The 72,089-nt window shown below is 42.4% G+C and overlaps 1 protein-coding gene across 1 annotated transcript; it reads right to left on the bottom strand.

The window, feature by feature from the left end:
* Positions 1-16,084: 16,084 nt before the first annotated feature.
* On the bottom strand, positions 16,085-64,127 carry CNPY1 (canopy FGF signaling regulator 1). Its single transcript, XM_054992003.1, has 5 exons — positions 64,022-64,127; positions 46,868-46,983; positions 23,206-23,409; positions 21,459-21,555; positions 16,085-16,701 (listed from the first exon to the last, which is right to left on the bottom strand). Exons 1-5 carry the CDS (start codon positions 64,125-64,127, stop codon positions 16,661-16,663), a joined length of 564 nt encoding a protein of 187 aa, XP_054847978.1. The 3' UTR covers positions 16,085-16,660.
* Positions 64,128-72,089: the final 7,962 nt, after the last annotated feature.

Genomic DNA, 72,089 nt, shown 5'->3' with positions numbered 1-72,089 from the left:
TAGATATGCCAAACCAAGGGAGCACCAATGTGATCTAGAGTTTAAAGGACTGGATTAGGACTCAGGAGAACAAGGTGACCTTAGGATAGTCGCTATCTCTCAGCATGACCTACTTCATAGGGTTGTTGTGAGGACAAAATGGGGAATGAGAGCAAGGTGTATGATATCCTTGGAGAAAGGTCAGGATAGGAACCAGACAGGTGTTTCTGACCAGAAGGGAATGGACAGATACAAACCTGTCCCATCCTCTACTTTTTATGTTGGACTTGGAGCTTCCCAGTTAACTTATACTGTTTTTTAAAAAATGCCTCCAATTCTCCTTTGAATGGCTCAGGGCCAGCAGGCTCTACCTGAGCCGTAATGTGACTGCTCCATTCTACAACATGGCAAAGAATTCCCATCTAAATTACATTGGCCAAAAACCATCCCAAAGGGTCTTGCTTTGCATCTCATACCTCAACCCCTGAACTCTTAAAGGAAGGGCAAATCCCTTGAATGAAGAACAATCAGGGACAAAACACCATGAAATGAGAGACACCATGAAAGACATCAAAGTTGCCTTAAACAATGAAAGGAAGCAACACTTTAGAGAAGGCTTTAGGCCTCTGTGTGGGGTGGCAGCCTCCAGACTGCAGAATTCAGAAGAGTTGATGTACCCAGGGTGATCCATCATGTGTGCAAGCCCAAATAGGAGGGCTATATGCTTCAACAGATCTGACTTATCAGCTTATCAGCTACAATTTTAATTGTTTAATTGGGAATGCTGGGGTTGAATGGCCCAATTGCTTATTTTTTGGAAGATACTTTGGCCCTGGTATTGCTGTAAGAGAGCATTAAGAAGGGGAAAATATTAAACATGGCTTCCCACGCTCAGAATGGTGGGTGAACAGAGGTTCATCCCAGAGCTCTCTCAGCCCCACCCACCTCACAGGGTGATTGTTGTGGGGATAATATATACATATAATTGAGTAAGCGTATTCGAGATGACTCCCAGGGCTCAGCCATGGTAGTGCGCCCCTAGGGGTTAAGAGATGAGTCGCTCCCTTCCCTTCTGCCGGGATCCAGCGGCGAAGGGAAGGGCCAGCCTGCCTGTCAAGCCGTCATCCCAGAATCGGGGCAGCCAGGCAGCCCAGTGAGTGAGCGAGCCTCCCTTCCCTTTGCTGCAGGGATCTGCCAGCGAAGGGAAGGGCCGCCTGCCCATCAAGCCGTCGGCCCTGAATCGGGGCAGCCAGGCAGCTTGATGGGTGAGCAAGATTCCCTTCCCTTCGCCACCAGGATCCGCTAGTGAAGGGAAAGGCCCGCATGCCCTTCAAGCTGCCTGCACCAAATTGGGACAGGCAGGCAGCCCGATGGGCGAGCAAGTCTCCCTTTCCTTTGCCTCAGGGATCCGCTGGCAAAGGGAAGGGCCTGCACGCCTGTCAAGCCTCCATCCTTGGAGCAGAGGGCAGCCAGCGAGACAGGTGGGCACACCTCCAAGCCCTTAGCTGCTATGAAGGGCTGAGAGGCACGGACTCTAGCCCCCAAGTGCAGGCCGGAACTGTCGATGCCAGTGAAGAAGCCCGCCAGGGCACTTGGTGCTGGCCCCCAGCAGCCAGGGCAGCAGCCTGTTCTGACCCCAATGGGGCCAGAATAGGCCACTGCCAGCCAGGCACACAAGCCCACCAGGGAACCTGGTGCTGCCCATCCCAGCAGTGCTCCCAATCAGGCCTGTGGTGCTCCCTGCCTGCAGCAGTCCGATCCAGCCCCAACGGGGCTGGAACAGGCTGCTGCCAGCCACACAAGCTTGCCAGGGTGCCTGACACTGTGCCCCCACAGCCAGGCCTGCGGTACCAGGCCAGGATGCCTGGGCACTGCCTACCTTGGCCAGGACTCCTGGGTGCTACCCACCCCAAGCCTGCCAGGGTGCCTGGCACTGCCCACCCCATTGGTGCTCCTGGCCAGGCCTGCGGCGCTCCCCCCTGCGGTGGCCTGATCCAGCCCTGTTTGCCTGAAAACATAGGACTAGTTTCGCTATACATTTCCACCAGCTTTTAAAAAAGATTTTATTAATACAATAATACATTCATAACATGATAAGAACAAGAACATTAACAACTAAGGTGATGTGCAAAAGCCATTAACAACTATATATCTGATAACTATTTTCTCAAGAAAGGGTAAACAAAGGTCTATAAAGCAGGTATTCAGAGCAGTTCCTATGAATTATTTAAATAAGCCTTGACCAAGAAGAATTATAAGTCCAGATTAATAATCGTTTGGTATGGAAGCTTTGTTAATAACAATTCATTATTTGACAAAAAGTCCAGAAACGGTTTCCATTTTGCATAGAAATTTGTTGTGCAGTGTAGCTTTTCATTTCCATCAGTTTTGATGAGATTACTTTTGTTTTAGGTTGTTTATTTTGCTTCAAACCATAAGATGCCATTTTCTATTTTTCGTGGCTTCCAAATGTTATATCAATAGATCAAAGAGAGAAGCTGTGTTCAGATGCTTTGCAGAAAACAAAAGAGCATTTAAAGATGCAAAAGTCCTAAATGATGATGAATGAGCAATGGTGTGTGTGTGTGTGTGTGTGTGTGTGTGTGTGTGAGAGAGAGAGAGAGAGAGAGAGAGAGAGAGAGAGAGAGAGAGAGAGAGAGTGCAAAGAACCTCTTTCCACAATGTTTAACCCTTTCTGACACTTGGCTGGCCCTCCTTCTAGCAATGAATAAGGAACTCCGTCTGGTTTTGACCATTAAAAAGAGAATTATCTTGTACCTCCAAGATGCTGACTCCTTCAGGATTCTTAAAAAGGCATCTGCATTGCAGTGCAACAATATGTTTATTTACATATAATCAATCAATTAATTAACCACTTCATTTATTTAAAACTGGATAGTTAAATCAACTGAGCAAAAATCTTTACTCCATTGGAATTCCTAATGGCAGCTTGCCTGTGGAGCATAAAAGAAGCTTTTTAAAAAACCCACTATATTTGCCATAAGTTTGCAGGTCCTCAAAAGAGTAGCTACTAGAGGCAGGCACGGACCAAAGTTCATCACGAACTGGGACAGTTTGTGGTTCATGAACTGGCAGTTTGTGGGAACTCGTTTCTCATGAACCATAATGAATTTTAGCCTGTTTTTTTGGTTTGTCACTGCAGACAGCCTGAAACTGATCAATCAGTTTCCTAGGCAATGGAGGTGGGGGGAGGATGGACTCTCTGCAGACCTTTTGCTGACCTGGAAGTGACGCTTTCATGAACCGAATGAACTGGTTCGCGAACTGGGGCAATTTCCTGAAAGTTCGTGGTTCGTGAATTGCGACGAATCACGAACTGCATGGTTCGGAATTTTCCCGGTTTATGCCCATCTCTAGTAGCTACTTTTTGTAGTAAGATGGTGAGATAGTCAGGGATGGAAGTAGCTGAAACCAGATGGGTAAGGGAAAGGAGATTTTTGCCCTGTGAGCCCTATGGCCCTAAAATCTTTCAAACTTATACATTTCATTCCAAGTTAATATAACATCCAAAATTGTATCTCCCTATCTTTATATGCAAGCCTTAATATTAAACACAGCTACTAGTGGCTCACACGAGGCTTCCTCCTCATCCCTTTGCATGCATCAATTTAAATGTTTAAAAAAATCTCTCCTCTCCATCTCTTTTGTTAGGCAATGCTTTGTCTGAAGCTAACAGGATAACTGTGGTGTTGGTCCTCAGGGATCCTTATTGACTGAGCCATATGCAAGGCAGCACAGCTCAAGGGCATTGCAACATGCATGGAAAGCGGGACTGCACACTTCATGCCAAGGACGAATCTATGTGCGTACAAGCTCACAAATGCATCCCAATGTCCACTGACACCTTTCCTGTCTCTCTCTAGGATAGAGTCCTGCACTCAGTTGTGCTCTAATCCTACAGAAGTCCTAAGGGAGGGAAGCAACGTTTTAAGAAGACAAACAGGTGGGGCTGTAACTCCTAAGGAAACTGAGCAAAACATTCACAACCACATAATGACAGCCACCGCCAAACAGTCTGGATTATGATGAAAGATATTGGCTCTGCTAATTAATGCAGCAGCCTCTTAATATCTCGAAATGACAGCACAGGGTTTTTGTTCCTCATCTTAGGACATCCTTTCAACTCCATTAATACTCTGACCTTTCATTGCAATTATTATGATCCCCTTATTTCCTTTCCCACTGGCCGACAAATAATATGGAGGGCTGTGAGTAGACCCCGACTTCATGATTGCACTTGCAAGCACAGAAAGTCCTTTGGATGAATCAGACTCATACACCCATTTCTAAACCCCTAAAGGCTACATAAACTCAGATGTGTGATGTGCCTGATGAACTCTTGGAAGTCAATAGCTTCCCTAGCAGGATTTGAGTCTGGGGGCACCTCAGAGACCAACAAGATTTTTCAAAGGCTCAGGCTTTTGAGAGTCAAAGCTCCCTTCCTCAGGTACAACTACAGGTTCCATAGAGATTTCTGCAAGTTGAGGGAGGCAGCGATGCACTAGTCAGTGCAGCTCTTTGCTAGAAAAAGCACAATAAACCATGTTTGCCTATTGATTGATTGACTATCAAGTTCCTATCCCCCCTTTCCATTATTGCTCTCAAGGCATCTAACTGTTCTGCATAATCTCTATTGGACACAACATATACTTCTAATGAAGATTTTGTTTCTTGCAAAGGGTACAAAAGGTAGTGCATTAATGTATGCCCAGTGGTACTCACTGAGTGACTCACAAAAAGCCACATTTACAATGATCATCTACTAAAATGTCCACATTGACTTTCATCTTTGGCTCAAGGCCTGCACTTTCGGGGTGCAACGTAACTGTTCAAAGCAAGATGGGAGCCACCTGCCAACCACAAGCCCCGTTGGGTCATTGCCCACTTTTCTGAAGCATGGAGCAGGGGCCATGTTAAGGAACAATGTTCAGAAGAACCGCAGACTGCATATCAAAGAGCCATACATGGTTCCTGAGCCACCAAATGGGGATCACTGACACAAGCACTTCAACTGTGTTTCAAGTACATGTGTTATAACTGCAGTAGTTTATTGGACAATCAACAGGGCAGCAGTGAGATAGACAGGGAGCCATTCTGGTTATTGAGTTCATTCATCAGTAAAGGAAAGAATGGAACCCTGGTGTTCTGGTTCCTACTTAAAAGCCATCAGTTGCAGAGCGTGAGAGCAATGTGGGTAGTGCAGAACTCACTGTCTTTGCTCCTCTGAGATGTTCTGTCCTACAGATGTGTAACCTGGACGTCCCGGATCCTAGACTGACACCCCACTCCTTTAAAAACACGGCTACTAAGGCCTTCTTTTGCTTTTCTGCATAATATGAACCCCCCACCACCACCAAATTCTGTTAAAATCTAATTTATCTTGAAACAGCACCTATTTTTCAGTTCCTCTGGATCAAATGGTCAGCCTACCTTCTCAAGCTTTGGGATGAACCACTAAATAGTAGCCAGTGATCCCAAGTGTATCTGCTGCAGCAGTTAGCTCGCTTTCCCCACAGCATGGAGGTCCCATCAGATTTACACACATAGAGGAGGGGGGATTTGCTGGGAGGCATCCATTAGCGCACACAGCGAAAAGGCAAGTTTGTCTGTCCAAGCCAAAACTAAATTAGATCATACGTTTTGTGTCATGCCATCTCCCTAAGTACTAAGGGCATCGTGGCCATTAAACTGGCATTAGGGTTGCCAACAAAGCCCACTTGAGTTGAAACTAGAGCTGTCAGTGGACGGAAGACTTCCTTGCTGATAAGCCAGCTGCTTTAATCAACCAATTGGTTGATTAATTCAGCTTTAAACAAAGCTGCCGCTCAGCCTAATCCAACTCAAAGGGTTGTTGTGAGGATAAAATGGGAAAGGGGGGAAAGTTGTAAGATGTTTTGGCTTCCCACTGGAAAGGCAGGTCATAAATGAAGTAAGCAAATAAATAAAAAATTAGTCTCATCTCGGTGTTGCTGCCTATTTAGACCTTGAAGGAACCACAAGATAACTGGAGTTTTTAATAAAAAGTTAGAAGGAAAAGTCATCTGTCATATTTTGTTTTTCGTTTCCAATGACAGCAAGAGAAGACTGAAAATAGTTCCTTCTAAAATAAATAGGTGAGCCCTTATAACCCTTTAGCCCCATCCATTAAATGTGTTTCCCACAAATTCATCCCCTAAAGATTTATTTGATGATTCTACCGAGTAAGAATTATAGCCCTAAGCTAGCTTCGGAAGGGGAGAATTGTGTGTGTAACAACTTCAACCTCATTCTCATGGAGTGGAAGGGCCTGGGGTTAGTCCTGTTGCTGTGTTGGCTGGAACAGACAGCTTTAAACCATCTGGAAAGGGTCTTAAACCACTTAAGTGGCAAGTGTATATCTGAGCGCAGGCTCAGTTGCATATCATATGACAAACGGTACCCAGGCATCATGCAGTGGGTAAAGCAGTCCAGAAGTCTGACTACTTGCAGGCCTTTCTACAGAGGTGCAGCCATAAAACATCCATGCGGCACAAGCACTCACACGGGTTGGAGCTCATTTCACCAAATGCATGCAGACTCTGCACATGCAAAGGGATTCAAAGGGAATCCAGCCACACACACACCATGAACACTGTGGGTGTCAGAAGGAGCAGCCAGGAAGCACAGAATTAAGCTGGGATAAGGAGGAGCCAACATCCCAGGGATGATAACTTGCTGTGCCACTTGAAATTGGGTGCTCCGTGGGCATCCCCTTCAAGCCATTGTGGCACCTCCCAGGTGCTGCATTTGGACTACCAACAGCAAGGATGACTATGACATTTAAGGGATGGAAACTGGATGTTTTAAGCCACAGTCTTTTGCATGTCCATCATTCAGGATGGGTGCTGAGAACAGCTAGGAGCCACAGACCCTCCACCTATTCTAGGTGGGGAGATGCTCACATAATAGAAATAAGAACATCTGGCACCACCCAGCCCATCTTATTTTTTTATTTACTTCATTTTTATATCCTGCCCTTCTCTCTAACAGGGACCTCAAATGGCCTACATTGTTCTCCTGTCCTCCATCTTCACAACGTCCCTGTGAGGTAGGTTAGGTTGAAAGTAACCCAGCAAGAGTGGGGATTTGAACCTGGGTCTCCCAGATCTTATTCCAATACTCTAGCCATGGCACAACACTGGCCTTGGTGTTTTGGAGGCGGTGCTATCCCCTAGGGCCATTGTGGAATGGCGGAGCAGGATCAGTAATGTCTAAGAATTGGGACAACCAGTTGCCATCACTATCTGCCTCTCATCTTTGTTAGGGTTTCTAGCACTGCCTTGTCAAATGCTGGGAGATTTGGGGGGCAGTGCTTGGGGAGGGCAGAGTTTGGGGAGAATATGATGTCACTTCCGGTGATGTTGCCATAATTTCCCTTGGATTTATCTCTGTATGGTGTTGCATGTTTTACCCTGCAGAGTAAGTAGAAGCTCCAGAGGAGGGCAAAGGTTAATATCTCCTCTTCCAGCACCGCCCCATGTGAAACTCTTCCTCTCTCCTTTCCCACAACTTCCATTAGCTTTAGGGTAAAGGTAGGTAAAGATAGCCCCCCCTGTGCAAACACCAAGTCATTACTGACCCATGGGCGGACATCGCATCATGACATTTTCTTGGCAGACGTTTTACGGAGTGGTTTGCCATTGCCTTCCCCAGTCACCTACACTTTACCCCCAGGAAACTGGGTACTCATTTTACCGAACTCGGAAGATAGAAGACTGAGTCAACTTTGAGCCAGCTACCTGATCCCGGCTTCTGCCAGGATTGAACTCAGGTCGTGATTCGTGAGCAGATCTTGGGCTGCAGTACTGCAGCTTACCACTCTGCGCCACGGGGCTCTCTCCTTTAGCCTTAAACTATGGGAAATCCTAATCAAGGATCTCCCAGAAACTGGGTTATACCCTACCTCTCCACTTGGCTAAGCCTTCTGTCTGTTCCAACTAGCCTTTCTCCAACTTCTTTTTCCAGGGGAGGGTCCTTGCTATGGAAGAAGGATCCAGTAATGGTAAGGCACAACATCATCAAGAGGGATTCTCAAAGAGAGCAAAAATCATACTGAAAATTAACGATGTCCCCCAAGCTCATAACTTCTTGATTCAGCATATGAAAGTGTCCAGCCTGGAATGCTCAGATGTATTGCAAATCAAGCAGCATTTCCCCCAGCATTTCTTCCCAAGAACAGAAATCAAAATTTATGATTGGCATCCAGCAGGCCAGGTACCCAGGGCTGGTTGCTTCTTAAATGCACACCTGAAAGTTCCTTAACATTAAACCCCCTACAGGTACTGAAACTCTTGTCAATTGCTATCACCCTACAGGAACAGCAGACCCCTTTTGACTGTTTCTCGCAAATATTTTACATGTCTCTTTTCCTTCCCCCAATCCAAATCTAAACCTTTCTTGTGCTTCGATTTGTATCAGTAAATTTTGTGAGGGAGGCACAATTTTCTTCACCGTGGATGAAGTGTAGAACTACTACAATTGGTAACATCAACAAAGTAGATCTCTCTCATGCCCTAAGGTTTGGATTTACTTTTTTTCCTCCTGGGGTTCTTCTTGGGAACAATTTCCCATTATTTCCTGGGGAAAATGTAAACAACAACAACAACAACAACAACAACAATTTCCCCTGGGGGTGTTTCTTGGGAACAATTTTCACCCACTGCCTGCATCTTTGTCCTGTTCTTGAACAAGCCACATAGGTAATCCCACGCAAAACCAAGGATCACTTAGTAAATGCCATGATGTGAGTGGAAGTCAATTTTTTTAAAATCCCACAACTGATTGGATTTAGCTACACAATGAAGTAATGGAGGGCAACTAAGAGCAATGGAAAACGAGGACAAGTGACAGCCGTTTAACCTAATAAAGTGATAATTTGCAAGAGGCAACTGAAAATTGCGAAGAATTGAAGGCAGCTGTTAAATCATTGGAAATGTTGGCAAAAGAAAGGCCATTGCTCAGTGACAGAGCACCTATTTTGCATGCTCAAGATCTGATGTTCAGTACCACATCCTGTCCAGAGGGCTTCAGAGGAAAGTGGGAGCTGGGAGAAGTTTGTTCCATTATCTACTTTGGGCTCACAAAATCCGTTCCTAAATTCTGAAGCTGACTATATTCTCACTTTTCTTTTGATATGACTTTGTACAAAGAGGGGGGGAAATCTAAGAAATATTGCCTCCTAGAATCTTGGCTCTTTTCATTAATGGGCGCGTGTCACCACTAGGTTGCTATTTTTCTATATTGGATATTCTTCCATTATGTACTTAAAACACACACACACACATACACTTCAGCAGGTACAGAATCCCGAGACAAGTTGAGCTAGCAATATAAAATGTCACGAATACATTGCATATCCCTCTCCTCTGTCACTAAGCCGGCTCCTCATAAAGTTTGGAACCGATATTAATATTTAACTTTTAACTCACAAGATCTTTCATGGTCTCAGCCCGACTTAATTAGCTGACATTTAGTTCCCGCTCTTCCTCTGCACACTCTTTGGAGTCCTTGGGTACTAGTTTATTAACATTCCCCATAGTCAGCTGGAGCAGGCAGTTTCCAGAATCTTTATCAATTGTTCCTGAAGGCAACAGAATTCATTGCTGAATGCCATTAGACCACCCTAGCCTGTAAATATGTTTAAAGGCACTCTGAAGGTCCCTGCTTTTCCATTTCGTTTAAATGAGCTTTGTGAATTGGCCCCGTGGTCTCTCGTCTCCCACACTCTTCCCGATGCAAAGCCTCATTACGATATTCTTCTCAAAATGTGATAGTTACCTTTCTGGTAATGTATAAAGGTGGTCCTTTATACTCAAGATCTGTGCAACAACAGGTGATGCACCAGTGAAAAGCTTTCTTAGTCCGGGGAGCTCAATGTTTTATCTGTACTGCCTTGCCTTGGGGAGCTTGACCTGGTTTCAAAAGCCCCTCAAATCTTACAGAGTTTGGAAAAGGGCCTTTCAAGGTATGCTTGATGTTTGTTTTAATGGATATTTGAGAGATACATACCAGCGGTTGGACTGGTTTGCTGTCGATCCACCCTCCTAAGATTTCTAATGTTAAAACTATACTCAATATTCTCTGGGCCAATATTCTCTCTGTTTTCAGCATCCCATTCCCAGTGTAGTAAATCTAATGGCATTGTGTCTTTTATCTCTAGGCAGATTCTGAAATGTGGGGGCCCTTGTTCTCAGTTCAACATTTTAGCTCCTACTGGGACATGTGCAACAAGGCATCGTATTCCCCAATATTGGATGTGCAAAATACCAATTTTTTCAGGTAGGTGGTCATGTTAGACTGTAGTGGTAGAACAAAATACAAGCCTAGTAGCACCTTGAAGACCAACAAAAAATTCCATGGTATAAGCTTTTGTGAGTCCAAGCTCATGTAATCAGATACAAAGATCAGGTATCTAACAATGTGCCGTGTGTGTGTGAAGTGCTGTCAAGTTGCAGTGGACTTATGGCAACCCCAGACAGTTTTCAATACAGGAGACAAACAGCAGTGGTTTGCCATTGCCTGCCACTTGCCTGGATTTTTGTAATGGTCTCCCATTGAAATACTAACCAGGAGTCCAGGACCAACCCAGCTTAGCTTCCAAGGTATGACTACAGCGGGCTAGCTTGGGCCAGCCAGGCCTGGGCCTTGAAGAACTACTGGGCTTGTGTTTTATTCTGATTTTGCAAACCTTCCTACTTGTCCTTCTATTCTCTTTCTGCAGTTAACTGTCAGGTTGCAATGCTGGCTACCATTTGTCAGATACTGTACAGTTTTCATTGTAACACCACAGACTCAAAGAAAACTCTCTCTGGACGGTTCCCTTCTCTCTCACACACACACTGTATCTACAGCATATGCCTAATATACTTACAGTGTAATACTAAAAAGAGTTACTCCAATCTAATCCTATTGAAATCATAGTAACCTCGCAGGATCTGGAACTGAAAATTCTACATCCTGAGAATTTCAGCTTTTTTAAAGAAGCAAGTTTCTACATGTTTCTAGCCCTCGTGGCTGTAAAGAAAACATTTTTTTTAAAAAAATATGGGTAACGTCTAATAATTTTCAAAGTAGAAGACCTTTTGCATTGTCAGAGCCTGGAAATCCGGTGTCTTGAATAGTTTACCTCACACCATAATTAGCAGATGCAGAACAAATTATACCAAACAAGTAAATATGTGCAAAAATATTTCTTTTGCTTAAATCACGGACTCCAGGTTTCCTTCTCATGGAATATGGGCTACCTGCTCACAGAGATATCGTTGGGCTTTTTGTGCAAAGTATACATACCTCTGAGTTTACCCTTATGCTGGAGTGTTGAAATTCTGCTATAGTTGTTAGAGATCCACATATGATATCTAGCCACCAAATAACTTTAGCTCTAATTATCTAGTTAAGCTACCATAACAAAACATGCTGTATATGGTTGTGTTCAGTATAATTACAGAGTATTTCACACAGAAGTGCGATTAATAGTATTTCATTACATTTCGATGCGGCTCCCCTAATTTGTGATGAACTAAATGCGTGCTGGATGTCTCCAGTATGAGTTAATATTCTACTCGTCATATTTTGACTTATGTCAATAAGATACAAAATGCAGCAGGACTAATATACATTTTCTAAGCGTTGTGTTGGAATCCCTTTTGGGTGTGCAAGTGTGTGTGTATGAGAATGCACGCCAGGAGCAAATATGAGTAGAAAAATATAACTTGTTATTGAACAATCTTGTTTTTAGGGCTTATCTTAGTAAATAAACTATTGATCTTTTTCATAGGGGACCTTCAGCTCAATTCCAACCTCCATTCCTCAGTGCTATGAATATAGTGGTGGCAGCTCATTCCTAGCAAACAGTATCAACCCACATTAAATATAATATCAGTCACAGCAAAACTGAGCTCTTTGCCTGATTGACCCGATGCAGAAAATGCAATCGACCATTAAAAACTACGTGAATCTCACCCTTTCGCCATCTTTGTTTTGAATGACAACAGTCGCCGAGGATTTGGCTGTTGCAGATGGGCACGGCATCACTGACCTTAGTTGCATGATGCCTTCATACAAACACCCTCTGGGTTCCTTGAACAGTTTTGCTGATCTGGTGTTGTTCATTTTTATGTTTGTACAGCTGGTAGTTTTTGCAACAAATAAAATACAATTTCTCATCATCCTATTTTTCTCTCCTGGGTTTAATGAAAACTTTATATGTGTTAGTACATTAAGAACTGCCAGAGCTAGAAGCTAAACTTAATAGCTAATTAAGCAAAAATATTTCATCAAGCAATGGCATAATGTGTTATTAAGCGCCGTTATGTTTTTACACACCTGGACATATTTATTTGGAAGTCCTGTTGAATTCAACAGAACTTACTTCCAAATAAGTGTCCTTAGATATTACCTACAATAGAAGAATGGCTGGAGAAGATGATGGAGTATGCCGAGATGCCCAAATTGAACTCTGATTAGGGAAAAATCACTGGATAAATATGGAAGCCCGTTATAGACATTTTGTGGAAAACAGATAGAAATGAACAGATGGTTTGTGCATTTGAAGACTAAAATGTGAAGAAATATGTTTTTGAGGGAAAGGAGATGTAGCCACTTAAGGTTAAGGTATACTATTAATTGTAAAGGTAAATTTGGAGATAGAGTATAATATGTAATATTTACATATCTTTTCACAGAGAAAATTGGTACTTATTCCCAATTCCTATTGCTTTTATCTCTTTTGGTTGCGATTTATTTATTTGTTTTCTTTCTTTTTCTCTTTTTTGGTCTTTTTATTACTCAGGAAAACATTTTTAATTAAAAAAATTATACAAATAAGTGCTGTTAGGAATATGGCCTTGCAAAACTGACCTCAAAATTTACTGATTTGAGAATATCCCATTAGTAACCTTCAGCTGGAAGACGAGATTCCCTAGCGATGTTATCTTACACTATCCTGTTTTGTAAGATGGTGTATGTTTTATTTTAGTGATATATGATGTCTCTTTTTGATCAATGAATCAATTTATATTTTTCAAAGAAAGGGGTTCCATAATTATTAATTTTCTTCATTATAACACCAGCTAAATAAATAGACTCAGGAATTTTAGGATGGTCCTGATAACAATAGGCGCATGCTACCAACTTTAGGCTACTTCTGGTGTAGCCATCTATGTACAAAATACTTGCTATGGTATAGAACATTACTTTTTTTCTGAGCACAAAATGGCATATTCCAAACAAACTTCCATCACCCCTGCCTTCACGTTCAAATTGCATATCTAGGAAAACCGGATCTTCTTGAAGCAACAAGAAGCAACTGCAAGTCTGGTATAAAAAGTCTTCACAACTATGGAAGGTAAGTTGTTTTTGCTGAACTATATTGTGCGGCGTAGCATAATAGCATGACCTTCAGCTAGCGGAGATCTGTTTCCTAATGGCACATTTAGTAATGTAATATTAATATTCACTGTGGGTTGTAAGAAGACTCTTGATGTACCTCCTTGTTTCACCCCACTACTACAGGGAATGGTTGGACATTCATTATTTCCCAGGTTAAAGCAGTGATACTACGCACACTTACCTGGGAGTAAACCTGATGGAACAAAGTAGGATTTACTTCTAGGTAAACATACATAGGACTGCAGAGTGAAGACGGCAAGCCTAGAAAAGGCATACTCATCTTAAATTACTAACAGTGATTTGCCTCGGATTTGGAGTGGAGTACCTCCATTGATCCTGATGGAATTAGCACATGTGACCGTGGATCAGTGCCACCACTTTGCATGGTGCTATTTTTATATCTCACCGTGTGGCTCTGAAAGCTATTAGTAATTTTCCAAAGGGGACATGAACCAATATTCCTTAAGATACAACCAACTGTTACTAAAAGAGCACATGAAATTCTTTCCATTTCTAGGCTGTTAAAATGTATGTAGGCTTGTGTCACTGTAGGCATGGTTTCAATGCAACACAACGCTGCTGGAAATCCAGTGATAAAACCAAACAGAGTCAGGGACATTCACATCCTGTAGGTGTGCCAGTATTTGCCCCATAAATAAAGAATAAACCCAGTGTCAAAGCGCTAAAAGTAGGTGTTTATGAAAACAAACAATCACATCCAGTTGGACATTCTTTTATTGTCAACTGTAAATAGTAATGTCAAAGATTACTGGAGAAATAGGAAGAAGAAAATGTTATGCGTCTTCAAATTGTTTTATTTCATACATCAGGTAGAAGACTTTACATGGAGTTTTACACATATACTGAGTTTTGCAATACGCTGAATCACTTTCCTTGGCATTTGGATGGATTGTACAAAATAGCAATGTCTTTTTTTTTTTTAAAGGGGGAAAAATATGAGTTACCATCCCCCAAAACTAATTGGGATATTGAGACTACTTCTGAGCCATTAAAATAAACTGATGAGATTTCAAGTTGATTATGCCCCTTTGTAATATATATAAAATATAGATTTTGGGTATGTTCTTTCCTTATCTTTGCCCTAAAAATCAATAGGATTCCTTGAAGTGTGAAGGAAGCAATTTGACCCTTTCCATTTAATTTTCCATTTACCATGAATAGGGGCTGAGCTTCTAGCTTTATTTGTCTAAATGAAGCCAACTGGAAACCTGCTGGTTTCTTCTACATATTTGGGGTGTTTGCTAAGCACACTAGTTTTGTGTCAAAATTAAAGTCCTCAAATTGATTTGGGGGGGGGGGAGCGTTCATTTTTATTAATCAACAGAATAGAAACCTAGCCAATTAGCCAAACTGTGTGGTTGAAATGAAAGAATGTAAAATCGGCCAATTCCTGAGGTAGACAATAGAAAGTTATTTTAAAAGTACAAAACTGAGCAAGTATTTGACAAGTCTTTAAAACAGTTCATTTTATTAAGATGGAACCTCTTGCAAAATATCTTCTGTAATGATGTATTGCCAGTAAGTAAAAGAATACAGTTCAGTAATGAAGTGAATATTAAGGCATTGTTCTGGAGTCTGGACTCGGTTATATTTATTTGAGGTAAATGTCACTGGTTTTAATGGAGTGGGTTTCCAGATACATGTTTTCTGGGTGGAAGGACTATGACTTTCATGTTACCTAATCCAATTAAACTGAAATAGGTACAACAGAATGTAAGCCAATGAAGTCCCATTCACTAGAGTGGTAGTAGCATGTCAGCCGTAAGCATATGACTTGTAAATATGTCCATTGATATCAATAGGGTTTACTTCCAAGTAATATGTTCAAGGTTGGGTTACCAGCCATTGTAAACCCACCATCTGTGCCCGGTAAGGCTTGTGGGCAAGACTGTAAACCATGACACTGGAATTCTGGTCAAGTTATAAAGCGGATTATTGGCTCCAGTTAAAGCCATATTAGTAAAAAGTTCACAATGAATGCATGTACTAGGATCGTGTACCTGGCTCATATGTAAAATGCACTTTAGCCCTAATATCAAAGTAAATCACATTTCCAAGGAATGAATTGCCAGCCTAAATTCTGCAAATATTAAACTTGTAAAGACAGCAGAGGGAATTTGATTACTGGGAATAAAGCATATTTTAAAGCAAGCATTTAAGGGTTTTCCTTCTTAATTTAGTAAGACACTTACTGTGATGTTTCTAATAGTTCAGTGTTGATGCTTTCTATTATTATTATGACATATTTCAAGGATGTTTCTTTCTTTTTTTAACTTCTAAACACTTCTATTAAAACGTGTAAAGGTTTTGATTGAATTCCCAGTTACCTCACAACATAAAATCTATTTTTCTTCAAAATTATGTATCCAACAGAACATTTTGCACCCTGCCCCCAAACTGTGGGTGACTTTAAGGTTTCTACTTTTTCAATATTTTTTTTTAAATTTGTGGGTGATCAGCATATGAAGTAGCCTATAAGCAGAATATGCTTATCAAGAAAATGTTACTAGAAAGTGAAAAAAAAAGTTTTATATTAGCTGTAAGCAAGAGCTACTGAATGAGAGAGCTTTTTTATTATAAACTGTTGCGAATTATAAAGAAACACACTGTACAAATTTATAATATAAAATACCTTCCAATAAAAGCAATTATTGAAGAGACTTTACTGGTGCAAAGAAGTTGCAACTCCACCACAGAGTTGGTTGACAGGTCAAGGAGTGGTTTAGCATTTCCTCTGTGACTTCCAGGTGATCACACCCATGTAAGCAATTGCTAACTCTGAGCTAAGCAGGTTTACACTCCATATTTAAGGTTAGGCCTTCTATATTCATATATTCTGGGAAATCAAGCTTTGGCTAAAATGACAGAACAATACACTAGCACTATAATTTAACTTCATCACCTTGTGGTGATCAGCATTGGTCAACATTCTACCAGTCAGAACTAACAATTCCTCTTATAAAGAGCCTCTGGATTTCTTAGAAGTTAGTATGAATGACACAACAGCCTTATTATGGAAGAATTTTCTCCTCCAACTAGCAAAACAAGTCCTGGTCTAGTGTACTCAACAAATGTGGCAAATGGCAATTTTAATATATTAGTCTGTCAATTTTTTAAAACCCACAGTTTTTAGATAGTTTTTTTAAAAGTGAAAATAAGAATGGAAGGTAGAGACCGTAGAGCGACTTCAGTCATCATTCTTCATCCGTAATATTAGTCGGCTGCTGTTTTGCTAGAGTTCAGTATGTGTCTCCTCAGGCTTTTCACAAAGACCTGAAGAGAGGAAAAAGTAACGCATCATTAAAACATTCAACAATTTGAATTCTGTTACAGCTTTTCAATCCAACTATACAACTTTTCATTCTAGGAGCTCTGGGAGAGAATAATGCAACAAATCATAGTTAAAGCTAAGTTATCTGTGTTTTATTTTGAAATACATTTTGGGCCTATGAGCTACTGTCAAGTAAGAAGTACCTCAGACCTCCCTGATCATCACCTTGACAATAAGCCAATCTTTTTGAGGGTTTGGCACAGCTCTTTACAACAGAACAACTTTAAAGAAGGACAGCAAGTTTTCACAAGTGATTTCATAATTAAGGGTATTTTAAAACTTAAATTCAGGTTTCTTTATATACATGCAAACCCACATGTGTGTATATGCGTGTTTCTTTTTTTTTAAAGTCAAAACAAAATCCCAATGTTAAAATGATATTTTACTTGTTTTTTTTAAAAAAAAATATGAATGAAAGACAAGGTCATTAAGCACTCAGTTCTGAACCATATCTTTGTCCCTTCAAAGCATGAATTTATAGGACACATTGCAGGAGAAAGATATAACGAAACTATTTATTTATTTATTGGAAATTCTCTAAGTCGTTTGGGGGGGGGAACCCTCAGTTAAATATGAAACTGTAAATTTTCATAAAAAGAATTACATCCTTGAAGGGAAACACTTTCTCAGTCCCAAAGACTGTATTCCAAATGTTAGCCTAATTCATGAGCCCAAGAGAGAGCTGTATTGTTCAGAATTGTGTCGTAGAGCTTTGGGTTTGGCAAATTATCCTGAAGAGCAACTCTCAGTGAGGACTAGTCACCTGGAAAACATCGGCTTTCAAAGCTCTGCTGTTAGAGAAATAATAGACATGTTGGAATGAGGGGAAGGGAGGAGCGGAAAGCAAACCACAAGCTTTTAGAGTAGAATAGATACATTTCCCTGCCTTTGCGTGACTTGAAAATGCATGGATGGTTTCTGCTCAAGCTTCCTACATAAATAAATTCACCTTTGGGATGAGAATGGAAAATTTCAGCCAAAGAGAATAATTTTGCAGAGTTATGAGCATGTGAAGAGGATTATTATAATAGAAGTCTCTATGTTACCTTAATGATAAAGTTGGGGCAGGGGAGGGATATGGAAGCTACAACAGTGTATTGTATTCTGATGGTAAATTGAGCGGCAGAAGTCCATACGTTAACCCAGAATATACTTGGCCTGTTTCCTAATTCTGATTATTACAAACAAGATCATTGCTATGAATCTTTTCAAAGTGTCAGCTAGAAACCAGAGGATCAACAAAGTCTGGAATGTACACAATCCAATATCCTGCTCCCCCATCCCCAACCTCCCCCAAATCGTTTAGGCTAACCATCTGACATATTGAGAGCCAACAGCTCATCCTGACATATATCAAGATTTCTACAAAGTCTTTGGGACTATGCAGAACTCAGCCTTCTGGTTATGGCAGAAAATTAAAATATGCATTATGTTCCAAAAACAGTTCCCTGTTCCTTAAATTGGGGGAGGAAAAGAGCAAGGAATGTAAAAAGTGTGTTTCATACTTTTTTGATTCCTTGTCTAGGAAAAGTGTAGCATAGAGAATTTCAATGAGATCAAAGAGCACTTTTGACAGATAACCGAGCTACAGTTGTCTATATCAAAGGGTTTCATCCTTTTAACACATTACACTGAAGTATTTCTTGGCTCTTTAGTCAAACAAGAGATGCAAATGTCATGTAAACATCTACAGAATACAAGTAGAATGTGAAGGGGAAAGGGTTGCTGAATATGACATACTGGTACCATATATTCTTAAGAAATCCATGCAGCTTCTCCCATATATGCCTTCTGAGAAGACCACGGCTTTGATACATTTCCATTGTGCAATAGAAGAAGTGCCTAGCTAATTAATTCCAATTCTAGTCAACTTCTTATAGGCCACCCCAAATACACGATATTCCCTGAACTTGGCTTTGTGAAATGTTTCAAAATATTCAGATGCACACTGTTTGTAGTTTGCTTCTCTGTGAAATTCCTCAGCTCATAATCAACTCTTTGCCGTAGGCAAAGCCTTTCCGTGGGCCATTTGGGTTCCTGAAAACGTTAGTTTTTCATAAATCTACACACGCATCTAAAATAGTATCTTGAGTATATTTTGACACAGACTGTGAGGCTGATGTGACTGACTGCCAACATTAACGCAAGTTTATAACAAAGCTGTAATATAATATAGATGGGGAATGAATTATAGATGTACAATGTACATAAGGATTGTACTATGTTTTCTCCTTCCTTCCTTCCTGTGCAGTGTCCCCCTATTAACAATTCCTGGAGAATTCTACTTTTATTCTCTTCTAGTCGCCAAATGTGACTCTCTTGCTAATCTGGAATCTGATTCCCTCTCCACCTGCAGTTCAGGAGAGCTGCTTCGTCTTCCTTTTGCTGAAGAGGGTGATTTGAATTAATTTAAGAATTGTGCATTATGGCTTCTTTTTTCCCTAAAAAAAATCTACCTCTGAGCTTGAATTAGTATGCTCTTTTTTTATGTTGAATCTTTCCGATATTAAAAAAGGAACGGCATCGACCATGACTGTTAACCTTTTCCTTCTCTCTTGCACGTATGGGCTTTCTGAATCGCAAGGCTGCCATGTTTGCAGTACTTGAAGGTATGAGAAGGTCAAGAACACGGAATGCTATAGCCTACTCCTGTACTTCTGGATTCTATACTGGCCAAAAATGGAAAACTTTTTAACCCCCCCCCTTTACTTTCAATAGTTGCTCAATTCTGCAAAGCTGAATGCTCATTTTACAGTCTGATGTGAGGTCTGTCCTTCCTTCCACAATTAAGTGCACATCACCGCCATCCTTACAAGGCTTTCTTTGAAGATACTTTGATTTCAATAGAATTAGCTTCCAAAGAAGTGTACTAAGGATGGAATCCTATACACAGTTTCTGGGGAGTAAAACACCACTGAGGATTTGCTTTGGAGGAAATATGGTAAGATGGAGACTGTTAGAATCACAACCTAACTCAGCAACCTGGAAGTAAGTCTCACAGACTGGGATGAAAACAGGTTGTTGGAAGACTGTCAGTTTCTTTGAGATTGTTTCCAAGAACGCGGAAGACTGAAGATATATTTTGATAGGCTTCTATACCATTTTATAAAAATTTAAATCTGAATAAGGAAACCGTTATTGCTGAAACCAATCAGGAAAGAAGACAAAAGAATCATCAGGCCCTTTTAAGCTCATCATCCCCTCTCTAAACCCATTTACTTGCAAGTAAGTCCTACTAAGCGCAATAAGACTGCCTCTCACATAAGCATGCCTAGATTGCAGCCTAACTTATAACTAGCCTTCGCTTCCATAAGCTAAAGCTTACTTTGGCAGATGCTCCAGGACAGGGAATTCATTACTTTTGTCTTTAGCATAAACACACAACTTTTAGCATGCTTTTGGCTAAGATGTAACAGCAAATTACCTCATGCGAAAGCTACAGGCAAGCTTGAATCAGATCAACATATTGGTGAAAAATGACTCATAAAATCAATCTGTTTCTTTCTGTCCTTTAATTTCCTATTCTCTTGATCTCTATAGTACTTGGGGGGGAAATCTGAGGGGGGGGGAAAGAACAGATTGTGGTAAATGCATGTTGTACATGCTGAGGCCACTGCGTTTTGCAAACTGTCTTCACGAATCGTTTTACTAATACATTAGGAAAAAAATAAATTAATGATCTATCATTGAAAATCTATAACTGTAAATAATGTGTCTATGTATATGGCAAAGAGGGCTTTATAATAGACCTTAGGTATTTACCTTCGCTTACGTGCAAACTTCCCCTGTTCTAGCACCTTTTATCTCCTGCACTAAAAATGTCTTTTGTACTTTAAATCAATATTAGATCTATCAAATCTCCAAACGACACACAAGCACGGGTTCTTATGTGACCCACCCTTTCCCCCCACATTCCTACTCTTCTAGAATATTTTAAAACCCAAAATAGTAGTTTTAACTTTGTTTAAATGTTACTGGGTTGGATTTAGACGTGAGATTTCTCATCTGCGACTTGTACCAATAAGATCCAATGGAAATCAAGATGGCCCAAATGCCTTTGTTAATAGGGAATTACCTATCCAGACATTCTTTGGAATGATGTCAGAGGACCAAGCAAAAACATTACAATCTTTAAAAAAAATGTTACTGGATAGAAATCAAAGAAGCTGCTGCTCAAGTATCATTGCCAATCTGTAGCCAACCACAATGATTTTTAGCAATGTCATGTTTATTTTTCATAATCCCCCTTTTCCAGGGTTCTAGATGTCACAAAAATAAATGTTACAAATGAACCCTGGGAGTAATCCAAACCCTTTAAAACCAGTAAGGAGTTTTGCCACAGCTTCCATTGGGCACGGGATAGCATTCCTTGTGCTTTGTATGCAAAGGAGCTTTTTTCAGGTGTGGTAATAACGAATGCTTAGCGGAAGCCTCCAGAACATTCAGCAGGAATTTTTTAAAATGGCGTGTTAGAATCAGAGCAAGAATTTAAGGGCTGGTGTTAAATCCCTGTAAAAGAACCCACTTTGCACACACAGAGACACACACCCCTCTATGGCAGGGCAACGTCAATGCTTATTCAGCGACAGATATTTTTCCAAACAGCTTTTGCTGCACCAAAGCCATGCAACTCGGTTGAAGGGGGAGGGGGGGAAGAGACGCTGTTGAGAGAGAGCACATGTTACATCAGACACAGTACCTGATTTTTCAATGCACAACTTGTCAGCCAGAAAGTCTGCCTCCTGGGCGATAAGTGAGAATATTTCATCTTCATACTGTTCTATGATAGTTTCACACTGAAAGGAGGGAAAATAGTTGCTCTCTAGCAAAGAACTAAACAAGACCAAGTTATACAGAGGAGCAAAGAAGTACAGTGTAAAAAAGGCCATGTGGCGTGTTTGGCTTGTGCAACCTCCTGATCACGTTGTTTTATTTCTCTTTATAAATGAACAACACAGCCAAGATTTCAAGGTATGCTCATTCAGGATCCATTTCTGCTAAAAGTGCCTGCTTGCTTTATGAGGTTTTTTTAAAAAAAAGAACCATACTGAAATTGTGAACGTTTTTTTCTTATGGTGGTGTTTACTCTCATTATGAACCGGTCAGGAGACATTTATACCAAGTCTTATTTTTTAAAAATCATTATATAGATTTTCTGCATTCTAAGACATAAGCACCCTTCCTTGGTTTGGCTTTTTACTGAAATGCTGGCATCTTTTAAAATGCTAAAAGCAACCAGCAATCGGGACTTGAAGCACTGGTTAGATTTCGAATTTTCTGAACTGTGGCCGCTGCCTTCACACAATCTCATTGGGCGACTGGTTGTAATGCTTGGCTCAGCAAAGCAATTTTAGCTGTGAGTTAAGTGTATACCTTGCTGTCCTTAAAATTCCATAATGGGTCGTAGGAAAAGAGTAATGAAATACATTTAAAAATAAAATAAAAATTTAGAAATGTATTTCAGTCAGGAGGCCAAAAATCTAGCACAAAGGCTCCCAACTTACGCTCATCTCCAATGATGAGAGATAGTGTATAGTATGAGAGATATGGGTACAATTCCAGCACACAAAATTAAACACAATCACAAAATGTGAGAATTTCCATTCTCATCTCAAAAGAACCAAGGCAACTGGCTTTCTTGGTGACTCTACTAAGCTGTTACTGCTGCTGAATTAACATTAATGTAGCTGAAATTAGATCAGAAACGTAATTCTAAATGGATTCATTCTAGAAGTAAACTGCTTTGAAAACAATGGGATATACTCAAGGCTTCGGATTGGAGTGGAAATCTATCACTATTCACATCAGTTTTAGAGACTGTTTTTAAAAAATATAGTGAGCATTCTTTGACGTGCCCGTGACGCTCGACATGTGAAAAAAAAATGACGTGTTGTTCTATGAAAGAACACTGTGGCACCAGGCCAGTGTGAGGAGCCACGCGCTTGCTTCAGTCGGCTCTAGGCCTTCGTTCTCGCTCAGGCCATGGGTTCCCTTTCAATGAGGCCCAAGAAAAAAAATGGATAACGAGCATAACTTCCCCTTTCCACACCAGTCCAGCACTAAATATTCAAAATAACATTTGGATTGTTAATCTAGCTTCAAAACTATCTGCTTCTTATTGAAGTCAGCAGTAGAGAGAAACAGATGTTTTGTTCTTTAAAGAATCTAGTTAGAGAGAATGGCAGCATGAAAACAGACAGTAACAGCCTCTACCTATGTAACTAATGTACTGAATTACTCAATATTTCATTGTATATGCAACGCTTTCTCAGAAAAACCAATAAACCATGCTGCACTGTTTACTACTAGTAAAAAGTATGCAAGAATAGGGCAATACAATGAAAACCATGAGTTTACAGTGAATGGAACAATTTAATATGCAATATCAAATATTATGCTAATAGCAATTCCGCCTGAAATGTCAGCAGGTTATTATGATGTCTTACCGCATATTTTAAGGGCTTATAAGCATCAGAATAAAAAAAGTATTTTTTATATTCTGCATAGATTTCCTCATCCTTCCGAGGAGCATATCTCTTGAATATTCTTTTCTTCGTGTCTGGATCCTCTTGGAGTTGGTAATCATTCATTCGATCACATATCTTTTCCAAAACATCCGTTAAAAAGGTCTCAGATTTTGCAAAAGGGATCTAAAGGAAAAGGGGAAATATTCTTACATATATACAATTTTTAAACTTCAAACATTATCAGAGCAAAGAATATGAACTTACAGAAGCAGAAATGGCTAAGAACAGCCAAAGGAAGTAGTCAACATACCTCCACATCTGCATAACTGCTGACCTATATATCATTAAAATATATATCATAGCACATAAATCATTAAAAATGTCTCCTGAACCTAAATGACACTTAAAAAACTAAACATTTTAAGTTTCCACAAAACATTCCTTTTAGATTTGAAATAAATTTTAAGCACATTTTGGAAACTCTATGTACAAGACTCAGCAAATAAAAAGAGAAATGTTCTTCCAGTGCCCAGTGTTTTCTTCGTGGGACCCTGAAAAGATTTCTCTCTGGAGTCAGATTCACTTCTTTAAATGGAGCAGAGTTGCTAGAAAGTCACTCTCCCTCCCCCCTTTCCCTTCAGTTGGTCTATCTTACTTGCTGTTCGTCAACTCAGATGCAGCTGTTTAATGCCTCCCAGGGGTTTTTGCAAAGAAAATAATCGCTTACAAAATATAAGTTCTCCCAGGTTCTACTATTTCAAGCTTTATTTTCAAACAGCTGGTCCATGTCTTCGCCCATTCCTCTTCCTTCAGAGTTAAGCCAAAATCCAGCGGAAACATTTAGAACGCTACCTACATACTTAGTGGGTCTCCACAGCTAGTGCTGCAGGGGTCAAAGAGCACCCCTCGCCCTTGGTAACCGGGACAAAAAACTTCTCTCTCGTCTAGACAGGTCAAGGTGCAAGATGCGCCTATCCCTGTTGCTTCTTCCGGAAGGGGGCGTGAATTGAAGCCAAGTGCACAGTAAACAACGGGGCTGCATCCCTGGGCCTTTAGAAGATTTCCCCCCCTCTCCACCCTCTACTGATCAAAGTAGGAAGTTTTCATGACAACCATAGTCAAAGGGACTGAATCACAAATGAACTCGATTTCTGCAATGTTGATATATCCAGTCTCCATTGTCTCTTTTCAGGCTCAGTATGAACCCTTCCGGTCTCAATGATTACATTACAGAAGCACTTTCATATGTGTGCTCCATTTACACAAAGGGTTTCCTTGCTTCACCACCATCTGGCTACAAATCAGATAAATAAAGGCAGGAGAATTAAAATTAAAGCTTAGAGTCCCTCCCCCCCCTCCGCCACACCCCCCCAACCTCCTGTGCTTCTTAAACTAGGCCCTTTTATGAGACTTTTCTCCTCTAACCCCAACCTCATTTTGTATTAGGAAACGTAACTTTTTATGAAATTCGGGGGAAACCCCAAAAAGGTAAACTAGAGAAGAATACCACAAGAATAATTAAACAATAGTGGATAATATGGAAGGAATTTGTAGATGACGAACGCAGACTTCAAACCAGTTCAAATTTTATACAGAATACTCCATACCTCTGTGCCGTTGTCAGTCTAATAATGGCCAACCATAATGACTCCCAAGAAGACCACGTGAAATACGCTATTCAGGGTCAGTTCTCCCCTCATCCCATCCCAGTACACACATCACGATTTGAGATTAAAAAGCCAAATACCCTGACATTATCTGATTTTAGTGGAACTCTGCTTTCAGGTGTTTAGGATCAGAGGGGAAACAAAGCGACGAGTTGCTTGCCTGTTTCTTTCCAGCACCTTCGTACTTTTCAGAATGCCGTGATATCTGTGTTTTCCAAGACAATTTTTAAAAAGCTCCTTGTAGAGGCCAAAGATTTGATGAAATGGCTGCATGATGTGACGAGGAGAAGACTGTTAGACGCAGCAAGTTTCAGCTGAGATGTAACTGAGCCTAGCTTTGAGCTATCCAGTCTTAAAGCTCTAATAGCCACCATCTAACACAGAATTAATAGCGCTTAAGCTCATTGATTTCAATGGGCTTAAGCGTGCTTAACTCTGTGTTAGATTGTAGGCATAGTGGATTATACAGAACAGTATATCTACCATATGAAAGCAAGGACAGTTATGTTTTTTCAATGTTGAGTGAAAACGTAAAGCAGTTAAATAGGATCGAGATAGCTAAAATCACATGCTAGGTGTTTCTTAGCCAATAGATTTTTTTTAAAAAGACCTAAAAGTTGTTCACAGCATTGGAATGGCAATTAGACTTTACTTTCAGGGGGAGGAGGGAATAAGGTAGTCTGCTTGTAGGGTTCCTCATACCCAGTCCATCAAAGAGCATTGGACTACGAAAATTACATCCCATGTAAACAGCAAGTATCAATGCAGACTGTAAGTTGCCTGAGATTCTAAGAATGCAAACTGGAATCTCAAAATATAAGAAAAGTGCAAATCTGTGCAAGTATAAGCATATTTATGTATCAACATCATGAGGAATCAAGTGTTCTTAAACATGCTGGACTGATAACATTAATGTGTACTTCAGAAACACAGGTTTAAAAAAACCTAGAGTTTTTAATAATAGGTGATTAAAAATTGCCTTCTTTCTTTGTATATGTCTTCATGAGGTTTACACATACCTATAAAATAGGCTTTGACTGAATAAGTTTCATACATTTATCTTTTACACACAATTTTATGGTGCACAATAAGTATGTGTATTTGGGTATACATCTGAACAGAGAAAGGACTGGATTAAAAAAAAAAGCTTATTCCATGTGTATGCCATGTTAGAAGTAAATACATTATTGCATTACGTTACGCGCCTTTTAGCACACTCTCTATATTTAGCAAAATCCTTCTAAACAGAGTGAATTACTTTCTCTTCAAACACGCACCCTCTCTTTTGGGGAAATGATGAGAATTAAACTCAGTGTGAGACTTCAGATGAGCTTCCTTTTCCCACATAATTATTAAGAGATTAAATTCCACTTCTGCATAACCTTAGGTACCACTTTATACACAGAATTGTACACACTCATTGCAAATATACAAGCACTCCACTAGTCCATGGTGATCTTTCACAAATAAAATGAGTACTGCTAGACATAATCAAATCATTTCTGCTGTGTCTCTGTAGCCATTCTTTTTTATTAGAAAACAACCGGGATTTGCATTTAAACCAGTGCATTTAGCTGGGAATACATACATTTCCTACAAAGCTGTATCACAGCTGGTATCACCGCTATCAGAACTACATCCCCGCCAAAGTTAAGTATACTTTAAAATTGTTTTAGCAGTAAAAGAGCAAAGAAAAGTATTTGGGCAAGTGGCAGAAAATGAAAGCCTTTCTTTGGAGGGTCTGAAGATTTTGAATGGTACTTGTCAATAAAGCAACTCCTATTGTAGTCACACCGGAGACGTGGGCCTCCACCCCGAAAAAGCTGTCTCAGAGATAGTAACCTCATTAAAATATGAATAACAAGGCAGCCATCATTGTAAAGAGAGAAAGGCATCTTGCTCCGCATCAAACTTTAGCTGCTATCGTTGGTTAACACACACACACACAGATAAATAATTCGACACCCTGAAAAACTTGATTCCCCACTTCCCTTGAATTTTCGTTGCATGTGCAGATTTTAGTATTGGATAGATTACTTAAAACACTTCCAAATCAATCTGCACTGCTGATCATTCAAAGCATGTCGGCAATAAAAACATAAAGTTGATTGAGCCAGTAATTCAAAATGCTGGGGGGAGGGGGAGTTAATACCGATACACAGAGCCATGCGCACACAGAGATACAAATCGGTTCCAGAATATTTTAGCCAATTTTAAGCCCCATGATGGAGAATTCATTACAGGCTACAGAGATGACACCTTCATAACAGTCAATTACAAGGACGCTCGTGAGCCAGTTCATTACTACGTCTCTGCTAATCTCATCGTAAATTTCTGCTTTGATAGAGAGACCAGAACCAGCCAACAAAGCAATCGGCTTGTGGATATGGGTTAGGAAAAAATAAAAATGTAACTGCTACAGATGGACACCTTCCAAAATCCAACATGCCAATCAAAATAGTTTTCTGAGCAGCATATTCCATGTGAGAGAAAGGGGGGGGGGAGATTCTCCTCTTTCGTCAGTGTTTCCCTATGTATGAATTATGCATGTGTCCAACTACCTGTGTATATAAGTTCATGTCTGACTGTGTGCAAAGCTTTTTGACTTGATGTGGGGGGTGGAGGAACAGTTTCTAAGAATTTGGAAACAAGCATTTTAAAAAGTGTTTCATGTAGTTTAATCACATGCTTTTAATTGGCAAAAGTCTTCCAATCATTGCTGATATTTATTAAGAGTCAATATTTAAAAGCGAAAATTCAGAGCTTCCCCCCCACCCCGGCTCTAGGCCAGAACAGCAGAAACATGAATGCTGGGCTCCTCAAAAGGCTGATGGGATATATAATTAGCTATTATGTTAATTGAATCCGCTGTGAGTTTGTTGTATGAGATTTCTTCATATAATATGCAAATGATCTCCAAGGTTTAGTTTTATTAGACAATATAATTAGAAATCCTTTTAAAGGAGAGAATTCTAATGAGGCATTATAAAGGTTGGAAAAAATGTGTTTGCTATGTGGGCCTACCACCTGGGCTTGCTTAATTAAAAAAAGACTTTATTCACCAACAAGGAAAAAAAAAAGAAATCAAAGAAAGTTTTAAGCATTTACCAGTATGATTTAGAAACAGAAATTTGTGGTGAAAGTGTGCATGAGATTGGGTAGAAAGGAGAAGATAAATTCTTGTGACCTTAAAGCATGTCATTTTCTCCAGATGTAAGCCTAATATTGCTTACTTGGATGTCAACTCCCTGTCTCTCTATAAATAGAATTCCCCTATGCCGTTTCAGAATACCTGACATTCATTAAAGGAGACAATTCATGGAAAAAGTCCCACTATTATTATTATTACTGCTAAGACACGTAATCCGAACAGAGGAAGGTACTTCAGATTTTGTGGTGTAACCAGGGCTTTTTTTCAGCAGGAACACAGTGGAATGGAGTTCCAGCACCTCTTGAAAATGGTCACATGGTCGGTGGCCCCACCCCCTGATCTCCAGACAGAAGGGAGTTTAGATTGCCCTCCGCGCAGCAGCGTGGAGGGCAATCTAAACTCTCCTCAGTCTGGAGATCAGGGGGCGGGGCCACCGACCATGTGACCATTTTCACCAAGGGCAATTTAAACTTTAAAAAACTCCCCCCTTGTTCCAGCTGACCCAAAGTGATGTCATTGTGTGGTCCTGAGTTCCACCACTGAGTTCCACCACCTCTTTTCCCAGAAAAAAAGCCCTGGGTGTAACTTATCAGCGTAACTTCATTATATGTAACAAATACTGACATTTTAACATCTGGAATTAAAATCCCTCCTTGGAAGTAAAGAAATTTTGAACTTTGATATTCCAGAGCTCGTTGTAGATGCAACAGGTACATTCTACTTCATGTCACACCACCACTAGTCCCAAAGCTTAAAGTATTTTTGCTTCATCCAGTCTTAATATTTTGGAGAGTATACTTGTGTGACACATAAAATAATAACAAAATATCCAGTGTTTTAACTCCAGCTTACTTTATTATGTTATATCATAAATAATTTACTAATACTGTAAAGGCTATCCTTCATTTCTACCTCTGCAGTAATCAATGGCCAGTCCAGTCCTCCACCCTCCCTATATGAGATGGAACCTGTGGGGGAGAAGTCAGGTATGAGCTTTTGAGAGTCACAGCTCCTTTAATCAGTTTTGATGAAGGAAGCTTTCACTCTCAAAAGTTTATACCTTGGAAATCTAGTTGGTCTTTAAGGTGCCATTAGACTCAAATCTTGCTCTTCGACGGCATACCAACACAACTACCCAACTGAAACTATCTTCATGAAAAATCCTAGCCTTGATGGCTGAGCGCACAAGCATTTTCCCACACCACTTGTAGTAGATCGTTTTTGTGATGCCTGATCTTTTGGTGTATTTGTGTATTGATATATCTTTTTGCTATGACCTCATGGTTTCAATAAGAAAAAAACCCCTATGATATTCTAACTAGCGCAACATCCAGCTATTTCGATACTGTTTTCAAAGTGGCAGCCTTTTTCCTGGCTCTCTTACCACTTAACAAGAAAATCCCACACTACAAAGCAACAGTGATGCACACTTTCACTATAGAATGCCACACCGTGTTCCCCCAAAGCCTCTTGTGTTTGTGACAATGTGTTGTGCATTGGAGGAAAGGGGGAGAGAGAAGACTCAGTAGGGCTGGTGAGGACTTCTGCTCAGGTTCGCGTTCAGCAAAACCCGAAGATGTTGACAGATGATCCCATAAACCATTGACTGACAGTGCAGTCCTAATCCGAATGGACTTAGACGAGAGTAACTCTGTTTAGGACTGCACTGTCAATGTGGTAAATTATAGGACTGGGCTACCCATATCAACTTAGTTTGTTTTTTAAGGGTCTGATCCAGCTAAAGGTTTTTCCAACGGGCATTCAAGGTGCTTTCTTTTGTCTGGGTCATGCCTTAATAACAAATCGCAGCCAGTGCTTAATATGACATCTCACTAAACATTATTTATGCAGTCACTTAGAAAACTCCAGTAGGGGGGAAAAACCCTCTTGTCCAACACAAAACCATCTGTGCTACACTAAAAAAAAAATTAAATTATATGCAGCACTGTCTACTTCAGCTAAAAATCAGTTTATGCTCTCCTTGCTGGTATCTTGTGCCCTGGCTCATTAACATATTGCTTACAATCTCTAATGGGCACTCCAAAATTGCCCAACATGTGAATAATAAGCAGACAACCCAAGCAAAAGCAAAGCAATCAAAATGCAAAGTATATTTTTTGCCCACTCCGACTTTCTTGGAAATGCAACTTGCTCAAGAAGCTAGGGAGCGTTTCTTGAGCAACCTTCAATACACAGAAATGTGCTTTTCTGTGTTAGAGATCCTCAGGGTACTTCCAGGGTACTTCATGGAGCAACAGAAGCACTAGAAGGGACATCTCAAGCATCGCTTCTAAATCCATTGAATCCAGAGGGCTTAGATGGGGAGAAGTCTGCTAAATCACTGGGTTCCAGAATGCCTAAAATCTGCATTCTCTGGCAGGACTCTGACAATATTTGATCAGCACAATGATTACCACTAGCTCAAAAGGCAAGCAGGAGTTGGGCAGATAGCATCAAATCAGCCAAAGAGATATCGAACATGACTTAAAATTGTCCTTTCCTCTCAAGGGCTCATTTCTTCTACTTAGTGTTTGGCTTGACTATCATTGGAGGAAGTAGCTCTCTAGGAGCACGAGAGATAGATGAAGCAGCCCTGGAAGTAGTGAAGTTCTAATTTTGGTGCTGGCTGAACTTAAGGAAAGGTCTATGTTTATGCAGTGTAGATGCTACTAGTTAGCTGTGAGCTAAATCAACACCAAGTCAGCAGCTATATACAGTAAATGGGGATCGCATACAAACATTTAACCAGGGTTCCAGGGTTGTGTCTAGGAAGTGTGAAACAATTCCATAAATAAATTTCTGCTGAGGATGCTGCAGATTTCTCTGAAAACATGTTTGGCCATAGAAGTTACCACTGTGTTGATCAGATGTGAGCCAATTAGAGATGGGCACGAACCAGGAAAATTTCAAACCATGCAGTTCGTGGTTCGTTGCATTTCACGAACCACAAATCATGAACTTTCACGAACTTGTACCAGTTCGTGAACCGGTTTATTCAGTTCATGAAAACGCCACTTCTGGGTCAGCAGAAGGTCTGCAGAGAGTCCATCCCCCCCATTGCCTAAGAAACTGATTGATAGGTGCCAGGCTGTCTGCTGTGACGAACTGAAATATGAACCAAAAAAAACGGGCTAAAATTCATCACAGTTTGTGAGAAATGAGCTCCCACGAACTACTGGTTCTTGAACCACGAATCAGCCTGGTTCGTGATGAGGTTCGGTTCGTATTTCGGTTCGTGCTCATCTCTAGAGCCAATCACTGAATCTGTTCAGTCTGGCGCCTAATGATGTGAATGCCTGTTGAGAAGGATTTCTGCAAAACTGTACATGTGTAAAAATACTGCTGGTCCAAACAGAATGACAGCCACCAATATTGTCAAGGACTACTAATAAAATCCTGAAAGGCAGGGTTTCTTGTAAAAAGACAGCATTTATTTATGACTGTCATATGACATGAATGATTTAACGGTCTGTGTAAACAACTGCCTGCTGAATGGTGTGAGAGCACAGGGGGGGCGGAGTAGAACTCCATTGGGATGCATGAGAACATACATGTGAAAAAAGCTAATTACACTGTACTGTTAGGAATTGTTGAAACAACCTGCCCAAGCAGCCACAAATAAGTTGATGAACACATACACATGTAATGGTTTATCAAAAAACTGGCTTCCTGTTTGCAACCTGTGAACAGGAAATGAGCTGAACTGGTGAACTGGGCGGGGGGGGGGTGTTCCAGCATCTCTACATTCTGCAATTCGCTTTCTGCTCTGTTACATTCTTCCCGTGTTCTTGTGCCATGTGGGTGCAGCACTTCTGGAAAGAGGATAATCGTTACAAGTTCAATTGTCAATCGTCAATTATTTTATTTGATTAACCAGCAAAACCACATTTTGGCAGTTGATGGTTGAAAAATGAGACTAACAAATATAGTTTTGCTATAGTCTTCATCCCCAGACCTATCAGGAACCATCCAGTTCCCCAAAGGTATGTTCAAATTCTGGCAGGCTTTATATCTGACTTATAGCTCATTCACATGTAACAGAATACCCAGGTTGGGTCTGGGGTATTCTGTAATATTCAAACACGAATTATAGCTTTTTCATTGGGCTGCATAGCAGGGTGGCGGGGGGAGGGGAGCTGAAGACCAATGATCCAAACTGGGTACCCCATGCATGGGAACTGAAGAGGACCCCACTTGCCCTGTCTCCATTTCCCTGACACTTCCTAAGGAATCACCACTTTTGAAATCAAATGTTGCTAACACTATAATTACATTTGTGTCCTCCTGGACTATATTCTCAGGCATCACTGGCCGTTCCTTACAAAGTTTGAAACTAAGTCGACCACATCAGGATAGACGCATCCTAGTATTATGTCTCTGCAGATGTGGAGACCAAAGACATTCAGCCTCCAGCCAAGAAACTCACAGACATTATGCAGAAGGAGCCAGCTGGCCACATATGTGAAAACCAAGCCAGGAAACTTTGTATGGCTTGTGGGTAAGAACACAGACAGCTGAAAGGAAGGAGGATGAAAGGTTTGCTGACATTCCACTCAACCTTAACCATCCTTTATTCACCAAAAATAATGGTTAACTGCAGGGGACTTGGCGCATGACCCCATTCATCTATCCTTCTATGCTAGCCTGTGAGAGGGGGGGAGAGTGTGAGAGAGGTGTATAATAAAGCACACCGCAGTGCTCGCTGCCATTTAATGCCCTTCTGGATGGCTGGAAATGCGCTTCAGGTGACAGAACAAGGCATGAGAGAAAAGAGAATACACATCCCTTATCTCACTGGCAAAGAATCCTCATATCTAGTACACAAGAGTGCATTCTAGTCCAGTGCTAAACATTAAGAAGTGCACTGGAAATATTTCATGAATGGCAGATCATTTGCATGGCTTAGTAGCCTGCACTTACAGTGATCAAGAGCTTATTTTCACCAACATCTCATATTCCAAACAATCAGTAGAGAGCAATTTTTTTAAATTCTGAAATTATTACCCTCAAATGTAAAAATAGTAATAAGCAAGTTCAAGAAAACCCTTAAAATATGGATTATGGAATCATGATATTTTGTAATGGACACTGTCCATTTTTTTTAAAGTGCACTATTTATGAAGAACTATGGCCAAGTTCATACACATCCCTCAAGTAGCCATCTCTCAGCATGGCAGGACAGAGAAGACTTCTACGCAATCTATCATACGTACAATAGAATAGATGACTTGGCTATATGTACAGAAAAATCACTCCATCCCTCTCACACAAAAATGGGAGGCTCCTGTGACCTTCAGGAGCAGATCTGGAGTACAAAGGGATGTGAGGGGCCAGAATGGAAATGGCTGAAAATCCCAATGTACATGCAGAACGCTGATTGTAGCCCTTTGGATTGTAGCCTTTGTGTGGCCTAGACTTCCTACAGGAATCCCCGTTCCCCCCCCCTTTTTAAGTAGGCCTGTAAATAATTTAAACTAGTCTCCCACTAGGTACATTTGATTTCTAACAATGACCAAATTTCCTTTTAAAAATAAACGCGTTATGAACCACAGACGATTCCCCCCACATTTTCCTCTTTGGGGTAATTTAACCTTGTGGAGAAATAAATACTGCCTACAGATTCTATGCAGACTTATCAGCTAGCACTTAAGAGAGACAAAGAGGATTATCACCACAGCTGTCAGGAAAGGCAACCTTTTTTCACACTATTCCCAGGTACCAAAGGTCATGTTCCAATCACAGCCTTTGGGAACTGGACACATTTCTTTCAAGAATTAAGTCCTCTGCTGAAATAAACATAGTCTAATGATTGATTTAAACATTGAAAACAACTTCATGAAGGGAGGAGAGAGAGAGAGAGCAAGAGTGTATGTATGTATGAGAGAGAGTAACATCAGGAAACGGAGAAAAAGGTCTGTCTGTCTGTCTCTTTATCTATCTGTCGTGGAACAGACTCATTTTTAAGGGCTCCAGTCTATTTTCTGTGAGAATATTGGACTTATCATCACAAACATGCAACATACCTTCTGTGCTTCCTTCAGGAGGAAACTCTGGTGGCAGTACCTGGGGCAAGCAAGCACAACGGCCACTGAAAGTGCAAAGCTGCCGCCACCTGATGGAACGGCCTGCCTGAGCAGGTCAGGAAAGCTCCCACTCTCCTGGCTCTCCACGAACTATGCAAGACTGAATTGTTCAGACTACAGGGCTGGGTCATAAGCTCAGAGAGGGACAGGGACTATAGACTAGGCTATCGGATTCGGTCTGCTGATGTAGATATGCTCCTACTGAGTAGTTGGATGTTGCTAATGTTAATTACTTATGCTTTAATTCAGAAAGGTTTCATCTCTGTGTTCAGCTTTATGCTAGTTTCCAAATGTGCTGCTACCGTATCCTATCGTATCTGTTCTCATTGAATGTCCTAACTGTTGCCTATATTGTATTTTTGCTGTGAATGTCCTAGCTATTGGTTATATAGTATTCACTGGCATGATGTCATCCACCTTGGATCTCAGCGAGAAAGGTGGACAATAACGAATGAGCGAGCGAGCGAGCGAACGAAGGAACGAACGAACGAACTAACTAACTAACTAGGACAGTCACTGAGCAAAATACAGTACGATCAACAGTTAGAACGTGTAGTGAAAACAGGTACACTAGGGAATCCTTCAGTTCAAAAAATACTTATACCCATCAGATTTTGGCAGCTATTGCCCTGTGTCAAATTTGTCTTTTCTGTGCAAGCTGCTTCAATCAGTGTTTTGTAACTCAACTCTGGGGGTCTCTGAATGATATAGAATATCCAGAACCTTTTCAAACTGGCTTTCAGCTCGGCTACAGGGCAGAAACTTTGCAGGATGACTTTCATCAGGTAGAAGAAGTCTGTCCTTGTCGGTTTTTCCAGAACTGTCAGTAGCTTTCAATGTAACTAAGATATCCATCTGGACTTGGGGTTTGCAACCTATGAGTCTGAAGAGTCAAATGTGGCTCATTTTGAAACCCAACATGGATCTACAAAAACTAAAATTAAATCTTAAAAGATTATTAATCCACATATCAGCTGGACTTTTTTCTGGCAGTACTCTCTGGTATTTATTTTTTAACGTTACTTATAGTCCGCCTTCCTCGCTGAGACTCAAGGCGGATTACACAGTGTGAATTAGTACAGTCAATTTCAAGGACATTTCAATAAACAACGTAATAGGGTATATAATGCAAATTTGCAAAGATTTAAAACCAGCAGAAATCCAATCCAGAGTTGAGGAAAAGCTTAAAAAGAGTATAAGCAATTCTAAGTCTGACATATTAAACACCACAGAACTATCCAGTAGGATCATATTTCAAGCAAAAGATAGTGCATAGTAGTAAAGTCTACGGTCCCTATCTTTTTACTGACACATCTCTCTGAGACCACTTCCTTACAGTATCTGAGTAAAAACCCCTCTTGAAGAATTCAGCTTTGCATCATTTGCGGAAAGTCAGGAAAGTGGGAGCTTTCCTGACCTCTTCAGGACTGCCATTCCATAAGGTGGGGGCCACCAAAGAGAACTGAATTACAACACTTTGTGGGGGCCCTCCTAAGTCCTGCGGGAAGAACTGGTAGAAAATCAGTGCAACTTAATACATGAGGACTGGCCCTATTTAAAACCAAAAAAACCCCTGATTATCAGCACTGTTAAGTTGTACGTTTTCCATTGTGCAGATGGGCTTCCCTATACTGGCTCTTAGTTGCTTTCTTGTGCTGCATTTTGGCATCGGCTGCTTAATTATAAATGAACAGTGTCATTTTAAAAGGTAGCTGACCCCCGTTCTGGATCATCTAGCTGGACATGACTGGGAAGCACAATTCTGCACTAACTCTATAATTCCCTGCTGAAAGGTTTAAAAGTTTGTACAGCAAGTATTCCACTCTGTTCCTTGGGATCTGTAAGATGGGAGTTTTCAGGCTTCTACCTCCGTTTCTATTCTATTTAACACCTACATGACGCCACTACAAAAGACCATCTAGAGACTTAGATTACAATGTTGTTAATATACTGTGATGACACACTAATCAATCGCCACTTTCCACTAGGGAGGGGGTGGAATTCCTTAGTCAGACACAGTGAAGGGCTCGATATGGGTGACAAACTTACCTAGTCGAAATGGTAAGTTTCCCCCGCACATACCCCCCATGACCTTCTTTCCCATGGTTGTGGACCTGGCAATCCTAGTCCCCATGCTCAAATAATTTTGGGACTGCTGTTCCAAGACTATGTGCCATTACTTAGGCCTAGCTTTCTCCCACCCAATCATAGGCACAAAGCCAAGTTCCTAGAATTTATATCAGGTCTGGCCAATCTAGAACCTTCATAGTCACAGCCAGTCACAGGCACTGACGTTGCACAGTCCTGGCATAGAGGCTAAGAGCAGCAGGACTCTAATCTGGAGAGCTGGGGTTGATTCCCCACCTCTCCTCTTGAAGCCAGCTGGGTGACCTTGGGTCAGTCACAGCTTCTCGGAACGCTCTTAGCCCCACCCTCCTCACAAGGTGATTGTCGTGAGGATAATAATAACACACTTTGCAAACCGCTGATCAAACTGATCTTTGTAGTCTGCACTATGCACTATGATTCTAGATCTCCAGGTCTGGCCTGGAGGTTGGTAACTCTAGACAATGCCTAGAAAACTTCTGATATTTCCTCTAATATTCCTGCAATGAAAAGCGGTAAGGACTTACTGTTAACTAAAAATGAAAGCTGGGAATTCAGTGGTGGGGTGCGACACATTTGAAGGATGACATTGCCCCAAATACCCCCATATCTCTACAGTCATGTGTCTTGGAAAAGATGTAAACTCATATCTGCTCTATATCTATTATCAGCTTTTACACCATTCCATTTATTAGTCTTTAAGGAGCCTCATGACTCTGTTTTTGCTGCAGAAATTAACATCATTACCCCAACTTGTTTCTACTGAAATTAGCACAGCCAACTGCTTACAAAAATGTCCTGTCCCTTTAATAGAGGCTTAATTTGTGGGCAGTCAAAGCTTTGCATGGCATGGAGGTAAACAGCAGTCAACTGATAAATATCCTATCGCACAGCATCCCATTAAGCATCCATTAACAGCCTCCATTTTTCTCCAGGCCTATTTACAACCCTCACTGTAAAAGCACACCAAAGCAGCTATTTTTCCTTGCTATTGTTTATTTAGTAAAAAATTGAAAGCAGTCCTGTTCTTCTTTCCTGCCTCATTTCTTCTCTCTCCCTCTCTAAAGCAACGGGTATGATATCATCAGGAACACTGAGCAACAGGCTCCGATGCCTTGCCTGTGAGACAAACCTCTGTTGGCTTCATATTCTCATGGAATCCTGGGACTTATTGTGAGGCGAGGATGCTGAGAATTCTATCAGACATAAATCCTTTTTTGCAGAACTACAATTCCCAGGGTTCTCTGAGAAGAGAGGCTGAATGCGAAATCAGATTTAAGCTCTTTAGCACAAAAGATCTTCATAGTCAGTCTCGGTAACGGTAATATTAGATTATTGCCATTATGCAGTTCTGCAGACATTACAGAATTGTGACAATGCAAAAGGTAATATAAATGGAAATGTTTTCAGATTAGCCTCTGGGTGTTAGTTCTATCTTGGAAGGTGTATTTCTGATTGTACACTTCTGTGTGAAAATCTTTGCTTTTGAAAAACAATCACATTCAGTTGGATCCAGCAGAAATTAACACTGTTAGAAGGAAGGCAGTTCTCCCCAACCAGCGTAAAGCTGTCAAGCCGCCACACCCAGCTCCTGTTTCTTGATGCCACCGCTGTGGCTGGCAGGAGAAAAATAATCTATAAAAATCATCAGGCAATAGAGTGCTGTCACTTCTGGGAAAAACCTAGAAGTCATGAAAGTCCTGTCAAGGAATCACCAGAAACTCTTTTGATTCTACCATAGAGCTTCTCGTGATTCCTAGAGAACTATGGTGTCACTTCTAGTTTTTCCCGGAAGTGACATCACACTGTTGTTGCTGGTGCTCCCTTAGTATCATAAAGTTCAAAATCACATGATGCAGCTTTTTTTTTGCTCCTTTACTACCTTCCACTAGGGTTTCTCATACATAGTGCCTGCTACCTGCCCAAGGTAACGCAGGACTCTATAGGGTTGCTAGCCTCCAGGTGGAGCCTGGAGATCTTCCAGAATTACAGCTGATCTTCAGCCCTCTGAGAAAATGGCTGCTTTGGAGGGTGGACTCGAGCGCATTTTATTCCACTGAGGTCCCTCCTCACCCCAAACCCCACTGTTCCTACACTCTACCCCCAAATTCCCAGGAATTTCCCAGCCCAGAGCTGGCACGACCTGGCTAGACCATCTCCTCCAATATTTCGGAGAAGAAAATAAAGAGATGATGTTGTCATATCAATTATCCCAAACCCCTCCCTGCCGATCGCACGTGGCTGAAGGCGCTAAGGAGACTGTAGCCGCATTCCACAGTAGCCTTTCCTCCGCTGATTTAAAAGCCAGCTTGGGTTAAAGATATACTCGAGAAATGAAATCATCTTGTAACGTGTCACCAGCAATTCCAAATCCAGCTCATCAATCACGTGAAGTGGAAGGCGATGCTTTGTAGCTGGCATGTGTACATTTGCATGCAACAGAGACAAGATTCTCCTGCATCTTACTTAGATTTAAATTCTAGACATCAGAGAAAGGGGTAAGGAGACCCTGAAGGATGACAGCACACTACAAACATTTTAATAAGGCCTCCGGAAAAGACCCCCCCCAAAAAAAAGACAAGTTAAGAACAGTGATTTATTTTTCCCCCCCAGGGAGAGGCTCGAGAACTGCCCATGGTAAACAGGGACAACTAGAGCGTCTGCCGTATGTCTTTACCGACTGAATGCAAACGAGCTGAAATGTCTTGACTCAATTCTGCTCCACTTGGGGGCTAGAAGGAGGTATTGCTCTCAGAGATAAAGCTGGAAGGAATCTAACAGCGAACTTTATAAGGCAGGACCACCTATCCAGCCGTCCTTCAGACTTCTCACTGGACCCATCCCCAGTGTGCCCCCAAGAGGCATTCTAAAGGAAGTTGTTCGCTGAGCTCACCAAAGCAAACCAATCCACGAGCTGGAAGAAGGGAGGGAGCAAGATCACTAGATTTCTCATGTGAAAATGCATCCTTGACACCCAATATGAAGACTGATTAGGCTCTGCAATGTCATCCTTGAACTATCTCACAGAAAACCACAAGTGTGGCATAGGGTTGAATTGCATGGAACATTTCCATGGGTGCAACAGTCCACCATGAGCAAGCAGAACTGCTAAATCTACTCCTTGTTATTTCCTCACACTGTGTGAAAGCAATTGGACCCCCACTATCTTTTCCATGTGCTCAGGACAAAGCACAAGGTGTTTCTTCTCAAAAAATTTCAAAACCAGATTAAATGAAATCATATGAACTGTCCATTGTACATTCCATATACATATTTTTGTTTAAAATTATATTAAACTCTGTGTTTCTCCAGCCATTGCACTACTGCTTGAACGAGGAAAACTATGTTAGATACATTTTCCTTTCTACTCATAGATTGCTGGATCCAGCTCACAGTTGTTAGAGCACTGGGCTGGAGAGCTCTGGATTCAAATCTTGAAGCGGATTGTTTGATACTGAGACAATCACGTTCTTGCACCCTAGTCGGCCTCACAAGCTTGTTGTGGGGATACTCCGCAGGTAGGCAGAATGATACGTGCCACAAAAGTGGGATGAGGAAGTGAGAGAGCGACAGACATCCCACTCTGTTGTGAGTCAAGAAGGCTGCATGAAATAGCAAGCGCGAGATGATCATTTAAAAAGAGAGGGAGATCCCGGCACTCTCAAGAGGCTAGGGTCAGGTCTGTAATGAGCTGTTACAGTAATGAGCAATTAGAAAATATTAAGGGGTGTGTGCTATTAGGGGAAAAAATCAGTTTGCTCACTACAAGAAATGCTGAAATTCAAAGCAAGCCCTTTGGGAAGGTAATACACTGTGGATGGTAGAGCTTGAAATGCCTGGCGGTTTTCCGGTTTCCCCATCAGACTCGGATATTCATTGTTTTTAGTAAATACCTGGACTCAAATGTGTCTGATCTGCAGTTGTTTGCGTATGAATGTCTCCTTTGAGGATCGAGTTTTGTACATTTGAAGAGTTCAGCAACTTCTCATACTTCATAAAACACAAAATACACCGTTTGTCAAAATGCACGTTGAATTAATCTGAACTGCTTTAGTTTGTTATCTCATTACCCTTGGATCTTGTCATGTGTATCTGAGGATTTTTTTTATTAATCTTCCTTCGCTTGTGATGAATCAGCAAATGATTTTTTTTCATTTCATTGTTCATTCCCAGTTCACACAATAATAAAATACATATTGAATAATAATATGAAAAGGGATAAGGTACAGTCAAGTGCCGTTAGATAAATATATAAAGAACAGGGAAGTAAAGCACAGTGTCTGGAAATTCTGGACTTTGGTTTTAAGAGGAATGCACTGAATTTCTTTCATGTGTCTGAATGCTGCAAATGGAACAGAAACAACAAAAGGAATAGTCTTTTTTCACCACTAGTGGGCAGTACCAGCCAATCCATTGGCAACTTGACCTTGAATGTACCCTTTGGTACAAACTAAATTTGGAGCATCCAGACATGAGCCTGCAATGGGCCTATGATCTGAGGGATGCTACGCAGAACCTAGCGCATCAGTCTTCAACAGGTGAGGTATGATTCACAACTTGTTCATGCCCGGACTTCAAGTGGTTTGTATCATTTTTATTTAGTTCAGTTATAGTTTGCCTTTCTCATTGAGACTCAGGATGGATTTCACAATTAAAAACGAGGAGAAATGGAGAATTTATTTATTTACTTCATTTATACTCCACCTTTCCCTCCAATGGTGACACAAAGTGGCTCACATTGTTCTCTTCTTCATTTTATCCTCACAGTCACCCTGGTAAGTATGTTAGACTGAGAGTCTGTGTAACCAGCCCAAGATCACCTAGTGAACTTCCATGGCAGAGTGGGGATTCGAACCGAGATCTCCCGGATCCTAGTCCAACACGCTAACCAATATACCATGTTGGCATTGGGAAGCAGGGAAGAGAGGGGGATAGTGAAGATAGTTATTTATAAAACACCTAAAGGATTACACACTTTGTAACCATGATGAGACTAACAAAATTTGTGGTAGGGTGCGAGCTTTCGTGAGTCACAGGTCACTTCTTCTAGTAAGTGGTATCTGAAGAAGTGAGCTGTGGCTCACGAAAGCTCAGACCCTACCACAAATTTTATTCGTCTTATAAGGTGCAACTGGGCTCTTGCTCTTTTCTACTGCGACAGACAGACTAACATGGCTACCCATCTTGATCCATAATCATGAAGTTATGAACTCCCTGCTTACAGGTTTGCGACTGATTCAGGGCCAATTCTCACATTACAAAGTCCATGCAACAGACACGTGGCCACCATAGGAACTTTGGGCAAGATGTATACCAGGAGTTCTGTGCTGGGAACTCAAGTCCCAGGCATGCTGGGCCTACCCAGTTTGGTGTCATGGTTAAGAGCGCGGGACTCTAATCTGGAGAGCCGGGTTTGATTCCCCACTCCTCCACTTGAAGCCAGCTGGGTGACCTTGGGCTAGTCACAGTTCTCTGGAGCTCTTTCAGCCCCACCCGCCTCACAGGGTGTTTTGTTGTGGGGATAATAACATTGTAAACTGCTCTGAGTAGGCATTAAGTTGTCCTGAAGGGCGGTATATAAATCGAATGTTGTTGTTGTTATTACTACTACTACCTTGGATCAGGTCCATAGTGTGTGAGAAGGGAATTCAGCCTTGCCTCCCCCCTGTTGTCTTTCCAACTTGAAATGGTCCTGGAGGTGATCTTTGCCTACTTAAGGAAACTCATGTATAGCCATCAGCACATGTTGGTCTCTTCGATGGGCAAATAGCAATGCTCTGGGGCTGCTTCAGGTCTATAGAAAGTCCACACGGACTTTGCAGCATGTGAATCGGCCCAGAGAGTTGAACAAGAAAGAGGAGAGAAAGGTAGATGTGTTTAACAAAAAGGGACAAGTTGGTCCCATATTGCACAGTAGGGTTGCCAGCCTCCAGGTGGTAACTTGAGATTTCCCAAAATTACAATTGATCTCCAGGCAACAGAGACCAGTCCCCCTGGAGAAAATGGCTGCTCTGAAGGGTGAATTCTATGGTCTTATATCCCACGGAGGCTCCTCCCCTCCCAAACCCCACCCACACCAGGCTCCACCCTCAAAACATCCAGGAATTTCCCAACCTGGACCTGGCAGCCCTATGAGTTCTGAACATGAAAAGGTGGCAGATGGTTAATTTAGACCGAGGGTCACTGTCAGTCTTCTGACAACTACCCGAGGACTGTCCCTTTCTTGAAAGAAGCCTCTGGAGTAGCAATAGGACCAAGTAGGCCAGCTTCCACTCAGAGATTGGCAGGTCAGGCTTGCTCTTTGGCCTGAGCGACAAGGAGACTCTACTGACTTCATTTATTATTGAAAATATTGCACCTTGCCCTTCCAGCCAATACACAAAAGTCCCCAAAGGACACACCAAAAACCTAAAACTGGGCCAACGAAAAAAAGCTGCAAACGTAGCAGGAGACCAGGCACAAGGTTCCAGAATAAAAGTTATTATCAGCCGAGCAATCATCCTAAACTGAAGAATCACCAACCAAACCCAAGCTGCCACATGATGAAAGGGCCGTTTTCAGCAGTTGTCAACAAAGAGGGGGCTGAGCAGGCCTCTCTGGAGCACATATTCAAAAGTCTGCTATCAAGGAACCCTCATTCTGGTCACCACCATGCCTAGCCTCTTCGTCTCTGGACACGGCAGGCACTAGGCCCGAGGAAGGTCCTTATAGGGCTCAATCTCAAGCTGATCCTTATGAGCTGATCCTCACAGTTTAGATCATGAGAAAGTAGATGAGATCCCTCAGTGGAACAGGCTTCCTCGGGAGGTGGCGGGCTCTCCTTCTTTGGAGGTTTTTAAGCAGAGGCTAGTTGGCCATCTAACAGCAATGCTGATTCTGTGAACTTAAGCAGAGCGTGAGAGGGAGGGCAGGAAGGGTTACATCACTGCCTAGTTCTCGTGGCCCCTTCTTACATGCTCAGGGTAATGCCAATCACTACTTGGGCGTCAGGAACCAATTTTCCCCAGGCCAGGTAGCTAGTGTTCCTGACGGTGTTTTGCCATCTCCTGGGCATGGAACGAGGGTCACTGGGTGTGTGTGTTGGGGGAGGTAGTTGTGAATTTCCTGCATTATGCCAAGGGTTGGACTAGATGACCCTGGAGGTCCCTTCCAACTCTATGATTCTATAAGATTGTACAACTGATTGTACAACACTTCCCATTTTAGAAAATTGCTGCTTACCCTGTTGTGTGGCTATACCATTCTGATTCGTCATGTCTGTGATGGACTGAACTGTCTCCGTGATGAAATTCCTCCTGACAGTACCTTACCCACAGGTGTCATGATATCCTCATTACAGCATGTTTTAAGAAGAGACTGCACAGATACCTGTCAGGAACGCCTTAGATCTACACTTTAGGCGTATATAAAAATGTATGAACTTTCCAGTTTTGTACATGGTCCCTCTTTTAACTCTTTCCCGTTCATCAGCTTTCTTCCCACCCAGTACAGATTATAATTTAAGCAAGGCAGCATTAAACAGAGTCAATGGCTTGTCAGTGTGGTGCCTTATGCGTTTCCCAGAAATATGCTTTATGGAAGCTTTACAACAGCCTTCCAGCATTGTGATTCAGTAAGACACACACATGCCACTTTAAAGCCAGTAGCCGGTCGCTATTTCACTTCTAGGACTCTGCACTAGGCCCAGGGCCGGATCTAGGGGTGCCAGCGCCCAAGTCTGGCCCTGTGCGCGCTGTGCACGTGCGTGCTCTTGGCGCTGCGTGATGATGTCATTTCTATGACATCATCACGCAGGGGCGGAGCATGCCACCAGCACGGCAAGCCAGCTGCCTTGGTGCACGGTGTGCTGTGGAGCTGGCAGCGGCAGCGTGGGCAGCTGGGAGGCCACCCGTGCCATTCACCTGCCCCGCTGAGGGGGTGGCTGACTTGCTGCGTGCTCCCTGTCCTGCGGGACAGGCAAATGGCGTGGGTGGCCTCCCCCTCCGCTCAGCTGCCCACGCTGCTGCTGGCACGCCCCCAGCGGCTGGCAGCTGTGCCCAGTGCCCCCTCTTTGGCAGCGCCGGGGGCAGACTACCCCCCTGCCCCCCCGGTTGATCCGGCCCTGGCTAGGCCCGAAGATAAAATATTTTGTAATTTCTTTGCAAACTCTAAGTTTTATTCTGGCAGTTCCTAGTTAAGCAGAGAAGCATCAGTTGATTTGCATGGCTCTAACATGACAATAGAGGCCTTCTGGACTGGAAAGAAAAATATGCTCCCATGTGGCGTATTTGCTTATAAAAGTCTGAATTGCAGCCTGAAGTTCTGATTGTTTGTTTTGGAACTCACTGTCTGCTAAACACACCAAAGTCTACGTTTGCCCCAGAGCCAGTGGCTACACTGCTGTCGTCATGCATTCCCACATCTCTCCATGTGCATATGTGTGGCCATTGCACTGAATGCAATGCAACCTGAGTACACCCTATCTGCCCTTGGGCACAAATCTTATTTACACCTCCAACCTTCATCTGCAAGGGGACATTCCCATTCCCATTTTAGAGGATCCTGCGGAGGAAAGGAAGCCAGGCGTATATTCTGAGAGGTCAGTTCTTCCCGTAATATGATCCTTTCAACGAAATCATTTGGTGTTGGGAAACTGGGCCCTGTAAACTGACATCACGTCTGGGTTTTTGCCCAAACGTGATAATGGCCGTTTCCACACCACTCACCTTCATCCGGAATGGGGCGCAACGTCGTGAAAAAACTGTGCAAGACAGCGTCTTCTTGCACGGATTTTGCACAACATTGCGCGAAACTTGCGCGAGAAGATGCTATCTTCCGTGTTTTTTTCACGACATTGCGCCCTATTCCGGATGAAGGTGAGTAGTGTGGAAATGGCCATTGACACATAGCCTAATGTCACTTCAGTCTGTTGCCCCACTCTGAAGCTCCCAGGGATGCCAGGCCACCATCTGGTATCCCTGATGGACCATCTAGGCATGTTTTGCCCACTCTGACTGTTAAGTGGCTTTCCAGGAGATCAGGCTCATTCCCGGCACTGTGACCCAAGCTCTTAACACAACTGGAGATGCCAAGGATTGGATCTGGGACGTTCTGAACTGCAAAGCATAGGCTCTATCACTGAGCTACGCTGGGAGTGGGGGTGAGCTGTGACACAATCCAGGAAACAAGTTCACAGTAAGTTCCACACCAACATTCTGCCAGGGTAGAATGAACAGAATACTATCACTATGAGCAGAATAAATTATAAACAATAATAATAACATTCAATTTATATACCACCCTTCAGGGCAACTTATTGCCCACTCAGAGCGGTTTACAAAGTGTGTTATTATTATCCTCATGACAATCACCCTGTGAGGTGCGTGGGGCTGAGAAAGCTCCAAGAAGCTGTGACTGACCCAAGGTCACCCAGCTGGCTTCAAGCGGAGAGCAGGGAATCGAACCCGGCTCTCCAGACTAGAGTCCTGCCGCTCTTAACCAATATACCAGGTCTGTGCAACATCAGTGCCTGTGACTGGCTGTGACTATGAAGGTTCTAGATTGGCCAGGCCTGATATAAATTCTAGGAACTTGGCCTTGTGCCTATGATTGGACGGAAGAGAGCTTGGCCTAAGTAATGGCACATAGTCTTGGAACAGCAGTCCCAAAACTTTTTGTGCATTGGGGACTAGAATTGCCAGGTTCCCCAGGGCCCAAACTGGGTGACGGGAGGTCATGGACAGCGGGGATTTTTTCTGGGAAAAGAGGTCGTGGAACTCAGTGGGTTGACCTTGGAGAAAATGGACACATGGCTGGTGGCCCTGCCCCCTCATCTCCAGACAGAGAGGAGTTTAGATTGCTCTCCATGCCGCTGCGCGGAGGGCAATCTAAACTCCCCTCTGTCTGGAGATCAGGGGGCGGGGCCACCAGCCATGTGACCATTTTCAACAGGTTCCAGAACTCCATTCCACCGCGTTCCAGCTGATAGATGGCATGTGTGGGGGAAACTTCAACTGGGTCAAGTTTGTCACCCAAATCGAGCCCTTCACTGTGTCTGATTAAGGAATTCCATTCCCTTCCTAGTGGGGCTGAGAGAGCTCCAAGAAGCTGCGACTGACCCAAGGTCACCCAGCTGGCTACAAGCAGAGGTGTGGGGAATCAAACCCGGCTCTCCAGATTAGAGTCTCACCGCTCTTAACCAGTACACCAAACTAACTTTCAGATTGCCCAGTGGCATGATGTGGCATGTATAAGTAGATGACTTCCACAAATGGGGAAAGTTGCCCAAAGTAACGTGGGAACCAGTTCCCCAAAGTGAGATTTCTTCTCGCCCTCTCTTTCCCTGCCTGTGTCGCAGCAACCTGCATAGCTTTATTTTGTTTCAACACAGTATTGCAATAGAAGAATACTCCATTGTCAACATTTCAAGCCCCCCCCCCCTCCCAACCTCCCAAAAAGTACTGGAAAAGGAGAAAAAATACCTCAATTTCAAGCTCACAGATTACTTTGGGTCCCAGAGGAAAGAGAAGCAATTTAGTGGCTGCTGGCCTTCCTATGGAAAAGGTTAGGAGATTAAGAGACCAACTGCTGTTTGGATAAGTGGTTGGTAATTGCACATGCCAGCAATCATGTATTGCCGTGTTTCTCCCTCTTACCTTTTTCTTTCCTCGTGTGCCGTCAGGGTTTATTCGAAATGTCCCTGAATTCACAGTCCTCTTTGGACCGATTTTCTTAATATCATATGTCAGCTCGTTCGCAAGGGCCTTGCAAGCTACAGTGAACAAAAACACAAAAACAGAAAGGCATGTCACCACCAATGGAATCGCCCCAGAAAAACACAAGATGTACATTTTGCAGTTAGGGCATGACCAAATACTGGCAAGTTCTTGTTTACTTAGTTTTGCCACGTAACCATTGAGAGGGTGGGAAGCAGGCAGTCTCACCCACGGAAGATAAGACAGCCACGTGGACTACAGAGGCCATGCTGATCCTAGGACTAGAGTTGGAAGGGCCATTCTAAGGGCTCATCTAGTTCAAAGTGCATCTAGTTCAGTGCAACAAATCCAAATCTGGAGCATTTTTGACAGATGACAATCCAACCTTTGCTTGAAGGTCTTCAATAAGGGAAAACCTCCTTCCAGGTAACTGGTACCATTTGGTAGACTACGGTTACCTAGGGTGGCCAATGCCAGTTTGGAAAATTCCTTGAAATTTGGGGGCAGTACCTGGGGAGGGTAAGAGCCCAGTGGCGCAGAGTGGTAAGCGGCAGTACTGCAGCCCAAGCTCTGCTCGCGACCTGAGTTCGATCCTGGAGGAAGCCAGGTTCAGCTAGCCGTCTCAAGGTTGACTCAGCCTTCCATCCTTCCGAGGTTGGTAAAATGAGTACCCAGTTTCCTGGGAGTAAAGTGTAGATGACTGGGGAAGGTAATGGCAAACCACCCCATAAAAAGTCTGCCAAGAAAACATCGTGATGTGCCATCCCCCATGGGTCAGCAATGACTCGGTGCTTGCACAGGGGACTACCTTTACCTTTACCTACCTGGGGAGGGTGGAGTCAGGAGAGGGAAGAGAGTTCAGTGGGGATGTGATTCCGTAGATTTCACCCTCCGAAGCTGTGATTGCCTCCAGGGGAACTGATCTCTGTGGTCTGGAGATCAGTGGTAATTCCAGGAGAGTTCCAGACCCTACCTGGAGGACAGTAACTATCCTTACCCTTATGCCAGGCCATCTCCCAGTGATTATCTTTGTTGCCCACTACCTGGAGCGGCAGCAGGATAACTTTTTTTTTAAAAAGTCATCTGCCTCTTCTATCACTTGGAAGAGGCGCCACAGCTTAGAGGCGGAGCGTCTGCTATGCTTTCAAATGACTTGGATTCAATTCCTAGCTCCTACCAGAGGCAATTATGTGGGAGATGCGTTTTTTTTTTTTGCATTCAAGATCTAGGAGAGCTACTATGTCAAGCAGCACTGACCTAGACATACCAATGGTCTGATTTAGTACACTGCAGCGTTGTGATATTCATTTTCCCCAACCAAGATGCTTTCCTAATAGCACAGAAAACCAGGGCTCATTTCAAGAGGGAACATACAGGAACGCAGTTCCGGCAGTTCCCCAAAGAGGTCACATGTCAGGTGGCCCCGCCCACCTGACTGTCGGCCATTTTGGGCCCGTTTTGGCCTGGATTGGGGCCGAAACCGCCTGGATCAGGCCTCTGACGGGTGGTAGATTACTCTCCTGCTCATCAGAGGCCCAATCCTGCCATTTTTGACCCCTTTTCAGCCATTTTCAGCCCCTTTTTGCTATTTTGGGCCCAATTTCGGCTCTGAATGGCCAGGATTGGGTCCAAAACAGCCAGAATAAATGCTGTCAGGGGGTGTGGCATATGCAAATCAGTTATACTAACAACACACTTCTGGTGATGTAAAGGGGCATGGCATATGCTAATGAGTTATGCTAATGAGTTCCTCCCGCTCTTTTTCTACAAAATGACCCTTGCAGAAAACAATATAGTAACCCGCATCTCCCCCCAGCCCTTACCACCGGGAGAAGAAGAGCAGGGGGAGGATTTTGAAAGGACAAACAACATGGAGGAAAGATTAACTAGGCCACTCAGTCCCCCTCCCATGGCTGGTTTTGTTGAAGAAACTGCAGCTACACCTTGTGTCTATTTTGGGCCCCAGGAAAAAGGAGCAGTGGGTCAGCTCACTGCTCAGAGATGAGGCCAGATCTTTCTTCCAGCCTCACATATTCCTTACCTTCATGCTAGCAGGGAGCTATGAGTCCAAGCACTTGCAACAGGCCCTGAACATGGGGAATGCGATTCAGCCGGCTGTGTCATCAGCACCTGCCTCTGGCCAAAGGAGGGAACCACAAGAAGCGGCCTCTCGGCCCCAAACACAAGCCTCTTAGCAATGATAGGCTGGAGCAAGTCAGGTGATACTCCCCGACTGCCAATAAAAAGCTCTGGACTGTGCCACTTGTGGTATATTTATTGTATATATGTATGTATGTAATGGAACAGTCTGCTCCTCCCTTAATATCTGTGTGATTGAGTTTAGTCTTAGCGGGTGGAGCTCTAGTTTTGTCTGTTAGCTGAAGTTGTTGGTTGCTGAAGTGGTCGGCTTGCAAATAGAAAGCTGGTGTTTTGAGCCAGCTTGTCTCTGCTGAATGGGCCTGAGAACGGGTGCCTGAGTGAGTACTCTAACCTGGGAACCAAAAGAGGACATTTCACAGCTGAGCCGTTAACTGCATTCAGGTCTCCAGAACTGGCAGATAATACTTTTATTCAGGTGTCATTTCGTAAAAAAGAGCTGGAGGAACTCATTAGCATAACTCATTAGCATATGCTATACCCCTTGACATCACCAGAAATGTGTCATTAGCACAACTGATTTGCATATGCCACACCCCCTGACATCACATATCCTGGCTGTTTTGGACCCAATCCTGGCCATTCAGAGCTGAAATGGGGGCCAAAATGGCAAAAAGGGCCTGAAAATGGCCAAAAAGGGGCCCAAAATGGTCAGGATCGGGCTGCTGCTGAGTGGGAGAGTGATCCACCACCCGTCAGAGGCCTGATCCGGGCCATTTTGGTCCCAATCCAGGATGAAATGGGCCCTAAATGGCTGAGAGTCAGGTGGGCAGGGCCACCTGACATGTAACCTCTTTGGGGAACTGCCGGAACTACGTTCCGGCGCGTTCCCCCTCAAAATGAGCCCTGCTTTTATTTCCATGCTGTGAAAGGGTTCCCTGCTGATCTGTGCATAACAAGCTGCTGTCAGAAGCACCCAAGCAGGCTAGGGCAGGCTTTCCCCAGTGAGTCGAATGTGTAGCATCAAACCTTCCATGTCCAGCTTGCCCAGTCCTCTAAGAAACATGGGAATAGGTCGCTTTTGCACCAGCTCTGAAAACATGCTACTCCATCAAGATGATGTCCATATCATAGGCTGAGAAGGAACAGTAAAGTGGGCCTCCAGCTCAGGTTAGAAGATATGGGTCCTGATGTGTGGGGAGGGGATTGATTCTAAGGAGAAGGAAAAGGGCTGGGCTCAGTGGTGGGGGAAATGGTTTGCATACAGAAAGTCCCAGGTTCAATCTAGGGTTGCCAGCCTCCAGGTGGTGGCTGGAGATCTCCTGGAATTACAACTGATCTCCGAGTCAGAGAGATGAGTTCACCTGGAGAAAACAGCCGCTTTGGAGGGTGGACTCTATGGAATTATACCATGCTGAAGTCTTTCCTCCCCAAACCCTGCCATCTCCAAGTTTCACCTCCCAAATCTCCAGGAATTTCCCAACTAGTTCAGAAACTGTCAAGTCGGAGGTGCTGGAAAGTGGGAATTATCCTTCTTTGCCTTGGAGAACTGCTCTGAGGCAGAGTAGTCAATGGTCTGGGTAAGGCAGCTTCTCAAAGTCATTCATCCTATTCTTTGATACCGTGGAGCCACGTTAGTCTGTCTGTAGCAGTAGAAAAGACCAAGAGTCCAGTAGCATCTATAAAACTAACAAAATTTGTGGTAGGGTATGAGTTTTCATGAGTCACAGCTTACTTTTTCAGATACAAGCACCTCTAAGACTAACAAAACTTATGGTAGGGTATGAGCTTTCGTGAGTCACAGTTCTGAAGAAGCTCATACCCTACCACAAATTTTGTTAGTCTTAGAGGAGCTACTGGACTCTTACCCTTTGACCCAACGGTTTGAGAACATTTTCACAACACAGCTGAATCTCTAAGTCAAAGCTCAGGCACAGAGAGAAGGAAGTGTGGAATTATGGGATTTTTTTCCTGTCAAGTCACAACCTAATTTATGGTGAACCTGTAGGGTTTTCAAGGCAAGAGATGTTCCGAGGTGGTTTGCCATTGCCTGTCTCTGTGTAGCAGTCATAGCCTTCTTTGGTGGTCTCCCATCCAAATACTAACCAGGACCAAACGTGCTGAGCTTCTGAGATCTGATGAGCTGGGCTACCCTGAGCTATCCAGGCCAGGAATAGGTGCAGTCTAAAGTATCATAAAAGGGGATACCACCCTAGTGTGTTCTCAGCACTAGACCTACATCTCTGGAGATGCAAATTTCAGCTGCAGGGTGGGGTGGAAGTCCTCGTGACAGTTTAGTAGAAGTCCCTCCACCCTTTTTGCTGTAAGCATTTTGAGTTCAAAATACAGTCAACTGAACAGTTCCACCTGGATGTGAAGAAGGGAGAGATCACAAAGGAGCAGGTTGTCCTCTGGGGAGAAGCAAGGACTTTTGTTTCCTGCCTAGTTAGAGAGCTGGCATCTTTCAAAGGGGAATACCATCTGTTCCAATGCAAACACCTTTCCCTCTTGATGGAAAAAAACTGATTTCCCAATAAAGTGTCAAAAGATAACAAAGTCTGTTCCAACTAAGCTCATCTGTTTATTGCCTGGGGGAGGGGGGAAGCCCCTGGCTGATCAAGCATTGGCTGTTCTAGAGCGGAAGAGCTACTATTGAGTTGACTAAACAAATTTTGCTGTGAGTTAGAGTGGTGATTGAACTGCAGAACTACTGGGCAGAGTAGCTGCCCATCTGGCTCAGATTTATGGGTTTATTGAGTGGTATACCACCAGCAAGTCAGATCTGACCAATCTCTGAATTTACCTTCAATCTACATCAGTTAATTTACCATCTAATTCTGGTCACACGTTTTTAAAAGAGTGGTTTGAAAGACACTTCCCTGTTGGCAGAGACATGCAAAAACCTGAATCATTAAGTGCTTATCAGCAGGGCTTTTTTTCAGCGGGAACGCGGTGGAACGGAGTTCCAGAACCTCTTGAAAATGGTCACATGGCTATGCACGTGGCTGGTGGCCCCGCCCCCTGATCTCCAGACAGAGAGGAGTTTAGATTGCTCTCCACGCTGTTGCAGCATGGAGGGCAATCTAAACTCCCCTCTGTCTGGAGATCAGGGGGTGGGGCCACCAGCCATGTGAACATTTTCTCTGAGGGCAACCCACTGAGTTCCACCACCTCTTTTCCCAGGAAAAAAAGCCCTGCTTATCAGCAAGTGAATCTGTTTCGAAACCAGTTTCACTTATGGTTTCCCAGGAAGGATCTTGGGAGTTGTAGGTTTGAGTGGATGCTGAAAATGGTTCTTAATACGTTCAAAAGTCATTATCATTATTATTCTGTCTTCCTGATGTTCCTTTGCAAACTCTAGACAAGGATTTGTAAATACGTCTTTCTTTGAAAATTGCCATAAGTTATAATGTTGGTACGGAACTTCATACCCAGATCTAGATGAGTCAGGCAAGCTCATCAGATCTTAAAGGCTAAGCAGAGTTGGTCTTAGTTAGAACTTCGATGGAAGACCAGGGTGGCTCCACGGAGTCAGGCAATGGCAAACCACCTCTATTTCAATTATGCCTTGAAAAACTTACAGGATCACCATAAGACGGCTGCAACTTGATATCACTTTCCACCACCACCGTTGGAGTTTGTCTCCTTTTAGTTATGGCTATTTGTTTGTTTGTTTATATCATTTGTAGCCCACCTTTCTCACTGAGTCTTGAGGTGGATTACATAGTGTGAGATTAGCACAGTTAATATTAAGGACATTTCAATAAACAATGCCGTAGGGTATATAAATGCAAATTTGCAAAGACATAACATCAGAGTTGAAGAAGTGCTGAAACCCTGCGTAAGCGATTCTAAGAGACATTAAGTAACATAGAATTACCCAGTAGTGTCATACTTAGAGTAACAGTACGTTGCTCCCCATCTCTTTAGTGAAGCATTTCCATGAGACCTTCTCCTGACAGTAGAGCCCTCCTATCTGAGTATGAAAGCTCTCTTGAATAATTCAGTTTTTCACTGCAGAAACAGATTCATCATTCATGGTGGACTGAAATGACCCTGAATGAATCTGAGTTCTGAATTTTTGACAAATGGCACCGAGAGAACTAACCATTGTCCTTTGATGAATGGGGTTTACCAATGTAGTTTTGCACAGCATTTGGCAACTAAAGGCAATTTTCTGTATGCAGCTAGGTCTGATTGCTGGGCCGAAAGGAGCAAAGTGTTAGCAGCAAAGGGGATTACTTCTGTGTAACAGAACACAGAATCAGTCCTTTTTAGCCACAGGATTGGTTCTTTTATCAGTGCGGCCTGAACGCTTGTTTCGTCCGGCTTTTAAATCAATTAAACCAGGAGCAGGCGGTCTGGATGGGCTGATAAAGCTGTGAAATTCACCATTGAAATCCTCTTTCAACCCTTGCCAAGGAGTTGTGTGAAATCTGGAAATGATTTAGAAAGGTTGAGAGGAGGCCAAAGAGCCAGTAATTGAATAATCCGACCCAGATCGGAGGCTGAAGGCAGAGGCGAGAGAGCCTTTGCATCCTGAGAAGTCTGCCCCGATGGAGGCCGGGGAAGAAATTCTCAAACAACGGGGTTATTCCTCAGGACAGAATGAACATGATTCTCAGTTGCCGTCCTGAATGAAAGATAATGACCCAGACATCTGACTCACTGCTAGGAACAAACATGTAGCCCTGTAACCTGCGGCCGCACATTTCTGCATGAGTTGGCAATCCCTTTGATAAACAAAGCCCTTATCTTGGTTTTGCTAAAGCAAATATTCACAGGAAAGAATCAGGTGCTCAGGCTAGCTAGACATACCCGGTACCCATACATCTTCCATGGTGGGGCCAAACACTGCCTGGGGCGGGGGCAATTTCTAGTGGGAAAATAAGGAAGGGGGAAGGGTTAAATAGATTCTTCCCCCCCTCCCCCACACCATTTAAACTGTATTCCTAATAGCTGCATTTGATTTTTTAAAAAAATCCAAAGGATTGCAGGATGACATATAATGTGCAGTTCTGCCTTAAAACAGAACTGTCTGTCTGTCTGTTTATAGTCCGTCTTTCTCACCGAGACTCAAGGTGGATTACACAGTGTGAGATTAGTACAGTCAGTATGAAGGACATTTCCATAAACAATGCCATAGGGTAAATAAATACAAGTTTACAAACACAATGCATTAGCAAGAATCCAATACAGAGTTGAAGAAATGCTGAAACAGAGCAAAGCAGTTGTAGGACTGACATTAGGCAACACAGAACTACCCGGTAGGCTCATACTTGGGGCGCAGGTAGCACATAGGAGCACATACCTAAAGCAACAGCGAGGACACAAGGCAACGTAGTGGTGAAGTCTATTTGAAATGGTCAAGGTCAGGATAACGTTGGGTGAATATGGAACTCTGGGGACTTCATTGGCCTTGCATCCGCTATGGAACTCTTCCGGGTTCCATGATGAAAACATTGTGGCAGCAGAGTGGTGTACTAGTTAGAGTGTTTGACTAGAGCCGGGGAAGCCTGAATTCATATTCCTGCTCTGCTTTGAAGTTCACTGGGTGACTTTGGGCCCGCTCTACACTTTCTCCACTTAACATACCTCACAAGGTATGTTGTATAAAATCCAAGGTATGAGTATAAAACAGAGGAAAGGAGAATCATGTACACCATTCCTCTTTAAAGCCATATGGCTTACTTGAAAAAAATAAAAGTGTTATTGTTTTAGTTCTATCCCTCTAAATCTCAAAAATTCTCTAGGCCCTGGTGGATTATTGCTTTAAGAAAAAATTACCCATCCAATTGGATTAGCTCAGCACAATGCAAGACCAACAGATATTTTTTTTGTGTGTGATTGGTATAGTTTCTTCCAATTTCCACATCTCTTGGCAACTTTCATCTAAATTCAGATTAATATGTAGGCATTTGAGTCTTCTCTTTTATATTTGTTTATCAGCATTTCCAGCAATGGGTTTATATTGTTGAACTACATGTACCACCAGTATGCAATTTGAGAATGGAAATCAATTCCACAGTTTCTTGCCCCTACTGACATTTAACTATCTTCTAAGTGTATCAACACCTAAATGAAAGAATGACAACTGTTCACCTAATTTCAAACTCCAGTTTCTATAAATTCATATTCTAAGTTTCTGCTAAAACTGAATTGATATATGGGCAAATTTACCAATAGATATAATATGGTGGTTCTGTTTAGGTGTAAGCACCCTTGCCGTTATTCAGTGTTAAATCATCCTCTTGTTAAAGCATTTTTAGTCTAATGAAAATATGAGATCAATTCTTTGCCGTGGAGGTTGTCATTAAATCAATTGGATAACCAAGTTCATTAGCCCAGTCAATGATACACAAAGCTGAAATAACATTAAGAATAAGAGAATACAGCCTTCTTTTTCACACAAGGCACAGATCAGCCTAAGGTATGAGAAGCTTGTGGTAACTATATTCCACCACTGGATTTTTCCATTTCCCATTGCTGGAAAAGCAGCTGAATTTCAAGAATCATCTTGACCCTTTAAAATGATGGCAGAAGCCAGCCTTACTGTATAATTCTGAACATTATGATCAGTCTGGCCTGTGTTCAATTGTTGTCAGACTTAATAATTTTTGAAATTTGTAATTACAATGTTGCAGAAAATTAAGTACCATTTTTTTCTTACACTAGGTTTGTTTTTGTTTTTTTGCATTTTGCATTTGTCTTGCAGATAAGAGCCGGTAACTTCTGCAACAATTTCAGTCTACTGCAAAGAACAGTTTGGCTCTGTAAAGTCGATTGCAGCTTCATTACACTGCAGCCGCTGCAGATTCGGTGGTGACTGTTTCGGTTATGTATGAATTCCGCTTGCTGTGGCTGTTTCTCCATTTCTGCTAGAAATGGCAGGGGCCTTTTTTCATTTGAAAATAATAAGGATTCCTATACGCCAGGGCTATCTTGATTGGTCGTTGTCTATTAAGATGCAAGTGGAGCTTGGAGAGTGCATGTGATTGATTTTTCCTTGTCCCTTATATAGGAAATATAACAGTGATCTTTTATTTGTAAAAAAAAAAAAGTATCATAAACATAGCACAGAAAGACTCTTTCGTAGTCAGTGATGGAGAAAATGAAACTCTTGTTCAATGCAGTTTTATATCTAGTTTATACTACTTAACAGTGTTGTTGGGGCAATCAGTTGCTGGGCCAGCTGCTGCTCTCCTAAGGCACAATTTGGCTCCACTTAAGAGCTATTAGTTTTGAGCTGAGTGCTCCCATTTAAAGAATGGGAGCTGGTTTTTAAAAAGTTCATAGAATCATAGAATCAAGAGCTGGGAGGGGCCTTACAGACCATCTAGTCCAACCTCCTGCCCAATGCAGGAAGAGCCTAAAGCATCCCCGACAAGTATTTATCTAGCTGCTTCTTGAGAATTGCCAATGTGGGGGAACCTACCACACCCCTATTCAGCTGATTCCACTGCTGAAGTATTCTTAACGTGAAGAACTTTTTCCTAACGTTCAGCTGGTACCTTCCCTCCTATATTTTAAACCAGGGCTTTTTTTCAGCAGGAACGTGGTGGAACGGAGTTCCGGCACCTCTTAAAAATGGTCACATGACTGGTGGCCCCGCCCCCTGATCTCCAGACAGAGCAGAGTTTAGATTGCCCTCCGCACCTCCAAGCGGTGTGGAGGGCAATCTAAACTCCTCTCTGTCTAGAGATCAGGGGGCGAGTCCACCAGTCAAGTGTCTTTTTCGCCAAGGACAATTTAAACTTTAAAAAACTGCCCCCTTGTTCCAGCTGACCAAAAGTGACATCATTGTGTGGTCTTGAGTTCCACCACCTCTTTTCCCAGAAAAAAAGCCCTGGTTTAAACCCACTGTCTCAAGCCCTATCCTCTGCTGCCAACTGGAACTGTCATCTGCAAATTTAATGAGTTCCCCTTTAGCTACTATGACTGTAATCCCGGCAAGGTGTGTAAAAGGGAACTTAAAGAGAGAATGGCCAACTTCTTCACATTGGGGGACTGAACCCTGCCTGGCCGATCTGTCTGGCGCCCAAATTCTCCCAGCCATGATGTCAGGGCCTCTGAGAGGAATTTTATGAGGTGGTGCAAAAAAATTTCAGGTCCCCTTTCCTACTCCATTAGCCAGCTTTTAAAAAAATCCATAACGGTTTAAACATATGGTCAAAAACAGTTTAAAAAATAGGCTTTGAATTTACTTAAAAATGAGCTTTCCTTGCCTTTTTTTGTGAAAAATTTCTAATGACAGCGTCAAAATTAATAGTTCTGGCAATGTTTAATTCAATACTCAGCCTGGCCAAATCCACAAGACGTTCTTGAGACACTGTAGACCTTAAAAAAATTCTTAATCAGATTGAGTTTGCTAAATGATCTCTCTGCAAAAGCTACTGTTGCTGGAATTGTTAAAAGAATTTGTAAGCTGACAAACATTTGGAAACAGGTCACCAAACCCCGTGGTACAGAGTGGTAAGCTGCAGTACTGCAGCCCAAGCTCTGCTCACGACCTGAGTTCGATCCTGGCGGAAGCCGGGTTCAGATAACCAGCTCAAGGTTGACTCAGCCTTCCATCCTTCCGAGGTCAGTAAAATAAGTACCCAGGTTCCTGGAGGTAAAGTGTAGATGACTGGGGAAGGCAATGGCAAACTACCCTGTAAAAGTCCCCACATGGGTCAGTAATGACTCAGTGCTTGCACAGGGGACTACCTTTACCTTTACCAACAAGTCTGTATTCTGTTAATATATTCAACAGATCTAGTGGTTTTAATTGTGCAATTCCAAAATTTGCCTTATGTACTGAAGGTAAATGCTGCATTTCTCTCACACAAAAAAATCCTCATCATTAAGGCCATCAGGATATTGTCTTGATAAAAACAAAGCTTTTTATTTCAAGTCACTTTCTGACATGGTGAGCTATTTCCACAAGAAATTGAACTTTTCAGCCAACTGCTTCACAGCGTTGAATCTTACGTTTAATCCTGCTATAACACTGTCTACCAAAACATAAAACACAAGACTTTCTGAAGTAGGCTTCTTCTGGTGAACCATCTGTCATTCATTTCCAGCAAGTCTTTTGAGAATGCTTTAGGCAATTAAATGTGGCCATTGGTAACACACTTTTCTATTTCTTTTTGAGACGCAAACTCAGTTGTGATGCAACCAATGTCAAGACCTACAGTATTCTTCTCATTTTCTAAACTCACTTCCACTTGAACCTGAAATTCTGTTTCTTTCAGTTCATTTTTGTCATTTTCTGCATGTGCTCCTTTATTAAAACCCTGTACATTACCACCCAAATCAACTGCTCCTTGTTTGGGAATGAGGTTTTCAAGAGTTTTTTCTTCTTCTAATTCTATAGGTAGGTTGAATGGGAATTTTTTAAAAGGCGCCCTTAATCCAACTTGAAGGAGATTTTGTTGTCCCCATTTTTCATGTTCCTCTCATTCTTTCTTTTCATTTGTTAGCTCCTGGTTTGTGAGAATACATTTTCAATGGATGATTCATAATTTCTTCTTTTATATTTAAAGAGGGAAAAATTAACTCCTAATCAGCTCTGATCATTGCCATGTTGCTTCAAAAAATCCTGAGCCCAAACTTACAAAGTTTTAAAATGAATAAATCAGTGAAAATGCAGCCTAGACTGAATGTCACTACAGTAATTAAGGAAAAGAATTAGAACATACCTTCAACTTATCTATCCAAAGTTGCTCTTTATAGAGGGATTTAGAATGTACGAATACACCAACCCTCCCACGGCAACAGTGGCACCAGCCTAAACATTCTGTCTGCCTGGCTGGAGAGTGGAAAGTCATGTGAACTTCTGTCCCTAGTGGAAGATCTTGAGAACGCAATGTAACAACGATGTAAAGGATAAAACTATGCTATGCAGGCCAACAAAATAAGATATAAATTCTAGTCTTCATATGCAAACTGCAGGAAACTCTTGGGTCCCCTTTGACCTCTTTGGGCCCCCTCTGGGCCCACGGACCCTGGTGCGATGCACCTGCTGACCACCCCCCTCATAGGGCCTGCATGATGTCATTGCTGCTCTGCTGTACATTAGCTGGGGATGGTCTCGCTCTACCTGTCAAGTGGTAGCCCACCTAGTGAGGAAGGTCTCACAGCAAACCAATCCCCTCCCACCCACACGCCTTGGTTCAGCTGGGACTCTGTTTTGTAGCATCAAGGTACATTCACACTAAATAGAAGACAATTCAGCATCCTGTAGTGAGAGGGTCTCTGCCCCCTCCTTTTCCCTTCTGTTAAAATAGTTTTAAACTACTTTAAGTTTATAAGCAAGACGTTCCTTAACAGCATGCTGAATCAGCATCAGGCTGCAACGTGAGTCAAGACAACACAGCTTGCCTCCAGAACATATAAAAGTATCCATGATCAGCACTTCCGACCCTGCGGGAGAGTCCCCACTTCACCAGTGGTCATGTGGTGGTAACATCAAAACTTGACTATTATAATGCACTATATATATTGGCCTTCCATCTAAGAACTAGGAGGCTCCAATTGGTGCAAAATGCTGCAGCTCGACGGTTAGCAGGAGCGAGCAGGAGCATGAACATCACTCCCATCCTGCAGTCACACCTATCAGCTACCATGCTCAATTCAAGGTACTGGTTATTACATACAAAGCTCTTCTCAGCCTTGGCCCGAAATACCTATGGGACCGCCTCCCTCCCTATGTCCCTCCACAGCAGCTTTGCTCATCCGTACAGGGTCTCTTGCAGGAGCCAGCCTGCACATGGGCAAAATTAACTGCAGCCCGTACCCGGGCCTTCTCTGTGGTGGCCTCTACCCTTTGGAACAGCCTGCCTGAGAAGGTCAGGAGAGCTCCCACGCTCTTGTCTTTCTGCAAACAATGCAAAACTGAATTATTCAAAAAGGTTTTATTACTCCGATAGGAGGGTGGTATTGTAGGGAGAGGGTCTTAGGTATTTCACTAATAGGAGGATGGTATTGTAGGGAGGGGGTCTTGGGTATTTCACTAATAGGAGGATGGTATTGTAGGGAGGGGTCTTGGGTATTTCACTAATAGGAGGATGGTATTGTAGGGAGGGGGTCTTGGGTATTTCACTAATAGGAGGATGGTATTGTAGGGAGGGGGTCTTGGGTATTTCACTAATAGGAGGGTGGTATTGTAGGGAGGGGGTCTTGGGTATTTCACTAATAGGAGGGTGGTATTGTAGGGAGGGGGTCTTGGATGTTTCGCCAATGAGTTGGGAACCATGGGTTCCACCATTATGTTACTTTACATATTATCTGTTGCTTTGAATATGTACTCGTATATACTGCTTGTGCTTCATGTTGTCTAATGTCAATCCTAGAATTGATTATGTTCTGTTTCAGCAATCCTTCAACCCTGTATTGGATCCTTGCTAATGCTATGTCTTTGTAAACTTGTATTCACCTACCCTATGACATTGTTTATGGAAATGTCCTTGACGCTATATGGAAATGCCTGCCCTTGTCCTTGCTACTGATTGTACTGATCTCACACTATGTAATCTGCCTTGACTATAAATGACATAAATAAATTTAAAAAAATTTTTAATCCCCACTGGCCATCTAAGCAGAAGTTCTGAGATGCTTCCGGGGAGCCCACTATAAAAAGAAATCTCAACAGTTGTCATCACTTGCAGCCCTTTCTAATAACTGGTTAAATTTCTTAAAACGTGTAAACTTTTGCAATGTAGGTAAAGGAAAATGGAAAGAATAAAAAAGGAATAGCTGGACAGAGAGTTTTCTTTCCCGGTGCATTGTCCTCTTCCTTTGCTTATTCCTTGCAAAGGGTTAAGTCCCTATGGTGGGACTAGATCCAGAGGACTGTGGACACTATAGAAGTGAAGTGCTTAATACTGAAGTCAGTCCAGAATGAGGAATTTTCATTAAGTAAAGGAAAAAAGCAACACATCTCTCCTTTTCAAAATAGTGGGAAATAGCTGCTTTTCTTAAATGGAGCTTACTTTGCATAAAAGAAAGTTGATGCTACAGGCTCTCCGTATCATTAAATCAATGCACATTTGTAAGTCACATCATTTACCACCCCGTTTCCTTCTGCTGCTTTTCAGCAAACACAAGGTAGTCTGTCTCTCAAAACTGCCGCGCTTGCATCACCTAAGCGACACTTTTCGTCAAGGGATCTTGGGACTCAAGCAGGGCTGAATCTGTCGGCCTGGCATTCATAAGGGAGGGTTTATTTCAATATGTTGTTGAAACTACCTTGTGTCAGGTTATCTGTCTCAGGGGAGGTGTACATTTCTTATAGCTCATTGCGCCATCTGTTAAAAGACACAGCCACTTGTCTCTCTGCGAGGAGACCACAGATGGAGTGTTTTCCCCCTTGTGCACAAAACTGTCAATAGATGACAAAGCCTTGTTGATTGCAGCCAGGTGGAATCACCAAGGAGGAAGAGAGGGCTACTTGGGTGCTCTTCCATGGACTGACTCCATGAGTGTAGGTAAACAGAAGGAACAAGGGCAGTCGGCAACGAAGGACGGGTGAAATAGACCTGACCTCAAGATGGCCCAGTATTAGGGACTGTTCATAACTGAAGCATCACATAATTAAATTGATCGACCCACATTTCTGAACAAGAACATTAAAAACATCTTCACTTCATAGAGAAGGCAAAGCTACTGGTTTCAATCTGTCTGCTTTACATAACGCTGCTGTTTGTTTTGCCTGTTTTATTATCTCAGCCACTAGTAAAGCTGTTTGGTAAAGACCAAGTCCCATAAGTACTGGTCATGTGAAATGTGATCTGAGCAGGGCTACACATCATATAAGAACTGATCCACATATTCAGACCAATAACACAAGACAGAATCCAAGAGGCCGTACCGTTCCAGATTGCATGGAGGTTGTACTTGAACATAAGAGGAGCTGCACTGGGTCAGAAACATGGTCCATATAGTCCAGCATCCTGTTTCACACTGTTGCCCTGGAGGTCCAACACAGAGGCCAAGGTCACCCATGTTATTTCCTCCTGCCACTGGAATTGGTGGTGGTGGAGAATGCCATCAAGTCATAGCTGACTTGTGACCCCTGGTGGGGGTTTCATGGCAAGAGACTAACCCCTGTCTTTGTTGGAGGTCTCCCATCCAATTACTCCCCAAGGCTAACCCTGCTTAGCTTCTGAGGGCTGACGAGATCGGGCTTTCCTGGGCTATCCAGGAGAGAGCAGAAGTTTACTGACTCTGAATTTGGAGGTTCCCTTTAGTCAGCCTGGCTATCAGCCATGGATACTTCTCTCTTCCATGAATCGAATCCCCTTTTACAACCATCTCTGCTCATGGCCATCACTCCATCCATTGGCTGTGAATTGCACAATTTAATTACTTGTTGAGTAAGGAAATGCTTTCATTTGTCTCTCCTATTGCTCATCAGTTCACTGAGCAATGAGTTTTTACTCATGGAAGAGTAAGGTTGCTAGCCTTCAAGTGGGGAGCCTGAAGATCTCGTGGAAATATGACTGATCTCCACATTACAGAGGGCAGTTCCCTGGAGATAATGGCTGCTTTGGAGGCTGGACTCTATGGTATTATACCCCAATGAGGTCCCTCCCCTTTCCAAACTCTACTCTCTACAAGCTCTACCCCCAAATCTCTGAATTTCCAAACCTGGAGTTGGCAACCCTGTGGGAGAAGGAGAAAAATTTCTCTCTACATACCGCCCTGTGCATAATTCTATAAACCCTCCTTAGTTGTCTTTTTTCCAAACCTTTTTTTTTGGTCAAATTACTCTTTCCATCCTCCTCTAAGTCACACAAATTTTCCTCTCTTATTCGTGGCGGCCTGTCTATGGAGGCATGTGAGCTTATGCACAGTCATTTTCCTATGTTAAAGCTTGACTTGCACAGATGGTTAAGATGTACAGTCCAAGCAGGGATGTACAAATATGGGATTTTCCATTTCCATTTAGTTTTCATATATAATGATTGCAAAGATTTCTCATCATCCGTTTTCTTTGTTTGTGTTCCTTTTATGGCAATTTTACAGTGTTCTTATGATACGCCATTTTTATCACATTTTATGCCATTTAAATATTATGCATCATTTATGTCATTTGTATGCAAAAACAAGCATCAGTTTTAACAGCAATTGGTCTGTTTGTTATTATAGTGTGTGTATGGTGGGGGCCTACCATTTTGTCCTAGCCACCAAAAAGCTATGAGAGAACTTCGGCTTTTTGAATTAAACCATAGCCATGAAATTTGGCAGCCTGTCTTGTTCTAAGAGTCTCTCTACATGAGACAGCTCAGCACGTGTTCGTCAAGTGTAGGGAGATGCAATGTAAGCCAGGAAGTGTAGTTTTAAAAGACAGAGCCAGCGGAGATTGCTCCTCAGAGGGTTTGTTAATTTCCTCTTTACCTCCCAGAAGACTGTCAATTTCACCTCTCCAGTCTAAAACTGTGTGGGAACACAACCAAAGGGCAGCGAGGAATGGAAATGGGCTGGAGCTGCCTTCCAGAACCGGGCTCGGACCTGGAGAGGTTATAATGGGCTGAAGTTTCCCTTCTGGCATTTCACGGCCCCTTAACACAGCTCCAGTGTTTAGCAAAACCTTTGCCCTGCCGCCAGCTCTTTCTTTTTAAACTACCCTTCCTGGCTGACTTTGCATCTCCCAACACGTGTTCTTCACGTGTCAGATGTCTTGTGTAGAGACACTCTGTGTCATGTAGTTAGGAGAGGACGTCTCTTCCAATAGTTGCACAGGATTTAAAACCTTACACTTGTGTGGTGGGTTTATTTTCAAACTGCTCTCTCATTGGCAGCTTTGCAGTCCTTTTTATCTTTGGCCAATTAGCCCATCTTGATGGCCATCGGCTCCATGGAACATGCAAGCATGCCAGTAAATCCCAGACTTAATATGCAGACTTGTCAGACTTGAGAGAATGGAGCTATTGGACTGACCTAACTGTCTGACACCATTAAACTAAGCAAACGAGACACGTGGGAGCAACGCCCAGCTAGGCTACTCACCTCCACAGAACACCTCTGGGTCCCGCTGTCCTTTCACAGTGTTGCCAAACAGAGCTAGCAGGAGGAGCAGCAGGAGCAATTCTGACTGAAGCAAAGCCATCCCCATGTGTCAATCTGAGGAAGTGCACAAGGCATTGGTGAAAAAAAATGTGCTTGTACTGGTAGTCCTTCATAGACTGAATCTTGGCAGGCAGATAGGATTAAACTATAGCCCTGGGATAAGAATCCCCGAGATTGCCAACTTTGCATCTTGATTATTGAAATGAGCCTTCGTTCTTCAGATGGGAACCCTTTCTATGCCTCTCTGGCCCCAGGGTTCTTTTGCCAAAAAAAAAAAAGGCTCCTAACAAAGTACTGATCAGTGTGACGGATCTGTTATGTACAACGCACCTTGTTAAATGTACATCCTATAATATATATTGCACAGAAGTATATATATGTAAATAACCAAATTCTTGCATTTAACAAGGTTATGTGAAACATACCCTGTTAAAGGTACATCCTATAATATATTATACACAGAATTATATGTAAAAGACTGAATTCTTGCATTTAACAAGGTTACGTACAACACACCTTGTTAAAGGTACATCCTATAATATATTGAATACAGAATTATATGTAAAAGACTGGATTCTTGCATTTAACAAGGTTACGTGCAACACACCTTGTTAAAGGTACATCCTATAATATATTGAATACAGAATTATATGTAAAAGACTGGATTCTTGCATTTAACAAGGTTACGTGCAACACACCTTGTTAAAGGTACATCCTATAATATATTGAATACAGAATTATATGTAAAAGACTGGATTCTTGCATTTAACAAGGTTACGTGCAACACACCTTGTTAAAGGTACATCCTATAATATATTGAATACAGAATTATATGTAAAAGACTGGATTCTTGCATTTAACAAGGTTATATACAATATACCTTGTTAAATGTACATCCTATAATATATTGCACACAGAATTATATGTAAATGACCGAATTCTGACAGAATATTAAACGCACAGGATAAAATCCTGGAAATCCATCTAACTGCAAGAAAATGCCTCAGCTCTTCCTTCGTGGCAGTGTACATTGCTGTTCCCTGTTCCATCTTAGTTTCACAATATCCCTGTGAAGTTTATTAGGTCAAGAGAGAGTGTGTCCATTTGTCTGATGAAGGGAGCTTTGACTCTCAAAAGCTCACACCTTGGAAATCTAGTTGGTCTCTAAGGTACTACGGGACCCGAATAAGAATTGGAATCCAGATCTTCCAAGATTCTAACTGCCCTGGCTCAACCTGAAAGGGACAGACAAAAATCACAATTCCAAATCCTGTTAAGGTGGGGGGGAAATCACCAGGTGTGATGACACTTGAAATCTCCACAGTGAAGGGATCTAAAATATTCCGAGTGTGCTTATTTACATTATAGCCCACTTTTCTCCCTGAGACTCAAGGTGGATTATAGATTATGAATGAATACAATCAACAAGGTGATACATCTAATAAGCAATGTAATAGGACTAGGAACTGCAGAAATTTGAAACAAAGCATAAGCATTAAACATGGCATGTTAAGCAATGCAGAACATGGTATTACACCAATGCATTTTTCAGGGCCAATCTGTTATGCTGTAGCACTGTTTCATTGAGGAAAATGCCCTCCTGAGCAATTGTTTTGCACAGTTTGTGAAATGCCCAAAGCATGGAAGCCTTCCTAACTTGCTCAAGCAGGCCATTCCACAGGATGTGGGCTGCTACAGAGAATGCAACTGTACAGGCAGTTGTTGATCTTGCCCATCTGCAGGGTGGCACCTGCAGAAGACCCTGTTCAGGTGTAGTTGTTGCAGTGGGATACAGGTGGAGAGGTGGTCTTGTAGACATGTGGGTCTAAGGCCATGAAAGGCCTTGTATGTGAGAACCAATACCTTGAATTAAGCTTGATAATTGATGGGCAGCCAATGGATTGACTGCAGAATGGGAGTAACATGGAAGCTGTGCCTAGCTCCTGATAATAACCAAACTGCAATATTCTGCACCAACTGGAGTTTTTAAGTTGACTCCAAGGGGAGACCTATGTAGAGTGTATTATAGTAGTCTAGACTACAATGGATCCAAGTGGCCAGAATGGCCAGGTCAAGGTAGGGAACCACTTCTTGACCTAACTACATTGGAAAAAAGCATTTTTGCAGCTGCATTAACTTGCTTCTCAAGCAATAATACAGGGTATAACCCCTAGGCTCGTAACCAAACCAGCAAGGGGCAGCAAACCTTTTCAAAAGTGGGAAGCACAATATCAATTCCCAGCCAGCATCAATTTCATGTTGTCTGGGTTTAGTGTCAGTTTGTTCACTTTTAGCCATTTAACCACAACTGTCAAGCAGCAACTCAAGACTTCTACTGCATCACCAGGGGATTTGTATAGAGAGAGAGTTAGGTGTCATCATATTGATGACTTCCAATTCCAAAACTATGAGTGGTTTTTCCTAAATAACAACAACAACACTAATAAGAACCATGTGTTTATATACCACTCTTCTGGACAGATTACAGCCACACTCAGAGTAGTTAACAAAGTCAGTGTTATTATTATCCCCACAATGCAGCTGGGATGCTGGGGCTGAGAGGAGTGGCTGACCTAAGGCCACCTGCAGAGCTCATGGCAGTAGTTGGAGTCGAACCAGCAGAGTGCTGGCTCAGAGCCCAGTCACTTAACCACTATGCTATAGCATACAGCAGCTCTATGCTACAGCAGCTTTACATAGAGGTTCAATAACATGAGGGATAAGATTGTGCCCTGTAAAGCCCCACAAGATAATTCCCACACTGAAAATAGCTGGTCTCCAATGCAACCCTTTGAGACTGATCCATAAGGAGTGATTTAAATCAGTCCAAGGTACATCCCCTAATAACCATTTCTGTCTCCAGCTGCCTCAACAGGATGGCATGATCTCATGTATCAAAGGCTGCAGGTGGACTCAGTAGCAACAACAAAGACGGAGTATTGTCGAAGGCTTTCACGGCCGGAGAACGATGGTTGTTGTGGGTTTTCCGGGCTGTATTGCCGTGGTCTTGGCATTGTAGTTCCTGATGTTTCACCAGCAGCTGTGGCTGGCATCTTCAGAGGTGTAGCACCAAAAGACAGAGATCTCTCAGTGTCACAGTGACTGGCGAAACGTCAGGAACTACAATGCCAAGACCACGGCAATACAGCCCGGAAAACCCACAACAACCAACAAAGACGGAGGTCATCAGAGTTTTCTCTGTCCCATAGCCCAGCCTAAAACCAGACTGAAAAAGGTCCACAGCAAATGAGTTATCCAAGAATTTTGAGAAGAGAAACAGATTTTTAAAGAAGCTTTAAAAGTGTGGGAAATGGTGGGAGGCTGATTCTTATGCAGCGTGACGCATTCCTCAATTCATGGGACGATCAAAAATATGGAGGGAAGGACTCTTTCAGGTTCGATTAACTTCCAGGGTAGTAACCTTCTCAGTATTTACTATTCTACCCTGTACTATAACTGTACCCCAACACCTTTGCTTTTTTGCGTCATCATAAGATGTGCTTAGAACAAAATGCATTGTATGTAAGATATGTCACACTGTGATTGCTACTTCTTCCTCTGCGTGATTCCTCTGTATATCAGTGCCCTGTTTCTGTTACAGCAACCAGCTCACTTCTTTGATATTTAAATAGCCCTGAACTGCACCTGTGACACTTCTGGCTGCAACAGGAACATTCCAGATACACACCGCAGTCTGCTCTAAAGCTTGGTAGCCAGTCCATCAAGACAGGATTCTCCCTGGTTTAGAATGCTTGTGTTGAGCCGTGTTTTTCAACAACAACAACAACAACAACAACAACAAACAACTGCACTTATATACCACTCTCCTAGACAGATTAGTGCCTCACCCAGAGCAGTGAACATGTTAGTGGCTTTCCCAAGGTCACCTACTGAGCTCATGGCAGTAGTGGGATTCAAACCAATAGAATGATAATTCGCAGCCAAACCATTTAACCACCTTCATTGAAGAGATCCATGCAGTTATATAGAAAAGTTCAGTGCCTAAGGTTGCCAGATCACAACCTGGAAATCAAGCCTTTCTCAGCAATGCTGCAGGTACAAGAGGTTGCACACACAGCCCCCCCCCTCCTTCCTCCTCTGGCCCATTACCTGACAGGTGGGAAAAGACTGTTGCACTGATATAGATAAAAGCACATGACAATAATCAATACTGAGCAATACTAGGCCAAGCACTTGTATTCTAGATGAACTTTCAAACTTTGCATGAACTGTCTGTGTGTGTTTTTTCTAAGTATTAGGTAATTCTAACAGGTGTGCTTTAATATTTTGACAGTTAATTAAAATAGTGGACTCTATCAAGATTAATGTTCCTCTATCAGAGATTCAACCAGTAGTGATCTCTCAACTTTTTCTGACATTTCTCAGAGATTTATAGTTTTGTTTTGCAAGTTTGAGGATAACGTCATTTTTTACTAATTGGAAGGTTATACAATAGAAACTATGAATATTCAATGAAGCATCAGACCAATTATTGTTTGTTTGTGCTATCACGTGAAAAGCTCTTAGATATTTGCATATGATGACTTATAAAAATGCAAATTCAGCTAGAATGTCAAAGCTCTGATGGAAGAAATCTCTTGAGAGAATTTAGGTGAGAATTTATTTTTACCTATGCATTTCATAGAAACTTTGATTATGTTAAACTTGGAATTTATTAAGAAATATTAGCAAACTTATTTCTTATTGCTTTTCTGTGTTCTGTTTTTATAGGATTTATATTAATAACCATTTATATTTTAATTACTTCCTTCATTAAAAAACTAGGGTATATTTTCAATAAAGTGAAATAAACTCTAGACAGGTGTCTGTGTGTTTAATAAAGAGTTGCAAAGCAATATTGAACCCTATATATAAATAAATGTACTGATAAATAGGTGGTTCAAAGAACTTAGCTATTTGACAGGTGTAAGAACTAATTGCCGAAAGCTTTCCAAGAGAAAGATACATCTTTCTTTTGGCTAATAGAAGCTTAGTTTCAGACATGGGCAAAAGCTCGTTACAAGATTGGTTGAAAAAAACATAGCAATGAATTGGAAAGCTGAGGCCAGGGAATTAGTAAAAATACATAACCAGACCTATAGTATAAGATTCCTTCATCAACACCCCTTGCCCACCCTGCTTCCCTAACTAAGTAAAGTTCAGGCTCTGGGAAAGAAATGCATCTGCATCAGAGTCCCCCCCCCCCCATAAACCCTAGTGCTGGAACTGGCTCATTTTACCCCTCTCACAAACAGAGGAATAGCACAACCCTGTGAATTCAATGAGGCATGAACACACCTGTGGAAAAGAATTGTTTTGCATGCTGGTCACAGTCAAGTTTCAAAACAAGCCAGATTGCTTTCTCAGCAACCAATGAGAAGATTTCCCCAACTAGTCAGCAATAATTCACGTTAATAATCCTCCAGCACCTTCATTCAAACTGGTTCGCTGTGGCTGGATCAGTTCAGATCTCTCTCTTGGAATCTTTATGGCTTTTAAATGTTTTCCATCACCTAATTTGACAACAACCTCTTGAGAATAACACATCAGACATTGCCAAATCAGATCTTATTTTCTCCTGCTCAGTAATATGCCTAAAGTTAGATTTATATGTTTATGATGGACACATGGCTGCCACTGAAAACAGTAGCCCTGTGTTCTCCACTCTACTTCGTGATATCTAGTGATACAAACTAAGTGACTAGCAAGATGGTGCTGCAAGTTCCTGCCTTCCACTGCTTTAGCTGTAGTTTGTGAGGATGGGAATCTTGCAGGGAAATGACATCACATTAGGCATGATAGACACATGGCTTCCACTGAAAACAGCAGCCATGTGTTCTCCTCTGTGACATCTAGTTATACAAAACAAGTGGCTAGCAAGATGGTGCAGCAAGTTTCTGCCTTTCCACTACTTTAGCTGTAGTTTGTGAGGATGGGAATCTTGCAGGGAAATAACATCACATTAGGCATTTGTATCACTATATACTCCTGGGAAGGAGGAAAGAACAAGATAAGGAGTGGCAGTTTTGGCCCATGTTGGATGGATTTGTTTATGTACATAAAATTTAATTTGGATTCAGATTCAGTTAGTTCAAAAGTAGCTTGCCATTTTTAATATTGTTAGGTTGTGGGTTGGATCCCACAATAAATCTCCAAGGAAGGAAGGGATATCTGTCAGTGGAACAGGATTTCCATGCCTCCCTCATCCTGATGTAGTACAAAAAGATCCCTAAAATACAGCTCCAGTGGACAGATGACCCCCACCCCTGAAACATTATAAATGGGAGTTGGAGATCTGCAGTGGAAAGCCAGTTTGGTGTACTGGTTAAGAGTGGCAGGACTCTAATCTGGAGAGCTGGGTTTGATGCCCTGCTCCTCCGCTTGAAGCCAGCTGGGTGATCTTGGGTCAGGCACAGCTCTCTCAGAGCTCTCTCAGCCCCACCCACCCCACAGGCTGATGGTCGTGAGGATAATAATAACACACTTTGTAAACCCCTCTGAGAATTTTATTATAATATTATTATTGAGTGTCAAAAATCCACTTCCCTTAGCAGATATATATTCAGATTTACATGCTTGAAGTTATTCGCGCATTTAGATGATGTTCTAATGGCTTTCTGTGGGAAACATATCTCCCCCTGTAGCATTTTGTCTTCTAACATGTTGTGATGAACTTCTGCGGCATTGTGTCGCTCACCCAAGGGATACTCCTTCCCAATTTTCCAGAAGTAGGGAAAACATTCCTGCTCTAGAGGCAATGAACATTCTCACTTATGGGAAAAATGGTTTAAGCAATCTAGTGTTTGTCACAGCAAAATAAGGAGAGGAGAGCAGGGCTTCCTTTATTGTATGCTCAACTTTTCTTAAAAATAGACCTCTTGTGGGATGTGCCACTGCCTGGTGATGCAAAGCCCCTCTTGACGCTCCCAGATGATTCCCACTTGGATGGCCCTTACCCAGTTTGTTGCTGGCCTCAGACTAGAGGAACAGGGCTTGTTGTCCCATAGCCTTCTCCGTGCTCTCTGAACCTCAGCACCCAGAGGACCCTAGAAAGTCCTTATCCTGATTTCTAATATCCCATTTGGAGCGCTCCATGCAAACATGCACACATATTTTGTTCGTTTGAAGGAGCAAAGCATGCTGAATCATGATTTTTTACTTCTTTATAAAAGGTGTGTGTGTGGGGGGGGGAAGAGTCTCAGCGCTTATACTTTGGATGAGCAAAGTCAACGTTTATACTATCCTGATTTCCAGGCTATGCGCCTCTCCACCTCTGCCTGATCCAAGGCATATCATTCCCATTGACCCAAAGATAACTCACATTGGACCATGAGCCGAGTACTTCCTTTTATTCATAGCAGAGGATTATTTGAAGATTGCAGGATAAGTGGAGGATTCCCCATCTTCTCGTAGGAGAGGTTGCAAACAAAGACAGGGAAAGGGCCATAAAAGCACACTAATTCAGAGCCAAGCTACATGTGACGCCTAACACAGGTTGGACACTTGTCAGCTTCCCTCAAGTTTTGATGGGAAATGTAGGCGTTTTGGTCTTGCAGCTTGGCTCTCCATTTAATTGAAGTGTACAGAGCGGCAGTCTATGGGAGGGAGAACATGCGGTTGGCAGGGGAATGCAGGCGTCAGGCTCTCACCGGGCGCCCCCTTCCCCTCTGCTGTGTGTGTGTGTGTGTGTTTGTAAACTTCAGTTAAATGGAGAGCCAAGCTGTAAGACCAGGACGCCTACATTTCCCATCAAAACTTGAGGTAAGCTGACAAGTGTCCAACCTGTGTCAGGCGTCACTTGTAGCTTGGCTCTAAATCACACTAGAGCAGGCTCTCCTTAGAGGAAATTGCCCACAAAGAGTTTGGATACTACATTTCCCATCCGCCTGTTCTTTAAAGGCACAAGCTCTTATGCTGATGGGACAGCACAGCCCTCCTTAGCCTGGCCCCACTTGGATTGGAATGCCTCCCTGCATACTTTCAGCTGCCCCTCTTCTCCTGCAAGATT

Source organism: Eublepharis macularius, chromosome 11 (genome assembly GCF_028583425.1).
Source record: "Eublepharis macularius isolate TG4126 chromosome 11, MPM_Emac_v1.0, whole genome shotgun sequence".
NCBI lineage: Eukaryota > Metazoa > Chordata > Lepidosauria > Squamata > Eublepharidae > Eublepharis > Eublepharis macularius.
This window is presented reverse-complemented; position numbering and strand designations above follow the sequence as displayed.

What these genes read in the sequence shown, in the direction of transcription:
- CNPY1 (XM_054992003.1), bottom strand. Translation starts at nt 64,127, where the DNA reads ATGGGGATGGCTTTGCTTCAGTCAGAATTGCTCCTGCTGCTCCTCCTG. An exon ending in CCCAGAGGTGTTCTGTGGAG is followed by an intron (nt 46,984 to 64,021) that starts GTGAGTAGCCTA and finishes TGTTCACTGTAG; the next exon opens with CTTGCAAGGCCCTTGCGAAC. An exon ending in ATAAGCCCTTAAAATATGCG is followed by an intron (nt 21,556 to 23,205) that starts GTAAGACATCAT and finishes CCCTCCTTTCAG; the next exon opens with TGTGAAACTATCATAGAACA.